Here is a 72,089-nt window from a genome sequence, read left to right on the forward strand (position 1 = left end):
TGCAGGATTCCTCACATTCTCTCAGCTCTATTTCAGCTGCAATTTCTTCTTAACAAACTGTGTTAATAGCCACACACACACACACACACACACACACACACACACACACACACACACACACACACACACACACACACACACACACACACACACACACACACACACACACACACACACACACACACACACACACACACACACACACACACACCACACACACACACCACACACACACACACACCAGTTTGGGTTTAGTCTTCCCTGCTCTCTGCCCCAGTTGGTGCTGGGACAGGATTCAAATTCACAAACTACTTTGCCCAACAAGGGAAATTAAAATGAATTCATAAAAGGACAACCATTGATCAACCATATAAATATTTAATGGGTTACGTGGTGCAATAAAAACAACAATAAGATTATAAAAGCATCAGTCACAGGAAAAAAACAAAAGTTACAGTAGTTTTTGTGCAAATGCAATTCAGTTCCGCTCACTTTCTGTGAACACCCTCAAAACAAAATGTGGAAGTCAGTTTGGCACTTTTTTATTTCTCGTTACACTAGAGAGCGTTATGTTTTCCTTTGCTTTGGACGGCTTGAAGAAAGGGGAGAAGAAATGAGCCCTTGACTTTTTTCCCCAGATCTAATTCTGCCATCACGACATCAAACCCCTCCCAACTCGCTGGGTTTTTCACACGAATAACAACAACCTTTTTTTGAACACGACTGTGCGGCCAGCCGGTGTGTTGCTACGGACAGAAGATATTAACCACAATTTCCCCCCGTCTTCTTCTAAAACACGCACGTTTTAAGGGCGACTCTTTAATCTCAGGAATGGAAGTAATAAATAAACCTGAGCAAATTCCTCTCGCCGTCTTAGAGGGGCCTGTGATTCCCTTTTAACCCAAACAATTAGTATCAACAGTCCCCGTGGCCTGAGAAATATGAAATGTTAAAAATCCATTTTCAAGCCAATTGTCCATCAAGAACAAAGATACCTAATATCATCCTGAAGTGCATAAATTCCACAATCCTTTTGAACACTGGAGCCAATCTTCAAAAGTAAAAAAGAACAAAGAACTCAGTGCAAGAAAAATACATTTCCCCTCCTTTATATAAAATCAATTAACACCAAACTTTGTTTTTGTCCCATAACTTCAGCTACAAAATGGCTAGCCTCCAGGATGAAGACACCGGGGTGCTCAGTCTGCCAGAGAGTCAGTCACACCGAGGGGCTTGTGGAGGGCTCTTTGGGCCCCCATTGTGCAATAAGTAGGGGTCACCCAACAATCTCAATCCTCGTTTTGTTTATCCACTGTGAGCGTCAATACCTCTTTAGTATATAACTGTACGCAGCCCATATTTCAACATCTTTTGTCAGTTTGCGAGAACACCTGAATCTCCCGAGCCCTCCGGCGGCCCCCCCCTCTGTGACCTCGCCGACTTTACCCTCTGACTTAGGAAAACACATTGCTTTTAAAGAACGACTCTATGGATTCCTTTCACCAATACTGTTGAAGGACGGATCCTTGCCTGACAACACCCCCCCCCCCCCTCCCCCCCGTGACAGGGAGGGGGGGGGGGGCTCTGAACGCAGCTTTAATATCTGCTTTTCTTAGCCGGAGCCAAGGCACTGCTGGATCAGAGAAACCTGACATCCATCAGATTCTCTTTTTTTACTACAAAATAATTGCGTCTGCTTTTTTGTAACAAGACCTTTTTCTTGCATCTAGAATGTTCAATTCACAGTCTTACAAAAATACTATTTGTCGATTCGAGGTAATTCAATTTCTCAGCAGATACGTAAAATAAATGTGATTCTTTTCTCTTTGTTGTACCAGTTTGGTGAAAGGCAATTGTTTTTTTAAGAATACATGTGGTATTATATTCACACGACATCTCAACACATGCAAAAAAGTGTAAAAGTACTTGCAGCAGTACTTGTGTATACGTGTTAGTGGTAATTTGATTTCAATATCACAAACATCTTACATAACCCTCAACTCTTTAAGGACTTTTTGATCTCTTAGCCAATTATATTTGTCGTTTCTCTTCTCTTTGCCATGTGTGGCAGGTTTCTAAATTTTGTGAAGCCTTCAGTCTCCCAAACATCAGCCTCAAAACTATTTCACTGTCAATCAAGTGAACTCTCTGCAGTATTACATAACGGCAGAGCGACAGCAACTGTTGTTCAAAACAAACTGCTCTGAGAGTGCATCCCTGAAATGCTAAAATGATCCAGCTTAAACAAACTGTCAAAGGATTTATGGTACATCATTTCATGTCCACTTTGAAAAAAGGCATTGTAATCCGCTGGCATTACGTTCCATCTATCATTTGTGAGCAGATGTAAAGCTTTTTTTTTTTTTTTCATTTTGCAAAAACCTTTCAAATGTTGTCAATAACTTTAATAGAGCTACAAGCACTCAAAGGCAGCATCCAGCAGACCTCATAACACAAGCTGTAAGAGACGGAGAATTTAGCAGCCCATTTGTCCTTAAAGAGCTATTTGAGGGTACAGTGAGTACAATGCATACAAACAAAGGGAGGGTACAATTGCACTTATTTCATAGAGTGAAAGAGTGTAAGAGGGGAGCTAATGGAATGAGTAACTTGGGGTGAACTCCTCTTTAGCTGGCTGGAAGGGTTACATTGCTGTTATTTGCTATTCTATGCACTGTAATATTGTTATAGACGGTGGCACTTGGAGCACAGGATGGCATGGCTTCAGATCAAAGTGGATCTGCTGGGGGGACGGATGGGGCCAGCAGTGTCAGGTTGGGTTCGGAAATGTTTGAATTTACGCAGATCCCTTCGGGTCAAAATAACTTGCTAACAATGTTATCACTCTTTGTATGTCTGCCAGCCGTAAACAAATGATCGATTAATTTTACTGGCTGCTGACAGCACTGACACACAGACATGTAAAACATGACATCGCCAGCATCGTGAATGACAACCCAAAATAAACTAAGGTCACCACAGATCTAAAAATATCTCAGATAAGAGGCTAACGGCGTGGAATAAGTGTTCAACTCACCAGCAAGCACCCCCCCCCCCTCTGCTAAGGAATAAATATGCTCTTAGAAAAACACCCTTCCTCTCTTATCTCAAGAGTACGCATTAGTAATCACAGGCACAGCGTACAAAGGCCTATGCAATATAGTATGTGCACATTTCTAAGCGCACTTAAATGTTCCTTTGTCAGTATTATTTCACTCCATGTAGCGCCACTTGAACCACAGATTGTTAATTAGTCTCCATGTAACACTGCTGACCCCATAATGAATGAAAGCCATCACATCTCCACAGATTAGAGCAGGGTTCCTACACACTCTCAACTCAGACCAATTTATCTTGCTTTTACTTTGAAATGCTGGTTCAATATAAATGGGTCTTATGCGACCACAATATGCAGCTGCACCAAGTACGACGACACGGGTTCTCCACAAAATGACTGACAGCTTACCGAACACATTTCAAACCCTGTGTAGGAACCCTGGAGAAGACATGCATCGAACATCAGTGTGACACACGAACAAACGGTAGCAGAACTACTCATTAACATGAAGCGTAATTCTCTTCGACATCACGCCCCAGATACGAAGCCTTACTCATGTGTACCCAGACCCAACCAACCCAATCTAGGTTTACCCAGATATATTTTATTTCCCCCTGGTCCAACCCATAAGTAGTGACCCGAAATATTAAAACAAAACAAAGGAATGGTCACACTTAAAAGAAACGCAACAATAAATAAACGTTTGATGGGAATGATGAACCGAGTGATCCACGCCTGGCTTGGCTGAACGTTCTGCGTCGACCTGGTTTCTCACGGTGAAGTAGCAGCATTATAGATACTGAATGCAGTGCTTAAAGAGAACGTGTGTGTGACCATGTGACCTCAAAGTGTTTCTTGACAGCCTCAGCTGTTTTATATCCACAACACTTTGGACTGCATTTGGTTTTATTGCACTTTCATCAGATTCACTTTCGAAGTCTTAAAATAAAGCACTGGGATGGTGCTTAGCTATGTGATTAATGGCATCATTCATCAGTTGTGTGCAGCCAACAGGCTGTTCAATGTTTACAGCTCTACGGCCAAGCGCTCCCTCTGCTGCAGTGTGGCACGCAGACAAGATAACAGGTGGGCCGTGGATTGGGTGACAACAGAGGAGGAGCGATTCTTGAGAAACCCCACCAGAATCACACGGCTCTCCATGCCTGTCCAGAAATAGAGGCATTATTTTGCCAACTGTGATAAACAGAAACGCGCGAGCTGTACGAGGGTGTTCTCGGAAAATCCCTTCAATTGTGAAAGTCTCATAGCCTTGGCTAGCGACGTAATCACATCGGTTTAAAGATGGAGTCTTGTGTTGCGTAATGTTTCACATTTGTCGTGAGCAACTCCCATCTCGTCTTAATTTTATTTGCCGCAAGTGACCCATATCATTTAGTCCCTTTAATATGAAAGCTATAATGCATAACTCGCCAAAGTGCTAACTGGGCAGCAGGAAGTACGGCAAACTGCTTCTGATTGGTCATGTAATTGTTTAAAAGCTAAACCCTTTGATGACACCACATTAGGAAACAAAGTGACATAGATAATAGATGGACTTCTGTGTGACCACACATTGAGCGTTCAGTACATAAACCCGGTGCCCTCCCTGCCCCCCCCCCCCACCCACAGTGTTTCCCTCAGAGTTAAATGACACAGATGGAGGCAATGGACATACAGACAGATTCAATCAGGGATCAAACAGGTCGGGCTGACCCTGCAGCTCCAGCTGACGGTTGAATTGCTCCACCTCTTTGTTGGCCTCGGTGATGTACTCCTGGATAAACGCTTCCATGTCTGCGGTCAAAGCAATGTAAGGAAAACAGCAGAACATCTCCAAAGCGGGCTGCGAAATAAAAGAAATAATCGAGTTCTACCAACCACTCAATTACATGCACAGTTTTTCATGATCACGTGCTTCTCAGGGTCAAAATGTAAGTAATGCACAACAGGCAGGTTTCTCTCCTTTTAAATCAGAAACATCATCAATATGTCAAGTAAGGCTGCCACAATATCAGACTTTTGCTGCACTGTTATCACGGCTAGAACCATCCAGGTCATGATATGACTGCGATATGTGTAGAAATTGAAAAATAAAAATAATTTTTTTTATTAGATTTAAAACAATATTTATAATGCTGTCAGTAACATTTTAATTCAACCTGTTTCTTGTGCATTCCACCCTGACACCATCATTGTTATTTTTTTAGACATCATGTTTATCGTCAAAAACGCAACACCCTGATCTCCAAGCTTGAGAGACAAACGAGATGTAGTCAAGGTTCTACAATACACCGTGGCGATTAGAAAAAGGATACAGGGATGGAAGTTCATTTTTTCTCCAAAGATGTCGACATATTGATAACCGTTGTAGAAGAAGCCTGGTGGCAGGGGGTCCAGGTGCCTGGTCATCTGAAACACATAATATCAAGCCATTTCCTGAAACAGCCCACATTTCAACAAACTCCAAGAAAAGTGATCTAATAAATATCTCAAAACAGTTCAAATCAAACCACAACTGATAAATGTCAATTGAGGAGTTCTCGTAAACAAACAGTTGTATTTACATGTATTGCCAGTCAAAGACCATATGCATGTATTGCTGGGGTCTATCCCATGTGTTGGAGCTCCTGTCGCCCCCCCACCTGCCACATTTCTAACAGCCATCAAGCCTTAACCGGCAGCTGGAGAGTGCAATGAGTGCACGAGAGTTATTTCATATTGGTGCGAGCTCATAAAAACACGAGTAGCGTTATTGCTGTACCACCACACCATTGGTAAATATCAAATGATATCATAATGATAAGTATAAACACACTCACATGTATGCTCTTGATTTCTTGTGGTGAGAGAGTACTTTTTGTCTTCTTAGGTTTATTTGTCTGCCTCTGAAAACAACAAACAGAAAAAACAACCACATGAAGACAACAATGTATTTTCTTATACAGTACTTTACTGATGGCACCCATTATAGAATATATATACATGAGTCTTAGCCCTGTGTGCTGCCATCAAAAACAGAAAGGTTATTTAATATCGGCTTTGAGTAAAATGCTTGTGTTTGCGCAAACGAGAGAGGAATAGCACACCAGTGTGTTTTGGTGAGATTATGACCATCCTGGCGCAAATTACAAGGGGGTGGCAGGTCCCGCAGCCATTGATTAAAGCATTGCAATATTTATATAATTGCAGTAATAAGAAGTCTTTAGTGACAATATCATTATTTAACATTTTATTAAAAACTAGGCACAGGAAATGCAAAGCGTTTGTCAGTGAATTTGATACACGTCGCATATGCATATCAAAAACAAGACAATGGGCCTTTGGAGCATTCTTACAGCATCTGTTTGATATCTTGCCAGGAGTCATTGAGCAGGAGCAGCCACAGTGAGAACTTTCACTGTTCACTAACTCATGCAATGTAAATGATGGACAAAAAGCCAATTATTGCCTAATATATATTAATACGAAACCTACAGTATTAAACCCACTTCCTGTTACCACCAGTAGATATGGTGTTGTCAAATTAAGCGGGACTTCATTCTTAATGCGTGGCACTTTAAAAGTGTACCTGTTTGGCACACAGTCTGAGCCAGTCCTTCAGTCCATCCGCAGTGAGGCCCACACCATCAGAGACCAGGAAGCAGGGGGTGTCGGTGTCTTTGGGGCCCGGGGTCAGAGGGACAATGCTCAGGCTCCCGCTCACCGTGTTGTAGCTCACCTCCATCAGCTGCTCTGAGTCTGGAGGTTCCAGAGATGAAGGAGCTCACATCAAGTAGCACATGCATTCACACCTTGTGGAACACCTTCCACAGCAGCGACATATGGAAACAGCATGCCGTCGGTGGGGTGTTAATGTTTCAACATCTACACAACCTCTCTGTTCCAAAAAGGACTCGCAGAACTCACGTGTGGTAAGAATTATAAAATTAAAACATGTGCTTATTCAACTTGAAATATGTATTACAGTAACAGATAAAAATAACTACTATATGAAGTAAAACTAAATATAAAGTGATGTAAATCATACGGTACCCTTAAGACATTGACTGACACTAAGGGGATGTGAGTATTAGGATAAGGATGGTACAGTACAGTCTCCACATTCGCTCCATACTGCTGTATCCTCTCGCCGCTCTACAAACATCTGCACATCTCCTCACAGACACCTGCACTCTCTCCTCATGCAACAACGCTACACAGGTCGGCAAAAGAAAAAAGAGTGAGAAAACTATGAGGAGGAAACTAAACCGGTGGACTATGAGCTGAATTCTAAGCACCAGACACCAGAGCAACAAGCGAGCAGGTTTCCTACCGTCAGGAGCGTCTTGCCCGCCTTGAGGGCAACCTTTTCTCTAATAATTCCCAAAACTGGGAAATGCAAATGCAGGTCAAACAAGTCACATTTCAACACATCTGATTTTACATTTTTCAAAAATTATCAAAATAAGACAATATTTTACAATAATTTACAGACAACATTTTTTTAAATGTGTTCCTTCCTACCAGAAAATCGGACTTTCCCCCAAACATTGTACACATTTCCTCGGAAGGGGGTCAGCCTCAGTGATGACTTGAGTCCTACAGAAGAATGAAAAGCAGTTAGAACTGTAAAACTAACTGTTGAATTAAACCATTTATTTTAAAAGGTCCCATGTCATGCTTTTCCGGTTATCACCCGTCCCCTTGTGTGTTATGAAGCTTTTTCTGCATGTAAACGGTCTGCAGAGTCACAAACCCTCAAAGTACACCCTGTAGCGAGTACAACTCTAACACAGAAAACACCCGTCTGTGCTGCCCCAAAACGTCTCGTTGGAGATTTCGTTACGTCCGCGGAGCCGTTACTTCCTCACACACACACACACACACACACACTCAATCTTTTCTCAGCTGCAGCTCCGTCGATTCAGCCTCCCTGAGACGGCGGGATGCGGCGAGGCTGTGAGTCGGTGTGTGAGCACACACACAAACTCCCAGCCAGGCTGCGGGTGTGTGTGTTCGGGCTGGTTTCGGGCTGGGTTTCGCTGTGTCTCGCAGACGGCCACTGGGCTCACAGGGAGGGGGGGGGGGGGCAGGAGCTCCAACAAGCCGTTTAGGACAGAGAGTGAATACACATACTACTGTATACAGAGATGCTGTATGAGAAACCAATGTGAGTTTGGAACATTGCACGATGTAAATCTATTTCAGTAGACCTCAACAATGGAATTATGATCAGTAGAAATGGCCATGACATGGGACCTTTAACTGATTAATTCCTGAGGGGGGAAACTGGCAGCAGGTTGTCATAAATGCATCCTATGGGAGGACAGATTGTTTCACAGCAACAGCAGACAATTACTTTGGGACCCCAGTTGTCTCCATATTTGGAGGGAAAGGCGGCTTATGTAATCCTCATCAAACACTGCCAGCTCGTATCTGGAACTTGTCACGTGTAACGGTCAAAAAAGGGGGGAGAATTACTTTCCGTCTCACCTTTACAGCGGGTGACAAATAGAGGCCTCTCGAGGGGCCTCTTGAAAGCCACGCGCTGCTGGGTGAGAACCAGAGAACCAGACCCGGAGAAGAAGCGCCCTTTGCACCTGAAACACAGAACACATGCACATTACACACATGGTGAGAAAGTGAAGTTGAGAGCAAGCCAAATGTGTGTGCTACATTTTAGCTTTGGCTGGAAAGTTGTTTACTCGTTCAGCTCCCCACAGGAAACGGGACACTGTTGGTAAATGTGCTGCTAACACTGTAAAACTGTGGAAATGGTAAATCTGCACTTGTGTCTCATCAACAGGTGTACAATATTATGTTCTTGGTTAAAGGGTAAGGAGGTGTAAGAAGCAACTCAAAACACACATTTGAACATGAGTTTATAAAAAGGTCCAAACACTATCCAGTGGATGATATGAGAGGGGGGGCTTAGCAGAGGTTCATATTAGGCTGCCCACCGGGGCATGATGTCTAAATGGACCCGGTCCAAAGGGAAGGAGACCCCTCTGTGTACATGGCAACTGCATGGCCAACAGCCTGTTACTGTGCTGCCAGGAGGCAGCTGGTGATAGAACACAAGATGCCCTGAGGGGCTTTACAGCAATCAGCAGCCCAACAGCAATTAAACTGCAGGGAGGGAGACGAGGCCGGGGAGGGAGACGAGGCCGGGGAGGGAGACGAGGCCGGGGAGGGAGACGAGGCCGGGGAGGGAACGGCGGCCAAAAGGTTGAGTGTGGACACAAGAGGACACCTGGGGGGCTCAACTAGGAGAGGGACCATAGGGAGAGGGTCTCACCATCCAGGGTAGAGGACGTAACGGGCCCTTAGCATCTGAGGCTCATTGAAGCTGCTCTCAGAAAGTATCAGATGCACATCTTCATTCCTAAGTGATACAACAAAAAAAGCACAATGAATACGTAGCACGTACATAAACATTAAAAAAAACGATTACTATATAGCAGTTGTGAGAAAATAGAGAGAAACATATGTTATCTTTGACTCAACACTGTGGGTGTCATTTATTAATACAGCTAACAAATTCAAAGGAAAACCATTGACAAATATTACTCTTAACACTGTTTCCATGGTAACACAATGACACTGTCCAACTGTTACTGTTTTAGTGTGAAGGTACATCATCACAGAAAAGGAACATACGTTAATGGTGGTGTTTACACACAGACAACGGTTAATAAGATCCTTGGAGTTCGTAATAACCAAATTAAACTTAAATGAATATTGACATTTTGTTTTAGGTACAGAATGCAGTATATGTTGACACGTTGTTTTCAGTGGTCTGATCCAACAGATTCAGACAAAGACTCAACAAGTAGATAATAATACAGCCTGGAGTGATTCCTTTCTAGTCGAAGATAAAAGAAGTGAAATGGCTGTTTGCGGCATTGATCATGATTCTGTGGGCTCCTACCGGGTGACAGCTCCTCTCTCTGCCAGTATGAAGGCAGCGGTGGGGTTGGCAGAGCGTACCAGCTGCTGAACATGCTTCATGAGAGGGTGCTTCTGCTCTGCTGTCAGCCCGGTGAACACCACTGTACTCGCAATACCTGACATACAACCAGGCACAAGAAGAGAATATGAATTCCAGGAGAAACTGGAATACTTTACTGATAATACACAATTACGTCTTTGTATCCACCGCAGGGAATGAATGCCACAGTGAAATACGTTAAGAGTGATTTATTGGCATTGCTGCTGCTGTGTTGTACAAACAAGCAGAACTTGACATTGGTTATACTTCAAAAACGATTATTAAGATACAGAAAGTAAAGATAAATAATTATTTGACCGTCAGATTTCCTCCCTGCGGCCATAGGAGGAAGCGGTTGGTGCAATGGGCAATTTGACCTTCGTTTGCCATTTAAGTCGGGTCAAGTCATTTTCATTTTATTTTATATAAGTGCTAACAAATACCAGTCTTTTTTTGTATTCTTCCAATCTTTTTCTTATATTTTTTAATGCTAAATGGACCACATAGAAGAACATAGACCTTTTAATGTTATTTGTTGACATTAAGTTACAATTATGCTTTCAACTTGACTTAGTTACCAACAATCATTACTTTCTTGACCTTCAATGGTTTTATATGTGGCAACATGGCATATGTTTGGAATGGCTATGTTGAACTGGTTCAATAAGAGCTTTTCACTTCTGAAAACAAATCAATAACAATGAATATCAATCTGGTGTTTCCACAGTATCATGTGAAAGCAGTTTTGACAGGACTTACCTTGGCTGCACTGCTCCAACAGCTTAGGGAATGTAAATCTGCAGTAACAGACAAGGGACAGAATACAAATAATATAAATATACAGTACATTGTCAAATGCACATTTAGTGACCTAAGATTGTCAGTTCTGCATTCAGGATAGATTATGTTGAAACTAAGTTTTTTTCTTTACATGTAAGTGATGTGTTTTTATGTATTTATTTAAATAACAGGCCTCTTTATTTAAACCCATGCCAATCACTCTACAGTATGTACCCCCTAATGGGTGGTTGCTAAAGTAGGGCAGCAATAAATGTCTAATTCCATGTTATGGCCCTTGGCTAGCAGTCGGGTTATCAATCGAGAGGCATTTTTCACAGGATGACATCATGACAATGTCTGGCAACTGGCCAATGTGAAAGCTTTCTGTAATCTCATTTGATCTAAACATAATTTATCCTGAGTTTTCAAATCGATCAGTGTTATACACCACTTTCTGAATAGCTCTCCTGAGCCAAGTCCGCCTCCAGCCCACACGGACCCTCCCCTGCAGCTCTTAGAGCCTGCAGGCAGAGAGGGGGGGGGGGGGGGGTCAGCAATTTGAAAGGTATTCATCTTCCCTGTCCTGATGTAATGAACTGTCTACATTCATCATGTAGACAGTTCAAAGAATGCATCACGACTGACTGATGAGCTTCAGTGAGGAGGGTGAGTTGGTCGCACACGTGGACCTGGGGGGATTAAAAGGCTCTTCTGGAGGGGTTGACGGGTGGGTCAGGTCTAAGCTGGGCTAACCACACCCAATTAGCACCACAGTGGGGGCCCGCAGGTCTCCACTCAATCTATGGCAACATACAGTGATGGGGGGGCTTGTTGAAGATGCCTCGCATGTATCGGTCAGTGCTAACCACATTACCAACTAAACCTCTTATTACACATTTTCCACTGCGCAGCCAAGTGGGGCTTTCAGAGTTAAACTATAGGGTTAACACGACTTGTTATAGCAAAGGATGCTAAACATGTTTGAGATTTGTTATTAAAGCTTTGCTCGCTAGAAAATCCAGTTCGATTTTTATCATGCGTATATTCTATTGGATTTATCATTGTTGTTATATATATACAGTATATAAGGGCCACTTACGTGCATGTTTATATTTGAGAAAAGATGTTTATATTGGCATGACAGATTGCATTTGCTTTGAATACTATTTAAATTAATACCACTGTGTCTTTGTAGTTTTGTTTATATTGATATTATTGGGCTATGCTAAATGTATGTTTTTATTTCTGTTATTATTACGACACGTGATAGTGACATAACGCAGCCTTTAGTGTGTTATGCCCATAAGAGTGTATCTGTGTTATACCAGTAAGATGATGGGAGTCTGCAAGCTTGGATTGAAACAAGTTTTGTACCGTATTAGCTTGTAGTGAAGTTTTGTATTTACTTATTGCAGTGTTATAGTATGAATTTATCAAGTCTGTATTTGAGCGCTAAAGATGCAATTTGGATTGTAATACCCTGTTATGATATCCTTGCAGAATAAGTGGCCAAGGAATTTGGAACATTGGATCAACAGCACTATCTTTTGTATTAAATTGCTAATGAATCGAGATAACAGCAGTAGTTTTCCAAGCATGTTGGAAAAAGTAGACCCTCTGACTTCATCTGTATGCAAGTTTCAGCGGGCAGCGCAGCTTGGCTGTGCAGTGGAAAACAGCCTATTACCCGGAGTGGTATGTCATATTGTGCGGAGCAGCTCAGTCAATCTTCCACAGTGAGAAGCTCTGTAAGCTACATCTAAAGCCTGTAACAAAAGGAGAGTGAGATTAAATGTAGGACTGATCCTCTCCGTAAAAAGGGACCCAGCCTTGAGTTTTAATAGCTAAAAGTGTCATGTAACCTCGTCGTGAAAACCAGCAGCGCTTACACAATTTACCAACATCCGGCCCTGTCTGTCATCATCTGGTCCGTCCATATGTCCCAGAAAAACAAAGTAAACCATCCACTTGAACTCAGGTTCTGTTGTTGCTGTGTTTTTTTGGCCATTTAACTTTGCAGTATAGGACAAGACAGGATAACATAACATTAGCTGAAAACAGGGGTCACAAGAACCCTTCTAGTCATGGGCAAACTGTTAAAAATGTTGTCATAAAACAGGAAGCATAAAGCGTATAGTGTGCTTCTTGCAGAATGTTATCATTATCCTGTGCTGAATTTCAAAATATGCAAGTTGAAAGTCATTTGATTTTTACTTACACAGCAAACAAAACAATTTCAGAAGCTTTACTTCTGCATGAATGATGAGATGCACCTTAAATTGTACACTGACGTCTTTTCGTCATCCATCACACTTCACTTAGTTTTATAGTTTATGAAAAGGCAATTTTCCAGTCCGTTTGGCAATCTAGTCAGATAGGAATATTATCTACTTCAGTTAGACATTGAAGTTTGCTCACTCTGGGTAAATGGTAACTCAGAAACAAAACAGTAGCTAGAAGTCAGTGGACAAGAAATGATCTCATACAATTATTTGTGGCAGTCAAAGCCCTTTTGTTTCCTTCTTTCTTTTAAAAAACATAGATGAGACAATAATGAACTGGAGGAAGAAATGTTCACCTATGCTCCACACAGGAGGCGAGGGGGTCCACACAAGCAGTGACAGCACCGATGGTGAAACACGCCTGCACCACAGGGTCAGGATGGAAGAGAACAGCCTGGACCACATCCAGAACGTCTGTGTATCTGCACAAGTAGAACATATTGACAAATTACCATGAACAGAAATGAATTCAAGGTCAAAAAGAATGGACTGAATTGTGTGCCATCTCAAGATCCAGTTACCAGAAAATATTACACTTATGATTACAGCACAAACTTGGCCAGTGGTGTGTGTGTGTGTGTGTGTGTGTGTGTGTGTGTGTGTGTGTGACATCCCTTCAAAATGGCTAACAGCATGTCTCTAAAGATGCGTATCATTTCACTGTAACGGCATGTGGCTGTTTGCACTAATCATTGTGAATTAGACTGTTATGAGGCTCATTTGCATGGAATGGGCTTAATGTTGTGCCAATGTCAGCATATTACCCAGTTCAAATACCCTAACCATTTGTGTATCCTTACAATGCAATGCAATAGGCTTTTGGTGTTATGGACTGGGATGAAATTGTTGGTATTCAAGACATGGGATGATGAACGTGAGATAAGATATCTTACCCAGGTGAGAGCACCAGCAGACGGGGTTTGCCTCCCGGGCCTCTCTGGCTCTCCAGGAAGCCGGACAGATACTGCTGCAGGTGAGAGGCTGAGAAGCTGTCAAAGCTGTCAGGGTCAGGCTTGTACACCACCCACCTACAGACGAAAGAGAAATATAATATTTACCGTTTAGTGGTTGTCTCAATATTCTCATATCCTGTAGGGCTGTCCCGAATACCATTTTTCGGGCTCCGGATATTCGGTAGTAATCAGCAGCGAATATTCGGCGCGCACTTCAACACGTGTATTTCGGTTTATTCAAGGCATTCATTTTGTTATTCTACAGTATTGTTGTTTTATAGTTATTTGTTAATGTAAATAACCCAATTTGTGTTCTTTGAAATTGCAGTTGTGTATATGTCTGAAGTGTAATTTGGCTTGGCTTCCTATTTTGTATGGACATGCTTTTATTTTGAAGGAGAGTTAGCGCTGTTGACAGGAAGTTGTTGTTACTATGGAAACAACGTGACAGACAAAAGGAGCGGAGATTAATGGAGAAAAGTAATATCTACATATAAAGACGGAGAAAGTCAACGATAAAGTTTATGGTTAAGCGTTAGCACCCCCCGAAGAGGCACAAGCTCTTACGTTGATATTGGAGATGTCAATAAATTCAATTTGGAAGCCGCAGCGCGAAAAACGAAATTGAAAACCGAATAGTGGGCCAACAACCGGATATTGGGGTACAGCCCTAATATCCTGAAATAGCTACAACATAATGTAAGATAAGACACACAAACAAAATGTAAAATGCTGGATGAATTGTCTCTCACCTTCCACGCTCCTTGTTCAACTGGACCAAGTAGTTGCAGAGCCTCTCCTTATGGCTTCCTGGTAATCCAGTGATGATGGTAACCACAACCTTTTTACACATGAAAATAAACACATTAGATTTGAATCAATTAAATTGGAGTATGAAGAATCCTTTTAAGCAACCAGAAATGTTTTTTTATTCCACTTCGCCTTAATCAGTATGCTTACCTTGTCTCCCAGACTGCTGACTGGGTTCCTCAGCTCTGCAGAGGGGAACAGCACCCCCAGGTGGTCGTACAGAATGGGCTCCTGACCGATGCTACTCAAGGCGAAGTGTTGTAAAAACCTGACATAGACAAGAAAACAACATCAGTAAGCAGAAATCAGGTCACAACTGAATGGCAAGACTAGATCATTGTTTTTGTAATAAACATTTATATAAAAAGCACAAAATCAGTTCTGTACAGTATGTTTATTTGGGACAGTTGGATGTCTCATTAAACCAGAAGACAGATCTGTGAATACCAAGAAGCTGAGTTAACCTCGCATGTGGTCTTCTTTGTTTCAGCTTTAATGGTATGAAAGACAATGTGGGTGCCAGATAATGAAGCTTCATTGACTTGCATACTTTCGAAATGCTATTTTGGGAAGGCGTTATTAAGGATACCCAGCATCAGGTTTTATATTTTTTTGGTCCAACTGTGAAGCTGTGTGACTTGTGAGTGTGTACTGACATGTCCTGCTCTGGCAGCTGGGAGTAGGAAGTCTTCAGGCTGCCTCTGCGTTTGGCCACAGGAGGCTCCTGACTGTCGTGCAGCTTCTGCAGTCTGCTGTGCCTGAGAGGGAAAAGTATTACAACATTACTATATTGTGATTTTCATGCAGATAGTTAACCTTAAATACCTACTTTATAGCGCATCTCAAAGACTGATTTAATATTTGAATTTATCTACAAAATATGTAATAAAAAATGGATAATGATGTGTATCGCAAAGCATATAGGATATTAAAATATTGAAGCTTGATTAAACATAAAACACCAATGGTATCGGAAATCCATTAAAAAAGTCTGTATAGCGCATCAATGTTTTCTGAAAGTGTGATATTTCAAGGCAAGAAACACTTTCTGTTCTCAAAGGAATGTGCAATCTAGCATAGAAACAACTTATCTTAAAATGTAAAGGGGATCAAGTCATCTTACATATTTTTCTGGTTCCAGGTCAGCTGCTTTTGGTCCACCATTTGCAGAGGGAGTTCAGATTTAGAGTTTTGCCACACCGACAGAACCTGAAACGGAGAGAGATAAGGTTCATACAACTGGAGCTCTGTAATGAGCTTATATTAAAGAAGTAGATATTAATGGATCATCCATAAATCAACACAAAACCACAACATCCACAGCTCACAATCCTTTACAGAAAAGTCCTAACAATAGGTAATGCTTGCTAATCAATAGTGTTTTAAAAAGGATACTGCTCTATTAACTGTTTTTACCAGTGGTGTGCTTAGAATACTAATAGACAGACATGGTGAGAGACTGAATCTGATGACCCAGGGCTATATCCTATCTCCTACCTTGTCAGAGGTCACTGGTTAAAGTCTCACCTTGGAATAGAAGGCCCTGTGGCTCTTAGACCTGGGCTGAAGAGCAAACACCAGACAACGGTCAGCGCTGTGCAGGGGGAAGGGGAGGTGGGGGAGCAGGCTGCTCTTATACTCCACCAGGAGAGACGCCACAGCACTGGAGTCCTGGGAATAAAAACACACAGAAATCATTCACAAGTTGGAACCAGAAATTCGACCGCTTATGGATTCATAGTATATTTGTATCCTTGTTTTGAAGGGCAGCATGTCAATATCTGTGCATTTCTTTAACATTATTATACTACAGTATGTAGCAACAAAATAGATCTTGAGTAGGAAAATGATATGTGATCATGTGTGAGACATGACTGTAAATATTACCGGATCATAGAACTTGATGGTGCTGATGTGATCCTTGGACAGGGTAATGCTTCCATATTGAGAATGGACGAACAAGAGTCCCTCAGAGAAGAAAATGATTTTTCCTAAGATACACATTTTAAGAAATGTTCAGCATCATGCAGAATCATAACTATTTGTCAGAAAAGGTATGCCATTACCACAATACTTGAAAGTCAAAGAACATCTTGTACATTTACTGTCACATTTAAACACAATTAATCCATGAAATAGTCTTATTCACAGGGCAGCGTAACAACTTAACTTTAGCAATTGATGTCAGGCTAAGTGAAACAATCTAAGACTGTAAGATGTCTATGAATATAAAAGGGGAGGGTCACCTTCTTCAGGTGAGGAGAGCAGGCTGCTGGAGAACACGTAGGCAGCGTCTGCTACAGTCAGAGCCGTTCCCAAACAAGTGGCTTGCTCCTTCTGTTAAAGACACGTATTGGAAGTGATGAGGTCACATGCTCATACATAACTAAACATGTATTCATACTAAACATGGAGCTTCTGAACTGACCTTAGCAAGACGTTGGGCTTCCTCCGATTGCTTGACGTCAGATTCCATCTAAGAACAACAAGAAACAAACAGTGTTGGAAAGAATGTTTTCCTAAAACTAAGGATAAAACATTGTGTTTTTTGGATAGAAGACAACGAAACATTTGTGTTTTTGCAAAATGACAGTTCAGTTTATATCACGCATGTTTATCACATTAAAAAGGACATTAAAGAACTAACTGTTAACATGTATACCCAAACTATGTTTGCTTTTATGTTGACACTAAAAAAGGTTAACATTCTGCATAGGGACCATGTGGAGTAATGGTTCAGACCCACACATACCAGCCAGCAGGCATAGCGGGGCACGGTGGTCGTCAGGACGGTGTAGCAGCTGTCCGAGGACACAGTGCCATCTGCAGGAGAGCAAACAAACTTGTAACATAATTGAAAACAAACAACAAAGCCAAAGAAGGAAAAACAAGGAGGAAGAATTTTGAATTGGAACCTCTGAGCAGCTGGTTTTTAAAAATGACTTTTGCATTTTTCTGTTAACAGCAGCCTGTGGGTTTGTCCTGCTTATTTTATAAATCAATTTGACATTGTGGAATCAAATCAGCGATTCCTTCCTTCCAAACACACTGAATCTGATCAATGCCGTACCTTTCTGCTGAATGTTGATACTGGACTCCAAGAAGGATTCAGAGAAAACCACCGAGCCCAGGTCCCCCCCGCCCCACTGCAGGTCAGCGATGTCCTGGACAGTCATGGACGCCTTAGAACAACAGTAGATTATTTAGATACATTATATACACAATCATTTTCTCGACAATATCTTTTACTTCTATATAACTTACTGTTTTTACTAAATAACGGCTTTTTTCATCTGTCAGAGGAACAATCCTGAAAAAAGAAAACGGGCTGTTAAGAAATGAAATCATTCACTGTGTTAACAAAAAGGGTTTTTAGAAAAAGCATTCTTCTGATACTATATGAAACGTTCTAGGAGATGCATCAACAAATACAAATGCTTGCAAAAACCGACAAGGACTAGTGAACACTCACCTTCCTTGGTTATTTACTGCTTGAATGCTGAATTCACATTTAGATCTAATAAAAGAAAACAGAATGATATACAGATTCAAACAATACGTCACTTTTCATCATGGCTCAGGCTCACCCTGAATGTATTATGTACCTGAGATAACTGCGGTACTGATTTAAATTCATGGTGTCCAAAGTCAAAAGAAAAGTGTTCTCTGCAACATCCTTAGCCTGCAACGATAATAAAAGCGTAACAAAAAACTTCACAGTTACAGTATATGCTGAAAGATTAATGTTATAATAGGTGTTCTTTTTATCTCACCTTGCTAGTGCTGGAGGTACAGGAGAAGCATTTGATGCCTGACAGGACTGCTTGAACAGCAGCTGAATACACCTGTGACAAAAGTCTGTAAACATACATTATTAAAATGATTAACAATGGCCAACCGATAGCTTACAGGATAAACTAATTGCAAGATCCAAAGTGAATAACTTACAAGACTTCTGTTTTCTTTTGCTTTGTGTTTTGATTTCCTGAGGATGATATACAAGCAAGGGGACAACATGATATACAAATAATACAAATAAGGGCTTCTCAAATTACATTTAAGTCCAAGCCCTCACTCCAAACATGTATCTTAACGCATAGTAACATTCCCCACTAACTACACCTAGACAGAAGTTCTACGACTTGGGCTAACAAACCTGCTTTCAAATGTGATGCAATGGACAATAATGTTATAAAAAACATAGTTATTTCACAAATGTGCAGTAAAGCCTCACCAAGGTATGGAGTGTGGGTGGTCCCAAAGAAATAGGTCCGGGAGCAGGCTAGAGGCCCTTTGGGAGCCACACACTGCAGAACCTAATGGAGAAAAAACGTGTTTATTTCAAAAACATATAGTGATGGCAAGAGAGGATTTGTAAACACTGCTCGTAAACACCACCGATTGTACCAAACGTCTTCACCAGGTGGAGCTGCAGGCTAATTTCTATTTTTCGTTAAGAGCTTTTGCGATATATAAAATATGTTTCAATTTGAAATGCTGGACAGTTTTCACAGGGCAGGTCTTATACTCTACTTAGCTCTTTGCAGTTGCCTGGCCATTAGCAGGGATAAGCTACATCACACTGTTTTCCACTTCAGGCTGCTCACCATGTGTCTGGCTGTAGAACCCGGCGGTCCTGTGTTGCGGACTTGATGACTCTCTGAGGGAAAGTTAAATGAATAACTCTCCAAATCCTCTAAAGACGAGTGCTTCCCAAACAACACGAAGGGCTGCTGACTTTTACTGAAATATAGAAACATTTGATTAGGCAATGGAGTTTTTCCACAAACTACAGATGAGTAAAATTACAATATTTAGATATTGTTGAGTAGGAAACAAAACCTTTTATCTGTGATGTTGCTTGAGATCAGTCCATGAGAGTAATAAGTACGGAATGACTGGGGATCAAGACAAAAAACGTTATGCAGACATGTACAAAAAGCTGACTGCCAAGACATTGAACGATGCCATTTAAAAGTATACAGCTAATGAATGAGAAGTAGTTTAAGCGGAGATGTAATGGATCTATTTCCTTTGCTGGGTCCAGCTGTTTTTCTGTAGGAAAATGACAACAAACATACCTCTCCTGCCTGCGCTTCCGAAAGCTCCAAGATAGACAGGTGGCTCTCCAGGTCCATGCTGGAGAAAAAGCCACTCCACTGCTTCTCAAAGTTAACCAGGTCCTAAAATACAACAACCAACACCAAGGTTAGAGCGCATATTGAACTGATGGTCATGTTCAAACCTTTACATTCAAAACATAACATAAAATATTGGTGTGCCTTTAAAACTAACTGAAGAGTTCATTCAATGCATCATTCATCAACTGACTGACAAACAAAACCATGTTCACTTTAAACAACATTATTAAAGAACTTCTGGACAAGAAAACGTTTTCAAAATTCAACCGGCAGAAGAAAAAGTAGCTCAAAATGACCTCTATGAGGAGATGATCAATGGACACTGGGTCGAGTCGGTTGTAAACCTGCCACAGCTTCTCACTCATGTCCATTATCTGCAAAAGCAAGAATATACCAAACAAGCTGTAACAAGTATAATGTAGTGCAACAAATACTTTCTGTATGAAATGCATTTTCCTTTGCAACACTTTAGAGCTGACAATACATTTATGTTTTAGCTTGTTTGAAGATACCTTGTATTTCATGGTAAAGAAGCTTCCTCCACCAATGCCTTCCAGGGCAAATGCTTGAATCAGCGGCCACTTCTCCAACATGAACATATCAAAATTCTGGATGTGTCCTAAAAATAAAATAAGAGCAAATATAATTACATTACATTACATTATGTTCATTTCATTTAAAAAAAATAAGAAAACGCTGTCAAGTAGGACCAATCACATTTCAGCTTAGTGAGATGTCATGGAGTTGGTGTGGGAAGTGACATTAATGCACATCATGCATCATAAAACACTGAGAACCTGGCACATTGTCTGTATATTTAGGACATGTCTGCTCAATGCTACCTCTGTTAAAAATGCACAGCTCTTTCAGTTTAAGTCATGTTATACTGTATACATTTTTTTTTGTATTCCCTCCTTAATTCTTCTACAGTGTTTATGTATGCGTGCGTCATTGTACACCAAAGCAAATGTCCGACATGGGTAAAACTATGCGGAAATAAACATGTTTCTGCTTCTGATCAATGTGGAGTTTAAAACAGATGATATTTACCCTGGGAGCTGAAAGGTACACCGATACGATAGCAGTCCTGCACCATTGTGACAAAACTGGAGATTTTGAATTCCTCTGCTGCTTCCTCATCTTCATACTGTGTGGAGGTCGCAAAGTACAGAGGTAGACAAATTAAAAAAGCATCTCAGGAATACCAGTCACAAACACTGCTACAAGGAGTCATAAATACAATTCAACAAAGGCAGTCATTATCTGAAGAAGCTAGCCACCTGTGCACAAATTGCGTGTATATTGGAATAAACTACAACAGTTTTGTTAAAGAAAGTCAATCTGCTCCTTTCACTGTGCAGTCCCTGTTGACAAAGTGTAATATTCAAAAGGACTTTTCTAATGGACATGCGCACAAAGTGACCCAAACGGGATCAAATAAAGCCAGATGGATACATTAACATGCCTAATTACTCTTGATGAATGTAATACTCTCAACCAAACAGGAACTATAATTATCAGAAAATATAGGCCTGTAGGGTATGAACATGGCTTTTTACCTCCGCCTTTGTCATGCAGTAGAGCTGCAGGTTCCTCCAGTGGGACACGTAGGGCAACAGGTAACTGTAGTTCATTGGGTTGCAGTACAGATGAACACAATCTGCCTTTATTAGCAAGATAACATCTGGAAGCAGACAAGTAATGTGTCAGAGTGGATTACAAAAATTAAAGCTGCCTCAAAACTGTGAAAAATCACTTGAAAACTCACCATCTAGCATTTCTTCAGGAAAATCCTCAAGAGCATTTTCCAGATTCAAATGATTTCTTCCATATAGTCCATAGAACAGGAACTTAGCCAGCTCAGTGCACCCCTCATTATATCTGCTGTCTATTCCTAAAATACACAAGAATGTACACATATATGTTGTTTATTTTAAATCAACCATGCAAATTGTTTTATTCAACACATGTTCACATTACACATGATATCCTCTAGCCTGAACAGTTGGTAGTGCCATTAACCAGATAAAGACATAAAGGTAACAAATAAACTTCACATACCAAGAGAGCACAGGATGCCATCAGGAACAGTGCCAGCCTCGCAGAGCAGAGACTGGACCTGACTCAGGCGACTGCAACTGGGAAATGTCACAATAAAAAAAAGGTACACAGTCATTTATAAAAGGTATTTACTTTAAATTCAGGGGAACATTGAGCTAAAATGTTCACTCCAAAAAGAGCAGTTTACTAAAAGTCAAGGTTAAGAAAGGAGTTCGGCCACATAACAGAGTTTGATATCAATGATCCTAAAAAAAATGTTGGACTTTGTTTGAAGTTTAATAAAAAATAGAAAATTAAAGAAATACAATATATTGCATTCATAAGACAGTATGAAAGCTAAGGTCACTTTTCCTAAGATTTTACACAATTTTTTCGACACCACAACATTAAACATGTTTCGATCACCGCATATTTCGACAACAGTTTCTTATTGAAAACACACAAGATTTCAACATGTTGACATTGTTTCAGCACACTAAAAACAATATTAAGTTATGACATGAGCCTTAACGTTAAGTTAACAATGAATTGAGTAAACGTTGACGGACACATGTAACATTAAGATGTTTTGTTGGTTTGTTTTGCGGGTTGCTAACGCTGATTACCACAGATCCCAAAATAAAGCGTTACAAATCAACGTTAGCTTGACGTTTTGGCAATAAAAAGACAACTGACATATGTGCAGGGAATACCTAGGAATGGGTGTCATGGCTCCACTACTGTAGCTAGCTAACGTTGAATTATTCATACGAAGCATAGCTTAACCAGCAATGATGATATAATGAAGTATCAGTGTGATAGACACTTTTCTAACGTTAGGTCCTTTACGTTTCTGTAAACAGTGCCCTTAACGACAACTAACAATGCTGTTTTCGTATTACATCTATGCAAACAACGGATAATGCTAACGTTAGCCATGTTAGCTCAACGGCTTCACTGAGGCGTTTTCTGCCCTCGCAATTCGATATTAACATTACCTGACAGTCGGGTTAATTCCCGAGATTTTCCCGTTCACTCGCCTTAAACTGGCCATGGTTATTGCTGCCACAGTTCACACAATTAACGTTTTCAACCGAACAACGTTATTTATTTCTCAGGACGAATAACTAGGCTACATATTTTTCATCACCCTGGAGAATGTCTACAAAGGATAGCATAGCAACGGTTCAGACCATGTAATGCGTAGGGGCTTTCAGAATATATTTTAAATCTTTGGGGGTAATAGTTAGAATATGTAACCCTTATTGTTATTATTTAACAAATGTCTCTTTAATAAAGCACCTTATTTAGGTTTTGGCCCAATAAAGCAGTTAACAAAAATAAATGTTACGAATTTGACAAACATATCCCCCCCGTTTTACACTGTAGTACTGCCTTGTTCGGGCCGTTTCGTTTTGACAGCTGGAGGGAGCAGTGCACAGCAGCACAGGGAGATGGTGCAATCCCTCAGTAATCCCAGCTGTTGAGTATGTAGGGGGAACTCCTTCATATAATAACTACAGCTTTGTCTCTGCGAATATTAATATATACATGCATGTGCAATCAATGATCATTTCATATTTGTTTCTTGTTTATTATTGTTTTACACACTGTCATTTTGTGACTTTATCTTCAGTAAAACTAATCATTGCACGTTTTAACAGATTTTCCTTTGTGTGTCTTGTATGTTAAACAGCATGTTCACAGGGAGGTTGTCTCACATTTGACCTGCATGTCTTGGTTCTAATGACTTTAGTTTACATATCTACAGCAAGGCTGATTCAGCACTAATAAAGACAATAGACAATCACAGGATGCCTGCTTTTTGTGCCCAGAGCAGCAAACCAATGGAGTCAGGTGGGTTAAGGAAACCGAACCAGGCCAAATGATTAGGAGTTTTACTGAACCCCATAATGGTTCAGTTCATAATGTTCACTTTAAATAGGCCATTAACTTTGGAAATGCTGTTGTAATGTACTACATTTTGGGAAGATACATCTCTACAATATTATAGGGACTCACATACTGCATTTTTAGATTCAAGGTAAATTATTCCTGTAGTGGTTATGGTTTGTGTTCATCTCCAGGACATGATCAAGTAAAGGTCTAAATATAAATATAAGCGTCTGTTGGTTTTTTGGTGCATGACAAAGAGATTTGTGCTTGTAGAGAGTAATGGTTTTTGAGTGAAGAAATGCTTGTGAGGGAGGTAACTGAGTTTATCATCAAATGTACAAATTCAGGAATGTATCATGTGCTATCTTATTGAGTATAAAGAGGAGTAAAAGAAGAAGTACAGCTGCCGGATTTATTCACTTTTGGATTTTCCCTTGACTTATCTGACACATTTAGAAGATTTGCTTGTTGATATATTGATTGCCTAACAGTTACATCCTTAACATCATCCTTCAGATGGACTCATGTGCCAACAATCTGATTAAAAATGGATAAACAAGATTGCCCTTAAGAATATGTTCCATTTTCTTTATTGTGCAGCTTTCATTTATACTCAATTTAAGGACTTAATAAAGTATACAATAAAGCCTGTTAATCCAGAACACTTATTCTACACGGTAAGTGAAAAATCAAGGCAGACATCTGAATGTGATAAACTGTACTTTATTGTTTCCTTTATAACGTGATCTATTTTTAAATGTGTTTGTAGTATGTTTGCAGTATTGCAGATCAATAGAGCGTCAGTGAAAGCAGAATTTGTTTAACTTCCAACTGCTTCAGTGGGCTGCATGGTGCTGGTGATCCACTCAGTGTAGAGGGAGATGATGGTGTAAATTCCAGGCTTTTTAATCTGGCCACACTTCTTTCCTCCGTTGGAAGTGATGCCCACTGCGACGCCGTTGTAGAGCAGAGGACCTCCAGAGTCACCCTGAGAGACAACAGAAACACACTTTCACTGCAAGTTTTCAATTTAAAAGCTGGATAACAATATTAGCATCGGTAAAGAACATGTCCTTTTCGGCCACACAACCTAAAGATGTCATCATACTGTAGAAAAGGGGGGAAATCCCATCTGTGAACTTTTAATAAAGACATAACACTATACAATACAATACAGTATCACATACAATACATGTGATACTTTTACTTTACTTTTATTAAAATGTCTTTCTATTATAATTCAATACTAAAAAAAAATGTAGTAGCTTTAGTTAGATTCTGATGAATAATACAAAATATAATCAAAATATATTCATCATATATTCTATACAGATCATGAGATAAAATATTATGAATCGATTGTTTTGATTCACAAGCTTTCCCGCAGTGTATAGTAAAATAAAAAGTTAGAAACATATTCATGCATCAATACTTCCAATTCAATATAACATATATTATTGTGGAATGGACCATCATGCATTTTGAGTACTTTTCTTTTCACTTTTACTGAAGTGCATTTCGAATGCAGGAATTTTGCATGTAACAGAGTTATTCTTCATTCTAGTATATATAGCATCTTTTACAAGTAAAGTAAAAGATCTGAGTACTCCATTCCCCAATGCATAACTTTACTCATAGCCTTCCAAACGTGATGCTGTCTCTCCCGTATGTGAAGAATCATTAACATTCAGTGAAGAGAATGACTAAACCTTACATCACACGTGTCTTCCTTCTTGTCAGGTTTGTCACAGGGGACCGGGCAAATTTTATGAGCACACATCATGTTGTTGGTGAACTTCCTGCCAAAGTAGTCGCTGCGTCTGCACCGGACTGAGCTGACCATCTCTATGACCACCTCCTTCAGCTTGTCTGGCCTGGACCCCAGATCATCCTGGGACCCCCATCCAGCCGAGTCCACCTCTTCATCTATGCCGGGGTTTGTGCCACCTGTTTGCAGGAATGGCACTGCTTTAACAGCCTCAGAGATGTTGAATGGACGATCCAACTGAAAAAGATCAAGAAAATTGTTAAAAAATAGAATAAGCTTAATATACATAGTTCTGTTGTTGGCTTGTTCTACAAACAGAACATCGTAGCAGTTTACATTTCAGTACCGCTGATACCTTGATTAAAGCAATGTCATTATCATAATTTGACGCCTTGAAGTCTGGGTGATTGTAAAGTTCCATGATATCAAATGTCTGCTTCGTCTCTTCAGCTTCACTCAGAGAATGGACACCCAGCACTACCTGCCTTCCATTTGGCCTGTGAAAAAAGAACAATAATTATTAATAATTCAATTATCTCCAAAACATTTCAACTGGAACAGCGTAACAAATGAGAAAAAACAGAATCTCCCCCAAATAGATTGATAAGGTCTTGTTGTTGTTGTTGTTGTTGTTGTTGTTGTTGTTGTTGTTGTTGTTGTTCTCCCTCTCCTTCTCATTCTGATTATTAATAGCATTATGAAGACATATTAGAATTACAACAGAGCTAAACTGCGTCCCTAAAATACTCCAAATTAGGTAACAAACTAAATTATTTAATTAAACATAATAATATTTCCGCAGAAGACTCACAAACTAAATCCGAGATACGTTCCCTTACAAACTGGGTAATTTAGAGGAATTTAAAGAAGTAAATATTTAAATAAATACTTAATATCTTAAATGTATTCTGTCCACTGGGACCAAATGGACTGTATACTTGTTTATCTGAACGTAATGCTTTCCTCATTGCAAACGACATTGATCAGAAGAGGATCTCCTCACCCTGTTGGCAGGCAGTGCACTGCAGTCATCACCCACTGATCTGCCACCACAAAGCCTCCACACTCGTGTTTCATGTTCTCTCCTTCAGGAACCTGGATGGAGGCCATGTAGGGCCGAGAGTGTGCCACCGCCTCTCTGCCACCGATTATGCCCTCACCTGAAATAATCAGAACACACCGAATAAAGTTTTTTACATTTATGGTTGTAGAGTAACAGTGTAGCAAGGGAGCTTCAAAGCCCTATGGCTGGGGAAAAGCCTTTCAGCATTTATGCAAGGCAAGGGAAGTTTATTATATAACACTTTAGACACAATGGGCTTTACAAAAAACATCAAAAGCATTCAGATATAGTGCAAAAGAATGTAAAAACAGTCATTAAAAAGCCAATTAAAAAGTCATCTAATTCTGATTGACTTTTTATGCATTTATTAAATGAAATACCTATTCATAACTAACACTGCACTGTCACCTTTTTATTTTTAAATTCCTGTCTTATTCTATTTTTATTTGCTTGGCTTTTAAATGACTGTTTGTTAGAGAATTACTGTTGTCTCCACTTTATGGTTTGTTTTAATGCACTGAACTGTGCATGACCTTGCCTCTTGCTGTGGGGGGCAGGGCATTTCGGGTTGTTGATATTTATGAGGAGACAGACACATACTTGTTGTCTCTTAAATATCTAATTTCTATGAGGCGTGAAGGAAGAACGTGACTCTTTCCAGAAGACGTCGCAGATGACCCATCGCAGATGACCCGACACCATCTTTCCGACACCCGCGGATGATATTAGTGCCACCTCGATTTACGACTTTGTTGCTATCTATCTCCGTGTTTTGGACTATATAAGCCTGATGTTTGTTGCTGCTCCGGTGAGCAACATACCCCATGTGTGTGAGTCAGTGTTGTAGTCAAGTCACCAATTCACGAGTCCAAGTCACCCTCGAGTCACCACTCTTCGAGTCCGAGTCCAAGTCCGAGTCACCAAGGGAGAGTCGTTGTCGAGTCCGAGTCCAAGTCCGAGTCACCCAAGGAGTGTCCAAGTCGAGTCCGAGTCCGAGTCATCATTACCTGTGTTCGAGTCCGAGTCCAATTCCGAGTCACTTAAGAAGAGTCCAAGTCAAGTCCGAGTCACAAGTCTTCATGTATTAATCTTCGTGGATATATGTTTTGAAATGTAGCTGCTCCTCTACATTGTTGTTATCCTGTCTATTGAACTGCTGTGAAGCGACTTTGGCTACAATTCTTGTAATAGGTGCTATACAAATATAAAGCTTATTTCTAATATTAATATTATTATTATATATAAATAAACTATAGTTAAAATGAGTTACCTTTTAGAGAAGTGATTATATTTGTATGCCAATATTTTCCTATGGTAAAGTTTTCGTTTTGCACTTTTATTTTGATAGTAATAAGATCGGGACTCTTATTTTGAAGGAACTTTTACGGGTTAAATCAGTTTACAATAAAGATTTAGCCCCAGAAAGCACATGGCTACTTAGCATGCAAAATGATGTCATTATGCATGTTCAGTAGCCATGTGCTTTCGTGTTATCGGCTGAATCTTTATTTATTGATTAGATCACGTTACTCTGATGATAGTGTTCAAGACAGCCTATATGACTGAACTCGATCCTTAGAGTAATGTGTTACGGAGCCTTCTCTTCTATATTGTTTCCACATAACGAGCATTTTGCGCTGCTCTTTTCCAATGTGGAAGCAGAATGTGTGAAAGCATACAGCATGATACGGGGTGTGTCTGTAGACATCTCTAGACTGGAATAGCGGGGCCCAGTACGTGAACTCGCCATACAGGATAGAGGACATCAGACTCCAGAGAAAATGTGCTCGAGTCCGAGTCCAAGTCGGAGCGTCAATGTACGAGTCGAGTCCGAGTCATCGTGGGGGGGAATTCACAAGTCCGAGTCCAAGTCATCCTGCGCGAGAATTCACGAGTCCAAGTCCGAGTCGCGTCAATCAGTGCGCGAGTCAGAGTCGAGTCACGAGTCCCGAAAATCGGCACTCAAGTCCGACTCGAGTCCGAGTCCAGGACTCAAGTACTCCATCTCATATCCTTATGTGATTTCTCTGCTCCTTCTTGCAAGAATAAATTAGTACCTGATTATTGATTCTCAACCTGGTGTCAAGTGATATTTTCCTAACACTGTTCTAAACATATCTACATTTTAATGGCCATGTTTTTTAAATGTTGCGTTGCCTAATATCGAATCGTATCTGTTAGATATCAGCAAAGTGCTTGGAAAAAAAGTAAACATTTGCAAATAATAAACAAGACATTTCTAAAACAGTTTTTCAGAAACAATACAGACATTAATACAGGATAAATGTAAACCATTGAGCATGAATTATTCAGAAACAAAATCTAAACACATTCATCTTTTGCTATGAAAGAAAATGCACTCACTGTGTGAAATGAGGGCACAAACAAAAGCTGCAGCAGCCACAAGGACGTCTTTCTTTGACACCATGATGTCGGTTTAACTACAACTGAAGAGCAGCTGTGGTGTTTTAAAGACTTTCACCAGAAACACAGGAAAACATCCATCAAGTAGATACAGAGTGGTGCAAGACACCAGTGGGAGTCTGGCATCCTCTGTTTCCTGGAATAAAAACAGGAAAGAAAACAACACGTTGACGGATATCTCTAACATTTCTTCAGTTACATTTCTGAAATGTCCTTTTATTTTTGAATTTCTTTGTAATAATTGTAGATAACAGAATTGTAGGTTTTCTCGCATTGTTGCACTCAAAATAATATACACATTTCTACAGATTCAAACGGTTTCAAACTATTGCAGCCCATTAGTTTTCCATTAATGCAACAGTTGGTGCATCTTCTTCTTTATTCACAGTTGTTTTGCTTCTAAAGTGTGGACATTTTTGGACACCAGCAGGAATAGTGCATCATTGTTTTCTTTCTTGCACTGTATGATTTAAGAACATTTCAAGTTACATAATGCTGATATTTGGATGAAGTCCACTGTTCCTCATGCACTCCAACACAACACCCACAGGGAGAGGACATACTTGCCTATGTTGTTATTTTATAATGTTTGTTTTTTTGAAAGACATGGGATCTATTGCATTTTTTTGGGGGGGGGAGATCTTCTTGAACATCAGCTACAAGGGTCTAAGGACAGAGAAGTCATATGATGTCAAATAATGCAGATTTGTGATATTAGTGGAATACACTGCTGTGTCAACTATAATACAGTATTATTGGATTTAGAGTTTTTAAATGTAACACAGTCTAAATGTTCTATTGAATATTGCCAACACAACCATGAGGTATGTTTTAAAGCTTCTGCTCTGATACTTTCTTTTTCCAGACCTGCACTGCCCTCTGCAGGTGTAAAAAGAGCACAACAAGGAGAACAAAAACACAATCTCACCCATTTAAGAAAAAAGTAACGTTAATATTTGAATTAGATAGAGAATGGGTTTAGCTGGAAGCTCTTATTAACTTTGTATATCAATAAAGTAAACTGGGTGAATTAAAAACATTAAAATACAAAACAAATTGTCCTGTCAAAAAGAGTTATAAGTATTTTCTCAGAAATGCTTACTGAGAGCATCCTTTCTTGTGTCTCAGGGGTTTGACCGTACAATAATCCTGTGGTCTCATCACAGTAAAGTGGGGAAATTATATATCTGTATAAAGTGTTCCCACTCCTCACTAATTAAGTCATGACTCAGGTATATATATATATATATATATGTATATATGCTCACAAGTTAGGAGCAACATAACTGTTAAAATAATTATAGGTTTCAACAGACAAATACATCTGTTTCAGCTAGATGATGATTACTTAATTTAGCGGCAGAAAAAAATGTGCTATAACATTTGATAAAACCAGCAAATATCAAGACTTTTTTTCCCAAAAGTATATTTGCATTTTTATTACACCACATGACATGCACATATGCACACCCATCCCCATAAAAAACAAGAATTGAATCAATAACCACAAGGATGCAGTTACAGTAACAGGCACTATTACAGTTAAGCTACTTTAACCAAGTAAACCCATAAATATCCCAAACATAGTGGTAAATATAAATAAAAAATAAACGAATTATTATTATTATTAATTAAAAATATATATGTAAATGTAGCCTACTAAAACAACATTATAGCATTTTGCTATGTTGCTTTGAATAAATGAAATCATGCACGTTATATGTACAGCATTGTCTTCACATGCACGACAAATATATGCTACAGTGTATATTATATAATGTAAAATACTGTAGCAGTTAAAACTTTATGTGTTGACAATTCGTTTTTATAATTGATTTCCATCAGTGAAAAGCAATTTTGGTTGTCAACTTTCCTGTTGTTGCCATGGAAACTGGTAACAGCCAAAACTGTAGCCTCAGGCAACCAAGCCCACCCAGCCAGGTATGTGTGTGTGTGTGTGTGTGTGTGTGTGTGTGTGTGTGTGTGTGAGTGTGTGTGTGTGTGTGTGTGTGTGTGTGTGTGTGTGTGTGTGAGTGAGTGTGAGTATGTGTGTGTGTGAGTGAGTGTGTGTGTGTGTGTGTGTGGTCTAGCATAACTATACTTGTGGGGACCTAAATCTGTTTACATAGTCACGTGTGGGGACTGGCTTCCCTTATGGGGACAAATTGGAGGTCCCCATGAGGGGAATCATTAATTTAAATTTTAGGGTGAAGACTTGGTTAGGGTTAGGGTTAGGGTAAGCTTTAGGTTAAGGGTAAGGGTTAGGGTTAGGCATGTGTTGGTTATGGTTAAGGTTAGGATAAGTCTCCAGGAAATGCATGTAAGTCAATGTAATGTCCCCTGAAGTGATGTATACATGGTATATGTGTGTGTGTGTGTGTGTGTGTGTGTGTGTGTGTGTGTGTGTGTGTGTGTGTGTGTGTGTGTGTGTGTGTGTGTGTGTGCGTGCGTGCGTGCGTGCGTGCGTGCGTGTGATATCCTATCTGTTTCTCCCTGTGTGTGGTCTGGCTCTGAACCAATTATCAGAGGTGAGTTAACGGAGTCATTTTCCACTTTATGTTTCATAAATGTCTCATTATTCTCTTTCCCTATCTTCTTTTCTTCCTCACATCTCTCCCCCTTCTCCTCGTTCATTCCAATCTCTGATTTTCATTCTCAGACGCTGACTCAGTGTGTCTGGCAGGATTTATATCCTTTAAATAAATCAGGTAGTTTGTCTGTTTCTGTCTTTGAGCTCTTTCTTTTCTCACCCTGTCAGAGTTTTGTTTTGTTTGTAAAAGTACTTAGTGTATAAATCCATAGATAGCAGATACACATATGCACTATAATAATGTCAAATATACTGGTCCACAATCAAAATCAAACTACAATCAACAATTATTTGTCAGCTGCAATACAGTACGATATGGATTCACACTGTATCCAAGTCCAAAGTTGGGATAATATCTGCAGAAATACCCACGATACATTAGTTCTAAACTATGCAGTTTGGGTTCATCCATTTAACTGTTCATCTAACTTGTCTCACTTGTGTGGCTTCAAGTGACATTGTCATTCACAGAAGTCACTGATAAACTGGTGACACCCACCGATTAAGTGATGTGTTGAGTGCAAATGTCTTTAAAAACAACATTTTGACAGATGCTGACACACAAAAATTAGGGGCAGTAAATCACAGAAATGTATTAAATGACTCCAAAAATGATCAGAATTGTCAATGTTCATAACACAGCACAGGGATATTTCAGAATTTAAACATATTTCAATACAATTATTTGTTGTTGTTACCATCACCAATTGCATGAGGGAACTTGCTGAGAGTTTAGACTCATATTGGCCCAACGGATATTCTGAGTTTGAGTGCTCATGTTTATTTATTCTGCCAGGATCAAATATTCTCAAAGTGGGCTTTTTGACAAGGGTGGATAATGAGAGAACAGGCCTCTGGGTAAAGACTGCATATGTTAAAGACATGCTGAAGGAGCAAGACACCCACATAGAAAGTGACACAAAACATCTACAGGCTATGTGATGGCCGTTTGTGTGTCTTTCTGTAGAGGAACCACAACTCTCAGGTGCTGCTTTTTACCTGGACATCAGCTGCAGATAAAGAGACTTAATATATTCATTATTAAAACAAACCAAAGAGACACTTTCAGGAAATCTCTAGTTTGAACTGAGCTTTAACTGAAGGTGACCTGACCCCTGCATGTGCACTCTTCAGAAGTCCATTCATGAATATAAACACCATACATTATCCTCTCTCTTTAGACCCTTTATTTAAATTAGTCGATAGCACAAACCTTTAGGAGAAAGGTGGAAAACTAATGCAATTAAAATCTCCTCAAAAACTTGGTGTATTTGTGGTGTTTTTAATTATATAAAAAAGAACAAAAACAAGTACTGGATTATGGGTAAGCAATCCAGGCACACCACAATGTGTGACAAGAAGACAACTAACAACATGGTTCATCCACTGTAGGTCTTAGTCAGGGCTAATAACAAAACAAACTGTACTGTATGGGTTCAAGTTTAGCTTTACATAATTTTTCTCTGCCACTAAAGTCGCCTGCTTAATTAATTGTAAAAGTTATAATGCTGAAAAATTGAAATTCTAACTGTTGTAAATCTGTGTTTTGTAAAACCTCTGTCTCTCTCTGTCTCTGCAGTGGAGCGGTGGTCTTCTCCTCGGAGCTGGCGTGGCTCCAGAGGAGGGGGATTACTGCTAAACTGGTATAATCTGGGCTGTTTCCTCCATCAGAGCAGGCCCTTCTGATGGGAGCTGGTGTTTAGAAGGGGCTCCACAGGACGAGATACTCTTTAACTGTAATCTCTCTAAGCTCTCTTCTTACTTCAGGCCGGGGTCCCACAGACCTGCAGTCCTCACGCCCAGGTTTCTCCCAAAAATCCATTTGATAAACATGACAGCCTATATTCTCAGTTTGGAAAACACTTTTAAAAAGGTGTGTATGTTTTTTCCCAATACATTTTCAGGCTAGATGTACTGTATGAACTGTAAATGGCTTTAAGGATAATTCGGTATTCTGTGTTTTCTGGAAATTGCAATATTCAAAATGTATGAATAATATAATCGTTCGAACTGAATAAAAACACACAATAAAAACATTATATCTCAAAAAGTTAAAAAGAAACCTACAAAGAAGAAACAAATCAGGCGTTTTAGTTTACACAATCAGATATGGATTTGGAAATTAATCCTTAATTTCCTTTGGGGATTATTAAAGGTTTATTTTATGTTGTGGGTAAAATCTAGTGAATGAGAAGCCAGATAATAAGAAGATTTCTATCTGCAATTTCAAATGCAATTCTGAGTTCACATTTTGAGGAAGTTTTTGTAAATGTATGTAACAGTGTTTGTTTTCAGTTTCATTTCATTACATATGTGTTTTGTGCATTTGCATACACATATGTCTCTGTCATGTCAGCTACTCCAGGCAGAGTTTCAGTGATATGTGTCTGTGCAAGTTCAGATATGCCTATGTGAGAAGTCCATCAGCTTGTGTTCTCATCAATCTTAAAAAGTGTACTATTATTTATCACACTTTCACAGTTTTTTCTAATTGCATGTGAAAGCCTTCACTGTATGTGAGTGTGTCAAAGCCTCCTTGTTTCCCAGGAAAACGCTGAATCCTGTAAATCTGACGTTCCTCTTCCTGGTTGGGGGTCCCAGGAGGATCACCGGGAGATTCCACCTTTCCCACATCGCTCCTTGATCCACCCGATTCCTCCTGGCCTCGCCCATAAGCCTGCCTTTTGTCCCCGTCTGCTCACAGTTTGTTTGTACATCCAGAGAGCAGGGTGAGAACGTGCCACTGTCCCACAGACCTTAAAAACTACCTGCTCACATTCCCATGTCCAGAAGACATTCATGGAGAAAATGAGAAGAGACGTGTCTGTAATTACCATGAGGAAACAAATATTAATCTCTAACTAAACAGCTTCAAAATCCTCTGGAAAGAAGTTACAGCTAAAGTTCTCAAGGTCCAGAAGTGGTGATGTGGGAAATATTGAGAAAAATGTACTTGATGAGTATTTATGATCTTTTATAGTGAATTTAACAACTCATAAAATGGTGCATTTAAAGGTTGTTGCCATATAAATTAAAATGTACAAAAATGAATGCATAAATCGTCATTCATTGAATTTGTTTCTCTTTAGTTCTGCTCTGTTGAACTATATCTGCTGCATTGCCAGATATCCTTGCTGTATGCACAGAGTCACTTTTGTCATATAGATATTTGTTGTTGCAATTTTTAATAATGAATTGATCTTTTTCATATCAGTCACATTTCCTAAATTATATTCAGCCACTCTGACATCTCATGATTAACACCAACGAAGAATGAAATGTGACACAAGTTAAAGAAAAATGTATTTATATTTGTGGAAAGAAAGTTTTAGTAAACTCAAACTTTGTGTCAGATTGGAAATACTGCAATAAATAACTAATACTTGCAATAATAAGTAGAAATGTACCTTACATTTTGCAATAGGTCAATGGTTTGCTTTTTCATTCAAGAGTGTGAGACACAGCAAAATAAGAGAGGAAAGGAGGGAAAGAAATAAAACATGCAGACAAAGAAAGAGAGAGAGAGATCTGCGACCGCGAGCCTCGCCTGAACATGTCGTGAAAGTGAGGTTTTGAGACGCTGTAATTTACGCAGATTCAGATTCGGATCACTTTGGCAGAATATCGGACCACCTGCACTCCAGCTCATGTGAGCAACTTCCAAACTCCTGAGAGCGAAGACAGAAACCCGGTGTTTTACTAAAGCGTGAGATCTTAGGCCAAAAACTGCTCCCTGTGCTCTCTGACAGCCTGACACCCAAATGTGTTTGTGTGTGTGTGTGTGTGTGTGTGTGTGTGTGTGTGTGTGTGTGTGTGTGTGTGTGTGTGTGTGTGTGTGTGTGTGTGTCAGCCTGCAGGGATTCACAGGGCTTACAGCAGCTGTCAGTGCTAAGGAAGATGAATCTATTGGAAGCTGTCAATGCTTTAATTGAGGTGGCTGTACATAGAGCCACTGTTTCTTCTCCCCGTGTCTCCCTCTTCCTTCCTTCTAGTGTCTTTACCTCCCTATTTTTTGTCTTACTCTAATGAAATTTGGGCAGATTACAGAACAGATATGGGCTTTTAAAAGAAAGCTGAAGATCACCAGGTAGATGTTCAAGTATAATGACGTATTGCATGAAAACTGCCAAGGTCTAGAGATTAGACGTGCACATTATCTTATATTGGTATTGCCTTACAACAAAACCAAGCAATGGATGAATTACGATGGCCCTGAGGTGCAATTATTTCTGCCAATACCTTTATTTGTACTGACTTTGCATTGCTAACCATTGAGAAACTAAGGCCACGTTTACACAGAGACGAAACGGGTTATATCCGCTGCAGTTCTCTATCGTATGGACGGTTCGTCCACACAAGGCCGTAACGGAACTGCGGAAACGGAGCCCTCAAACAATAATGGCTCCCAAGGTGGGTAGATCTGCGGACGAAATGCTCTGGGGGCCAAACGGCTCCGTGTGTATGTCCTATACGATCATTTCTTGATAACAATGACGCCATAGACCCGCCTCTCCCCACCTCTGCTGCTCACCCTCGTTTTCGTCTCCGTGTAAACGTGGCCTAAATCTGCTTGTTTGTAATTTATGTAATTATCTTTAACCTTTAAAGGTGGGGTAGGTAATTTCGGAGAAACCAGCTCGAGTGCGCTAGAATTCGAAAATACACAACCGGAGAAAACCTGCCACTTCCTTACAGAGCCCCTCCTCCAACACACACAAACGTGCACATGACCAATGAGGGCACGAGGTAAGTTTGTGCACAGATGGAAGGCTGACAGGCAGGTAGGCCATCCAGTTATTTAGCCGGGCCGGCTCAAATGATTGGTCGTGCTTTTTACAGTACTACTTTTTATGGATTTTTTGTCAAATCACTTCAGATATTCATTGCTATCGGGATGTTAAGAGCATTCCATGGAATATAACAAACAGTGTATCTCGAGCCGGTTTCTCAAACTTACCTACCCCACCTTTAAGATAAGATTTCTACCTTTGATTACATATTCAGATTTTAAAATGCTATCTTATTTTGATTTGCTCTCTTGCAGAAGTCAATTTTTTGAGTATGTAACAAAATCACAATGTGTTCCATTGTGTTTATGGGCTGCCATGATGTCTTTATGGCCTTTTTTTCGCAATGTTAATAGAAGTTTTATGAACACGCAGACAGTTGTTTTTCAAAAATACTGCCGACTTACAGTAAGACAAACTAACAACTGAAGCAAAAAAAATACCTTCTTTTGGCAGAGCAAAAAAGAGAACAAAGCTGTTTCTTGGTTCAATTCCCAGATAGACAAATCTCAAAGGAACGATGCAACATTGCTGATACGTGGACACATGTCCATTTGGGACACTGTGATGTGACATCTGGGGTCCTCTTACAAGGTGCATATGATTTCCCTCGCTTGTACAGTTTGACAGCCAATGATGCTGACAGTGAGCCTTTGATGTGCAGGGTGTGATGGCGGATGTCTTTGAAGCTGCTGTGACTAAGTGTTGGATGCAGGAGAGGGACTATCAGAGGAGCGAGTAAAAAGATGAGGGTCACTCACAGGCGCTGACCCTTCCTACCCTTTTCACACAAGATTGAGAGTCACTCAACGGAGAAAGACACCAACTAACCTTTGCGTGTAAAGAGACCTGTGCTTAAAAAAAAAAGACAAGGGATATGTGAGGTGAGTGACAGACAATTAAAAATGTTCTAAAAATAAGCTTAATGCAATTGTATGCAATTTAAATTGTTCTGATTTGTTCTGAGGTAAATCTGGAACATGATACAGGCTAAAACAAATGTGAACAATTCTGAATCAGCATAACCCTCCGGCAATCACACACATCAGATCCAGTGAATCAGACATCTTGGAGTGGTTGTCATCTGCCATGAAAAGAAAACACCAAATCTGCAGAATCCCTACTGTCAGTCAGAGGAAAGGCAATCTCTTTCATTTCAAGGAGTGTAAACACCTGGGAATCCTTGGACTAATTGTTGAACATAGTTACAGTTGTCAGGGTAAAACCTGCCCCATTTGAAGCTCCTCTCTCTGCAATGTTTACGTTGGAAGTGGTTGATTGACTGCCTTTAGCGTATTATGGCTAGACTGGGCCAATTGTCAATAACTGTCACCCGCAGAGCGGAGGAAACGAGGCCCATCTGCCTTTGCCTGCCATGTAATTAATTCTAAAACAAATGCTCTGTGTTGAAATGCAGAGACTGGCACCCCTGCCAAGCACACATAGCATCGCATGGCCAAAGAAAACATCGATGGGTGGCACATGATGGAACATAATCGCCCTTTTCCGACTCATGAGGTATGGAAATGATGCAGACTTGGGACACAAAGGTACTATTACTAGCTAATTAAAAACATTTGAAGTGTGCCATCCATTCTGTGATGTTGTCTCCCGGTGTGTGTGGGTTTGTGCAGAGCGAACATCCACCTGTTCCCCCCAGAGCTAAACAAGCCCTCCTGGAAAGAAGGGGGGGGGCTGCAATCCAAACTGGTAGCAGATATATATGAATATTAAAAAGCACTTAATTTCATCCTACCCCAGAAAAACAATTGCGCCATTGTGCTCGGTATCCGCCTGTGTTTTGCTCCCTGGTTTTAACTAATGAGGGGGATAGATACTCTAAGTGGCTTCCCTCTGGATTTCTCACAAACAGAACACCGGAGCAGGGCCAGGGAGGGCCAGGCCCTCCCATTTGACATTATTGCCCTCCCCCAATAAACACGATATTTTATAACAATTTAAAAAAAACATTTTTTTTTTTTTTTATTATAAATAAACTGTGAACTTTTATGCTACGATGTATGTGATGTCAGATAGTAACTAAAAAAAAAAAATCGCAGGCTACGTCAAATAAATTCATGTGTCTATGATTTGTGGTTCGTCCACATTTAGACCAATCACAGCGTCACACTCTGCCGCCTATTCTGGATTTGTTTATTGTGCATTCTGTAGACTCCCGTTTGAATTACACAAGTGATATCTGCACTACTCATCGACTAAAAAACACCAGATTATCCTTGTTAATTACACAACATTGATTGGTTTAAATTGTGTGCAATGCTTTTGTATTTTTCCCCTTCGATTCGGAGAAACAAATCTTTTTTCGGAGTAAAGGATGGCAGAAGACACTACACTACCCAGAATCCCCAGCTATCGTTTGGACTACACCATGTGCTCTGTTTGACGTCACGTGATCTTCAAATTTCTCCCTGCAGAAAAAAACATGGCCGAACTTCGTTTTATTCTCGGTGGAAAATGTCTATTTTAAAGTTAGTTTGGCCATTAAAATGCGTTTTGATGTCATTTGATGCGAGAAATATGAGTTGTTATTTCAGATGATGTGTGCAGTGGATGTACATGATCTTTAGTTTGCTAGTTATTACGAAGTTACGACTCGATATTATTTCTGTTATGTTGTGTAACTGTTTAATGGTGTTATCTTTATTGCTACCCCCTTCCTCGTCAATGTATAGTGTTGGTCCACAGCGCAAACATATTAGTTTAACACAATCCGCATCTAAAGATACGTTATTTTCCCCTGTGCAATTCCAGTCTCACATCTCAGAGCACATTGTCATTAACAAATACCGGAAACAGACCGAAAACATTTTTTAAAAATAAAATAATACCTTATTCCGAGTGTACTTGCTTTTCTCTTTGAAAGTCATCACATAACGGCATTGTAATACACGGTTCGGCTGCATTAAATATTACATATCTGCCGTAGTTCTGTATTTATAGAGCCCTGATGAGAATACCTCTAGAAAAACATGAGGAACTGAAAACGTGACATGGATCATAAATATATCAGCCATTAAACAACATCTTACATTTCTTTTCACACAATACGTCTCCTTGCAGTATCAACACTAATTCGGCTGACTTTTATATTTGATCCAATTGGTAGATAGGCTGTATTTACACCATAAAGGTGCACAGCTGATATAAAGGGACACCTGGTGGTTAAAGCATGTTATTGAATTTCATTATTTTTCTTATTAGATATTAATAGGATCCTTATAAAGTATATTCATTACTCGTTATTCTCTACTAATAGTTAATTAAAGACTGTATATAATGACTATTTTGCACATCCCGTTCAAGATTTCAATATTTTCTAAGGTTTATTGACATATCATATAGGCCTACACAACTATGGTGTAGTTCTGCACTGAATGAAAAACTTGGGTAGCAGGTTCCTCAACAGTGCATTACAAGACATCTATCAATATGTGTGCATACCTCCAGCAATGTTAACTATGTTGAAGCACTTATTTTAACTGATATTATACATAATGTATTATGCTCTTATAAGATCTATGCAGATATTTCATCTCCGGCCTTGTCAGGTATTGAACAATCAATAAATAAAGAACACAGAATTGTTAAATATAAAACACAGAATTTGTGTGATTATACTAAATGATTTACAAATAAACACCACTGCATTACAACTGTTACACATGCTGATGTAACGCAAATGTTCCAACTTGGGATCAATAAAGTATATCTTATCTTAAGCTGATCGATGGCTATGCCATATTTGCAAAATTTGCCTCTGAACCTTGACAAGTGCATGTTTCAGGCTTATCAATTAATGTAATGTAATGTAATGTTATCAATGAACAAGAGGAGGGGTCACAAACATAAGACCAGCTGTTAAATAAAGCTCTTCTGACCTTAGCTGGAATGTGTGTATATATATTAATACTGCCCATTATGGGCACAAGCAATTTTCACCCATTTATTAATTATATGTTTTAAATGTGAGTGTTTCCTATCCCCTAAACCTCCAGGGATGTACACAGTTTAATACTGGCAACTTCTTATTATGGGAAATACGAAAACGTCTTTTAAAACTACAACTCCCAGTAGAGACGTGCCATATAGAGAACATGTTGCGAAATAGAATAGCCAGCATGTGTAGTTCTGGGGACGGGGTGGGGGAGGGGGGGACGCGGTGGACCCGTTCAAATCCAGTTTTGGACAGTCTGCCGTGGTTCCATCCCATTTCAAGTGCTGTTCGAGGCTCGGTAACCCTCGGAGCACACTCTCCAATCACAGAGCTTGAGGACAATCACGGGGTTTGTCAAACAGAGCACATGGTGTAGTCCAAACGATAGCTGGGGATTCTGGGTAGTGTAGTGTCTTCTGCCGTCCTTTACTCCGAAAAAAGATTTGTTTCTCCGAATCGAAGGGGAAAAATACAAAAGCATTGCACACAATTTAAACCAATCAATGTTGTGTAATTAACAAGGATAATCTGGTGTTTTTTAGTCGATGAGTAGTGCAGATATCACTGTAAAATCAATCGTCAGTAAGGGGAATATTTACTTCCGGGTATACAATTCTCTGTTATCCAATGAGAATGGACGCTCTCATTGCCTTTAAGGGCAGTCGACACAAACGAATGCCGTGCTTCCATGAGCGTCCATAGAAGCATATGGACATCCCGGAAAGCTGAAAATGGACGCTAAGGGCCCCCCCCCCCCCTGCGTTGGAAAAAGCCGGCAGGGGACTTGACATAACGTCAACATAGGCCGACCTGGGAGTGAGGATGTGTTGGCCGTTGCAGCAGCACGCCTTAATGTCACAAGCTTGACCTCGGCAAACCCCGGGGCTGAGTTAGCGAGCCCAAGCCTTGACTCATCAAGGCGGCCGCCACCGACGCTGTCCTCCGAGGCACAGCTCCTTGTGCCCCTACCATCACCACCTGCGTTGTCACCCTGTACCACACCCGCCAGCATCCTCCTCCTACTCCGTGCCGGTGCCTCCGCTACATACGCTACCTTGCAGCACATCAACAGGTAGCCTACTATTGGGCCAGCAACCGCTCAAAGACTAAAGGCCCTGACACACCAAGCAGTCACCAGAGGACTAGCCGACGCTGAAGTCGGCTGTTGCCTGGCCGTGTTCTCCTGCGTTTTGGCCGTGTGTCGCACGGGAACACACCGCACCGACTTCAGTGCGTGAGTGGCAATAACTCTCCTTACCAGCAGGCGGCGGTAGTGTGTATTCGTCATTCAAAAGAGGCAACAACCGGAAGACAGAGAAGAAGAAGAGTATCTTTTCTCCGTAATATCATACAGAGCTGGCCTCTCCTGGATCAAGGTGATGAGCAGGTCTTCGTTTGCATCATTCCAGATCGCCATGATGAGATGAAAATGAATAGCAGTCTGTGTGTGCCTTCTTAAATCGTTTGTTTACGTCCCTCACTTCCGCTTCGCTTCTCATGCACTGATTTGCTAGCTGAACAGCCAATCAGAGTGATTATTTGGTCCGACTGCCAGACCCGATGCATGGCCGATTCAACATGTTGAATCGGCCATGCATCGGGTCTGGCAGTCCAAATAAGGCGTGTCACGGTCGACGGTGCGGGACACACCAACCTGACTACGGCGCCGCGAATGCCCGACAGCCTCTGACGGCCTCTGACTCCCAAAATCGGGTTGGTGTGTCAGGGCCTTAACAGCCCCAGATGATCTTGGGGTTAATAAACCCAACCAGGTGAAACTGGATCGTTTTCCAGGGAGATTGTTTTCAGGAAAGAAGCGCACTTTTGCCGCTGCATGGTACAACAACAGACCATGGCTTGAAGATTCGTTAAAAGCAGACGCAGCCTTTTGTTTCCCCTGTAGACAGTTTATACGTCTTCATCTGATGCGGCTTTTACTGTCAAAGGTTTTTGTCACTGGAAACACGCATTACAGACTGATAAAGGACTGCTAAGACATGCCGCATCAAAAGAACACATTTCATGTGAGAGTGTGTAGAAAGAGAGACAGATACGCGAGGAAACAAATAAGGAAATTAGTACTTTGTTGCAGATCAGCTGGCACGGAACTGTTATTACGTGTCAGCTGTCGTTGATATTATAGCTTTTTTAGCTGTCAACCAACTCCCTCTCAGAGGTGATTCACTCCACAGCATGTCCGAGTCAGGCAGTGGGCTCTTCCTATCGCTGTTTGAGTATACGCTGCAGTGCAAAGATGTTGGCCAAAATAATGGAAAGCATTCCCCACACAGCAACATACACCTCTCACGACATGCAACATGCCATAATAGAGCTAACAGCAGTTCATCGTCTTCGTCTCTATTTCTCTCCGAGTGCAACGATGAGAAAGCTGCCATCCTTAACCAGCAGTGTGCCTTGCTCGTGATTTACCAGTGTTTGTGCTGCCACGCACACAATGTGGTTTCTATGTTGCCCTTTATTTGTGTATGCATTTGCGATAAGTGTGCGTCTTTGCGCAATGCTGTTGGCCTTGCAGTTTGTATATATTGTGCCGCAGGCCCACAGCATGACTGTGTTGTGTGCCCGCATAAAAATCACATGCCCTCCCTTTAGATTTGTTCTGGCACCGGGTCTGCCTCTGCAAGACCATCTTCACGTTTGGATGAGATTCATCCATGAAGCATTGAAACACAATGCCAAATCTTACAATTATTGTTACAGTATGTAGGGCTTTGAAATAAGTTACTGTAGGTAACATTTTTGAAGTTGATATCTTCAAGTAATGGTGTTCGATTTAAACACAACTTCTCAACTTAATCTTGGTGTAACCATCGTGAAAAGCTCTTCATTTACAAAAGTTAATTGTACATTCTGTGTATAATGAACTGTTATTGAATACTTTAACTTGTTGTTTGTTGTGCGGTCCAGCAGCAAATGTCTGCGAGTATAAAGCCTGGTCACCAAGAAATCCCATCGGCATTCAAACAAAGTCAATAAAGCTAAAGGAAATGTTTTTCTCTCGCATTAACTTTGTTTTTGACTGCCACAAATGCAGAAGTCAGCACATGGAGAAAGTTGTAGTCGTTCAAACCCAGGACTTTCACTTAGGAGGCCGCTGATCATGACCTGTGTGGAACCAAAAGTCAACTTGTAAAAATGTACTTCTGTAATAACGTAAAATTAAGTATAAATACAATCTTTTTAAATTCCAAACCAAGATTGTTTACTTAGCTAACATAGTGGTTTTGTTGCATTATTGATTTGTTTTGTCACTGAAACTTTAATCCATCAGAAAATAAGTTTCCTTTGGAACATAACTGAAAATGCAGTTGTTTGGAAACATTATTTTGTATGTTGAGGTATAATTGGGGTCGAGTTTGAGATTGCGATTTAGGTAACATTTTCGACTATACCTACACTTAACGTTATTTATTTTGTAACCATGACCCTGATCCTTCCCTGGTTTTGAATGTGTCGTTTTAGTTGCCTAACCACACCTAAGATAAGAAAATAAGACACTTCTTTAGAACAATCATGTTCATTACTTTGGAAAACGATAAATGATGATACAAAACATTGTTGGTTCAGGTATGAGGAATTGTTCTTCCTTCTTGCCTCGTTGCCGCAATGGGAAAGAACACACAGGTGGTGGGCAGCTGCCAAGACAAAATCAACTTCATTTATTTTTGAGAGTGTAGGATGTGAGATGTGTGTTGATTCTGGCAATCATAAATAAATCATAAATCATACTACATGTTTTGTCACTTGATTGAACAGAACACATTTCCTTCTTTGCAGGTTTCACAACATTGGACTGTACTTCTCTTGCTCCATTACACAGCAATGACACATCATAAACCATCGAGATCACAGGGATCATTCTACCCTTTTTTAGTTTGCAAGATCAAATTAGACACCCAATCAGCCACAACTCAGAAGGAGAAACAGTGGCAGGATTGTTTAGCATCAACACCACAAGGAATTTAACCCCTTTCAAGCGACAAATCACCAAAATCCAGTAAAACAAATCCGAGACTGGCTTTTGATTATTATGATGCCACAAGGCTCTCTTTGACAAATTGTTTCAAAGCAAACCACTGAGGAGGACATGTGCATGCTAATTATGAACAACCAAACAATTTGCATCAGTAGTGGAAAAGCTCTGAGGCTAGGGAGCTGGATTGGTGAACAGTAGGTCGATTTATTTGTTGCTATATTTAAGACATATGACTTTAAACACCCGATATATGCAACATATGTTTAGAGGTGAAAGTATGTCTCTCCACCACTTTGGTGCAGATTGAAATAGATCAACAGCTTTTGACACCATTAGCATGCTAACAAGGTTAATGTTAAAACTACTATCTTATTAGCATTTTTTTTTAATTATGCATTTTAGCATTTAGCTTAAGGTATAGCACTGTCAGTACAGCCTTAAAGAGCTGTACACTCTTTGTTGTGTTTCATGGATAATTGCAAAGATGCAATATCGAAACTGCAAAGGCCTACACTTTGTACTCATTGTTCATTTCTTTGCTTCCTGTAATTGACACATTTATCAATGGGCATCTATGAAATGAGTGTTTTAGAATCATATAATGTGCATACGAGTTAAGTGAAGTAACAAAACAAGTAGTACAATGACTCTGTTTTGTGTCATGTATATAAACTTGTTTTTTTCACAGTTAAATGTCCAACTTCCCCTGAACCATACTGACGAAGTGAACTCCACCCACTGAAAGGAAGAAAGAGATGTAACCTGTCTGGATCATTACTATTTGCTGCTGTTGCTGGGGTGACTTTTTATTTTCATAAGAAAGAAATGGACTACTTTAAAGTTTCCCAGCCAGTGTCCCTGATTCTCACCCGTCTACCTACTTACTGTACCTACTTGTCTGAGCTCCTTACACCTTGCCGAGCCTGTTTTCTCAAGCCTCGTTTGAGCCTGTCAACAAGAACAGGAAACTCCTCCCTCCCTATCTTTACCCTAGTTTTTTCATCTATCAACTCTCCCCGTGATGCCCTCCCTCCCTCCCTCGCCTCCCCAAACACCGGTTTGATTTATAGGCCTGTCAAGCTACCTGGCTCACGACGACAGGTTATTTCCATTACTCTTGGGATTCTCTGTAATAAGGGGATCCGATGTAAGGACATAGCACGGAGGGAGGGGGGGCAGCTGTGTAGTCCCAGCTGGGCAACAACAACAACAACCAGAGCATTAAAATATTCATATATCTGTGTGTTCTAACAATTGATTTTGGTGGGCTTATCTGTGGTTACACGTGTTTTCAGCCGCGCTTTACTTATCAAACCTTGGTTGTTGTGATGTTTTGTAATCTCTATCTATAATTTATGTTTGCGTCGTAAAAAGGAAATCCATCACACACAGTTACGTAGGCAAGCAGCTGGGAGCGTGTTCATATTCGCCCAGAACAACTGTCTTCTGCGCACAAAGACATAACATTTAAAGCCATTACGAAAGTATCTAAATGAGTGAGTGACACCAGAGAAGTGACACCAAACTGAGAGACCTAAGACTTTTTCACCTCCACTGAAGTACCTTGTCTGTCAGCGAGGAAGGATGGCCTCTTTGATTTCCCCTCTGTGTTGTTTTTGGAACCCCTGGCCCGACGTTGCATCACTTCCCCTGTGAGGTAGACTCGGACAAAAGGTGTCACTCACTCGTCGTTATCCCTACGGCTCTGACAAAGGCCATTTCCCACGTTGTTTCAAAGAGTGCTAATAAACGGCTATGTAACACGACTTTTGCTAAAACTCTAAAGTCATGACATTTCTTACACAGATATCACTCACATGAAAAATATATCTGACATTCTGAGACAGAAAGATTGAAATGTTAAAGAGAAACCGAGAGTAACTGTCATGGGCCGAATTGGCTGTCTGATAGGAAAGACCCTCAAACAGTTGATCCATTCTAAATGGATCAATCCAATACTTTCATTTGTATATTTAGGGGGGGATACAAGAGACCCCTTCCAACTTGAAATGATCCTACCCTATTAGCTCAATCATGTTCACCGTGGCTGCATTGCACTTTTCTGATTGAAAAAACATTAAGTATCTGAGTGTGCATGTTTATGTTAGCATTTAAAACTATCTCTGCACTTTATTGACTGACTGTACAAGTTTAGGAACAGCAGTCGTTAGTATTAAAGCTGGTAAAAAACAAAAGAAGGACGAGGTTCACGAGGAGGAATGACTGGTTTTGCCACTCATCTATGTACAATAATATGCTTTGATTAGCTTGATTTGAATATTCTATCCATGTATGAATTCTAAATATAGGGGTTTTAAAACACTTAAACTTCCATTTAAAGCGAGGTTGGCTGTCTGATTTATTTAAACACGTTTTAACATGTTCCTTGTGTGGGTTAAAAGCATTAACGAAAAGAAGGCTAACCCACACATCTCGGGATAGACCACTTAACAGAATGCTAATATGAAGCAAAGTTTGGTCTTAATTACAGATCCATGCCCAGTATTTAGCCAGCGGTGTCCAAGGTGAGGCAAGACCGCCTGATGATGAAAGAGACAAAGCATAAAAGTTCATTAGGAAGTGTAAGATGAATTGGCACAGGCTGCTGGAAACAAGGCCACACACAACATACTCCTCATGCATAAAAGTCTTTGCTGCAATGAGCTGCAGCCCGCAGTCCACAATGAATCACAGCAGCTTTTAATAATGAGAAGTTGTTTATGAACTTGAAGAGGTAGATTACTTATTATTGTCATCAGGGTGTTGACAGACAAGCTGTCTGCTCTGTCTGCCTCTCCCTCTCTAACAGTTTGATTACATGCATATTAAGACTGCAACATCTATTGGGCTTAAGTAGACAATTTAACAACTTACACATTTGAAAACTCCCTATTTGTTTATGATGACTGATAGTAATTATAGGTAAACTGAGCGGAGGGCTTTCAGGTTTCCACTACAGGTATATCATTGTATTTGTGTGCTTTATAAGTGTTTAACAAGACAGAAGGTATGATTTACGAAATAACACCACTTGTTAAAAACCTTTTTTATACAAGGTTTTCAACAAGTGGTGTAATTTTGTAAATCATCAGACTTCCGCTTCCTATGTACATGTAAGGTTTATTGTGGGACAAGTCTTAGTTCAAGCTGATTATATACTAATGAAAATATAGTTGGCTGTATTATATTACAATGTTGCCAATAAATCCCTTTACATCTAACAAAATGGTCATTTAACACCATGGTAACTGTCAATATGTATCTTCATTTATGACTAAATGGAAAACATAGTGATTGGGATTTTGGATGAGATACTGTTGCTCTCTGTCAGGATCGCGTATACGTGCCAAGAACAAGTGGTACACCAGAAAGTTGACTTAATTAATTGGTGCTGACACATTACACAATAACACAATGCATGAACAAATAAAAGGACCTCACAGGGTGCAGATAAGATCTACTGTTAATTAATCAGTAGCCAAAACAAAAACACAAGCTTGAAAAAAGGAAATCGTGTTATTGCACCACCCATTTAGTTGTTATAATCTGTAGTGTTGCTTGTTACAATATGCAATATGGATATATGTGTAGTTGGATAGGATAATTGAAAAACTATTTCAAAAGGTCACTATAGCAGAATACCTAGCTTTCAGTTGAATATAAACTTCAGGTTGGAGTTGTTTTATCTGTACGATTGTTCAGTTAAGATGTATGGAGGTTGCTGTGCTTCATAGCTGGTTGTTTTTTTAGCTTCCACAGATATGTGCCTTGACACAATCCTGTCTCTGAGCTCTGAGGGAGATAACACAACCTCATGGCTTTGTTTTAGCTCTGGTGTTCCTCGTCAGCTTTCAGACCTTAGACCACAGGTGGACTTCACTCAAGGTGTAGAAACTCTCAAAGATAATCAGGAGAAATGGGAGGCAACTGAGCTAAATCAAACATAACTAAATATAAAGGTATTGAGTGTAGTTTGGGGGGGCGTTGTGGGTGTTGCGCTGTCTGTGGCTCAGCAGGCGGCTGAGTGTTGTGTAAACCAAAGCTGGGGTTGCATTTTTCTCCCACATGAAATGTCAACTGGGAGAGAGAGCGAGAGAGAGAGAGAGAGAGAGAGAGAGAGAGAGAGAGAGAGAGAGAGAGAGAGAGAGAGAGAGAGAGAGAAACATGCATGTTAATGTTGTTAATTATTTTGTATTTTGATGCTTTGGCAACATTGTTTCATTTAACTTTCATGCCAATAAAGCCCCTTTGAATTGAATTGAGAGAGAGAGGACGAGAGAGAGAGAGATATATATATATAGAGAGAGAGGGAGAGAGAGAGATATATATATAGAGAGAGGGAGAGATATATACAGTATAGTAGAGAAAGAGAGAGAGAAAGAGAGAGACAGAGAGAGAGAGGGATATATATATATATAGAGAGGAATATAATAGGAAAGAGAGAGAGAGAGAAAGAGAGAACGAGAGAGAGAGAGACAGAGAGACATATATATATATAGAGAGAAAGAGAGAGAGACAGAGAGAGAGGGAGATATATAGAGAGAGAACTATAATTAATTGAATTAATTCCCACAATGAAATGTTTCTGTATGAGAAACATATAAATGACTTGTATTGCAAATGAGTTTGTTTGTTGTTCATATATTGCTCTATAGATAACTATAAACAACAGAACATCTAAATGTTCTGTCATAAAAGCATTGTTTGTATGCCATAAAAGACTGGATGACTAACATCAATGTGATGCTACTTAGCGTAATAAACCCTATAAAGATTTTACGTTTCTCATAAAAAAGTGTGGTTCTTTGAATTAAAGGTGTTCAAGTAGATTAACCCTCCATTACATGCTGACATTTGCCTTGGATGTTAAAGAGAAAAGTGGCTGGGCTAACCAAGGATGTAATTGAGTGTATTGCTTTTACAGCAGAAAACTGTCGGCATGAGTAAACACTGATTGCAGATTTTACGTCCTTTCTCCACCTATTTCCCAGACAAGACACAGTCACACACCCAAACAGGCTGGGGTTGTATGTGTGAGTAGAGGAGTGCAGGGTGGTAATTTAAAGCTGAATTAGGACCTTTTATACTTATGCCATATTGTCAACACGGCCTGTAAAACCTCCTCCTGCACTACTCTTCCCCCTCTTCTCTGCCATTCTCCCTGAAGTTCCTCTTTATTTGTTCTAATTCCAGGGACCGGCTGGGTCTTGCCTGGATTTGGAGAGTGCTTGGTTTCAAAGGGTAATTGACACCTTACCTGTAATTTCATGGTTTCACTCCACCTGCCTTTGATGTCTGGGTCTCGTTTGGGGCCAGGATGCGAAGGGGAGAGACGGTGTGCTGCAGCATGCTCTGCCGCGAGTCTCTTCCAGCCCGCCTGAGCGCTTTACCTCGACATGAATGACGTCTCATGCTAACCCGGGTTATTAAAGGAGAAGAAGGGGGTTCCATGGGCGGCTGAGAAGCTTTTCTTGTGGTGACAAATCTGCCTTTAGAGTTGTCAAGACTGACTAAAAGACAGAGGGATCAGAGACGAGTCAGGGGCACAGATGATGACCTCTCCATTTTGAAGTCATCACATGAAAACCACAAGAAAAACTCAAATATGAACTTTTTCTGGAATTTAGAAAATAATTAGACTCACTGTAGTTCTTTGATCAGCGATCCATGACTGGAATATCCCAAGTGAGTCAAGTTGATTCAGTATTATCTTTCACGTTGCCTTAACAAAATATTCAACATCTAACATTTAACCATATCATAGCATTAGTCAGCAAATCTCGACCAAATTATTTGTGATCACATGCTTCTGTACGGTCAGGTAAACATGCCTGTTTTATTTGGCAAGGTATGTGGTTGAAATCCACTCAAGAAAAGCTAATGCTAGTGATTATAAGGTTGATTATAAGTTTAGCATATTTCAGCATTAACTCAAGAATGAGTCTCAGTGAGGATCTTGAACTCGTCAATCTTTTTAGCAGCTGCTAGGCCAGCTAGTAAGATGCGCATCTTAAGCTTGGAGATATCGGGCTTGGACAGATCATTTAACAGAAGGACGGGCACAATCACCGGTACTGTCACTGAAAGCATGCCAGAAGCCACTTTAGTCCAGAACAGTGCAACTGGAGGACAATCCCACATCATATAAATAAACTTGCCGGGCCTTCATAGTGCATAAACGACATGGAGGATCGTTTATCATTTTCATACAGTGAAGTTTACGCAGGGTTAGATATGTTCTGTGGACATAGTTAAAGTGGATCTGTTGGTGATCCGGATTGCGAGAGGCCTCTTTTATGCTTGAACAAACACCCTCAACTGAAATCAGGGTCTAAAACTGGACAGTTACGTCTCCATACTCTGTCAAGTGGTAGTTTATCGTAGGAAGCCTCCAGCTGTTCTTTCCTTGTACAGTAAACAATTTATAAAGAGGATGAATGGGTAAAGGTTGGTGCCATCGTACACCATGTGCCTTGAGAGTAGAACTGAGCTGCAAATAGAAGACAAATGAGCTACCTGGCAGATGCTGCTATTGCTCCAATGAGAGGATGAAACAGGCCTCCCGACAATTAGCAGATTGTCAAATATAGGAGAAAGCGTGCGCCACTTGCAGCAAAAATCTTACCAGGTGATTCAGCTGTGTGCCAGATCTGTATGAGATGTGAAACTATAGGGCCAAAGCGTAGTTGACATTGCTTATTTGTTAAATTGGCAAAAAGGATATCTTGCCGGTTCCTCGGTCGTATGATATGTTCTTCTAGATTAGGCCTACGCCAGGAAACGGAAGCATTAGGGTCACGCCAGTAACGGTCGAAGAATAAAAAAAAAAAATACAATTTAAAATTAGGCACTGCCAGACCACCCACCTCTGTGTAGTGGATCATTTCAGTGATGCTTTGAATTCCAGATAAAGCGAGAAATATAAGAGTGAATTTTACTGCAGTAGTCAACAGGGGAAAAAAATAACATATTCAAATATTTGTTGTTTTTCTTATCATTAATTTTCCCTATATTTCTTGGGAGTATTTTTGTGACTTTTTTTTATATTTGCACGTTTTTTGTTAGTTTTTATTTGGCTTCTTTAACTCCCCTCTCACTTTTTTTATTTTACATTATTACCTGAAATGTATGCAGTCTTATATGCAAAAAGACCAAAACATATACGTACTGTATTTTATTTTCCATTTTCTTGTAGTTGACAAGCTGTTTAAATGTTTCAAAAAACGAACAAACAAATAATCGTTAAACGCTTTAGGTTTTTCTACTACACTGTCGGGAGCATAACGTCATCGACACCCTGACACGAAGTAAAAATGTCAGATTGTACATTTTAATCATCCTGCTCAATGCTTTTAAAAATAATTTTTATAATGCTATTCACGGAAAAGCTGTTTTGGTTTGTTGGATGAAAGAAAAATATTGCGCTGGAAGCTAAAGTGCTCCCAGAAATGACGTAGAGAGGAGAGCCATTAGAATGAAATGAATGGAAAGTTGTATCTGCTCGGCACAGTGGAGATGCTCCTTGCAGGGGTGAGAGGAAGGTTACCTGCAGATCCAGGCGAGCAGCAGTGAGTGATGAGAGGGGAGTGACAATGAAAATTGCACTTGTGCAACCATGAATCATTACAAACAACCCTTTAAAAGACACCCCTCACTGTAATTACCTCCTCTGCGATGCTCTATTACGGGGTTCTTTATTACCTTCTATTACTCGCTGTGCCTGCCTTGGCACATGTAGACCTCACACTAACAAAGCTTGGCAGGTGAATCTACGACACAGCTTTTCTGTTTGAGTGCAAAAATAGAGGCAAAAAGAGCCGCATAATAGATGAGGATGACGTGTCTGTGACTTCTTGATCCCAACAACACTGACAGACCACTGTTCAAGTCAACCATTTTAAGCACAGATGTGGTAATTACATCGGGTTTTGTATGTTTTAACTCAATTTAACAAATGTTTTTCTTAAAGGGGACCTATCATGCAAAATGCACTTTTGTACGTCTTTTATACATGAATATGTGTCCCCGGTGTGTCAGAAAACACAACCCTCTCTCTTTTCCTCCATACCCAAATCTCTAAAAACAATATATATATTGTAGGGCCATACCTATATAAAGCATGTCTGCGAAGTTTTTTTATCAAAATACCAAACAGATCATGCATTTTAGCCATGCCTCATTTCGCTCTATTTGCTCCTTTTTAGCCCTGTTTTTGCAAGGGCTGAATCTGTGAGAAGTCTTCTTCGCTGCTTTTGTGGCAGACTACCGTGCCACCTACAGGCCTGGCATATGTACTACAGCGTCTCCAGCGCTTTCGAACGGCAATGGCCGTGGCTGCCTCCTCCTGATAGGTGGAGAGTTGCCCATATTGGCGGAGCTCCTCAGTTTCTGACGTCAGAGATATTTCAAATCTGGATCAGTCTGTATCAGATCCGTTGCAGCCCCGTTTTTAGAGATTTGGGTATGGAGGAAAAGAGAGAGGGTTGTGTTTTATGCACTTGGTGAGTTCCCTGACACACCGGGGACACATATTCATGTATAAAAGACGTACACAAGTGCATTTTGCATGATATGTCCACTTTAAGTAACCTTTTTTAAAATGTATTCTATAAATTAATTAAAACCCAAGCCAGAAATAAACTGTATTTCCACTGGTATGCAATGTTAACAATGGAGTCGATGGACCATCCAGAGGTGTCGAGGCAGACTAAGCTGATCATCACAGAAAAAGTGGATCAGTATTGAGAGAACAGGAGGGGGGAGGGAGGCAATCTGAGGAAAAGCCGAATGAATGAATGAGTGAAAACATATTGGTCATCCTGAGTTCAGCCCCTCTCCCCCGCTGTGAGGCTGCTTCATCGCCTCGCTGCCCAGGCTCTGATGGGCACAAATCCAGTTTCCTGTCCAAATTACCAGCTCCGCTTCGCAGAAGAAGGCCAGCGGGGTGACTAGATCTCACCCTCCACCCCCTGTCTGAACCCCTGTCTGAACCCCTTGCTGGCCCGGCGCAAAGCTGACGGAGCGTCGCGGATGGCCCTGGATTGCACCTGCACTGGGGGCTTTCCAGATCTTCCCCCCTTCCCCCCTTCACACACACACACACACACACACACACACACACACACACACACACACACACACACACACACACACACACACACACACACACACACACACACACACACACACACACACACACACACACACACACACACACACACACACACACACACACACACACACACACACACACACACACACACACACACACACACACACACACACACACACACACACACACACACACACACACACACACACACACACACACTGCTGCAGCTGCCACTCCCCTTCTACCTTCAGCTTGTCTTGAAACCTTGACTCAGGTGGTACCAACATACATACATGCTAATTTCCACAACTTTTGCTGATGGAAAACCAGAAGTGGAGTTGATTAAAGCATGACATGAGTGTCATGATGATTATCAAACCTTGGAATAGAAATGGAAGAGAATGGTTACACTTGAAAGAATATCCCAAAAAACTGTTATTTGTAATAAACTATTATGCAATTTATAGGATTAAACATGCAAAACCAAAGGCTTTACTTCTATCCTGGTATGGCAAGTACAGTAAGTACGTTGGGAGGGCTTTTTAGGTTTTAAAAGAGACTTGAAGACTCACTTCAATTCATATAAACTGCTGCGTGTAATATTTAAATATTGTATTTATCCCATTAGGTCAGGGGGTCGTGTCACTTAGACACATTAAAATAGTTTGTGTTACTTCAGACAGCTGCATACTTCCTCGTTGTCATCTTTCCCTCCAGAGTCTGTGCTGAGCAGCAGCTCGGAGCAGTGAACCCAGAAAAATATGGGTGAGGAACCTCAGAATCACTGAACCCCCGACACACACACCCTACATAACCCCGCCATCGTGCTCCAGGAATTATGCTCTCTCTCATTCTGAGCACCCCACCCCAACCCTTCTATGCACCCTAGCACATGCATATCCCCTCACCCTCCCCACCATACTGAATGCTCCCCCTTTACACTCCTACCTCCTCAGTTCTTGCTTTGCCATGGAGGCTGATTCCGCCCTCTGGATGAACCTTTACCCAGGACCCTGAGCTCAGAGGGGGCTGGATTAGAGGGTGGGAGGGTGTGTGTGTGTAAGGGGAAAGGGGGGTATAGATAGATAGATAGATAGATAGATAGATAGATAGATAGATAGATAGATAGATAGATGTTAAAGTAAGACAGTTAGTAAAATTATCTGAAAGTTTTGTTTTATATGTATGAACAACACTTGTTTGTTTGGAAAACTTCAATGTCTTGTTCAAGTTGTAGAAGTAAAGACCTCCTAACAATTTCAAAATTCAACCACACACACACACACACACACACGCACACGCACGCACGCACGCACGCGCGCGCGCGCGCACACACACACACACACACACACACACACACACACACACACACACACACACACACACACACACACACACACACACACACCGATCCACTCCCCATCATGCACCTGTTCACAGCTCTGTCCCAGCCTGCCCTCAGCATTCCTCTGAACACACATGAACACACTGACATCTTTGATATCCGAAACACAAAACCCTAAAAAAAGACTTCACTATTTGGTTTTCCAGCAGAGTAATTAACCATCGTTCCTTTCAACAGACTTCCTTACACTTGATTTATCCCCCTGCATATCAATCATTCAGGAGAAGAAGTTCAGAATCTACTCCTGGTGCAAAAAAGATTGACACTAAGAGATGTGCGTGAAGTCTGTACATCCCCAACATGAAATACGACTGTGTCCCCCTCCCTGCCAAGCCTGTGTGCAAGTATTAGCTCCTCAGACAGGCTGCAGCGCCAAGGCCTCGTCTAACCCCTTCATTTTCTGCCCGGAGGTGTCAGGACTTGTTCAAGAGATGTAACATGGTTTAGGAAGGTTCCCTCCCCTATCCCATCACGCTGAGCAAACAATTAAAAGGTCTGCAAGAGGAGGTACCATTGCAGGTGTTGGTCATGCACAAATAATTATGTGAAAATAATGCAGAAACTTCCCTGGTCATGCATGTCAACCTTCCCAGGTTGGCAAGATATTTGTCAACATTTTTGACGTTAAAAAGAGAAAAACAGGTAATTAAGTTAAAGCATCAGAGAAAGCCAAGTGAAAAAAACATAAGTTTATATTTCTGTCAACTATCAGTGAAGTAGGAGAGACTTGTTTGCTTCATGACTACAAATTATTGCAAGTTTCCTCAGTAATGTTAATAGTAAGATTGTTTAAAGGCCTTATAAATACATCAATAAACTTGGTTTATTGGCTTTGGTACCTGGTCAAATACACTTGCTAAAAGGCCCTTTTTGCATGTGTACACTTAAATGTTCCACTAAATTGAGCAACTGTTGTATAAAGAGTCTTCTTATTGAACCAAAATTTGGTATTTGTTAAAAAAGAAAGTAAATATACCTGAAAAATGCAGTTTCATGTGAGCAGAATGTATTGAAAATACTATACTCGCTACAACTTTTTGCTCTTTAAAGCTTTTGAGGAGTTCATTAACATTTCAACTCTTGACAAACATTTGTAAATGTTGTGGATCAAATATATTAAAGGTGACTTGCTTTGTTAGTTGTTACTGTAGTTCCTGCAGGTTGGGGGGCGGTGGGTTAATTTTCTAGCAGGTGCTCCATTGTTTTGGGACGCGGCAGAAAGTCATATTTTTGCCAAAGCAAGATGACTGAACCAAAGGTGTTACAGTTTGTTTTGTTGTGTCCTAGGGGGCACCGGGAGCGAGTTCACCTCGCCTTGATCTCCCCTTCTGTTTACCTCCCACCCTCCTCACCCCTCATGCTTCTGCTAGCCAGGGTGTGGGCGTCCAGGGCTCTGAGGTCCGGGCAAAAACAAAAGCCGGACTGTGCTGTCCTGAGTCCCAGTTCCACACAATGACCATGTCCATGTCGATTAGCGTGGGGTGGTGGTCTAACCCGGTCCAGCCGGGGCTAATAGCTTATTAAGCAGTGTAAAGTGACAGTGTGATCTGGAGAGGTGCCAGGAAACGGGCCCAATTAAAGGAGAAAAGAGAGAAGGAGGGAGTGTGTGTGGAGGGGACGGGGGTTGAGGACGAGGGCAGCGACATGCATTCCTCTGAGCTTCGGTCTAATTCGTCCACGACAAGTTCCCTGGGGACTGACACCCTCCTTCGTCAAAAAATATTTGAGTATCCTTCTGCTCTGTTGTTCCAAAACACATCTGAAACAAACCCCAAACACACTCACAAGCTGCGGTACCGCTGCACAGTTATGGGTAAACAATGCTGTTTATTTGTTGATACAGTTCGAGAAATTGGACACTGAGATTATTGAATGTTCCTATCTACACCAATAAAGCACTGTATACAGCACACAGAGTATTGATGTGTAGTTAATGACACGTAAATTGAAACTGACATGATCAGATGATGCTCTTACCCAAAGCAGATTACAGAAAGAATGAGATTAGCCGCTTTCACATCAAGTACTTTGCCGTACTTAGTGCACCGTTACTTAGTGCACCGTTACTTAGTGCACCGTTACTTAGTACCCCAGGGCACTAAGTACCAATCACGTTCACGTTCAGAAGCCTTCCGAGTAAATCGCCAGAACACCGACACCTCCTCATCACTCCATCCATTTTTGTGTTGCCATAAGTTAGTCTCTCTGCGTTGGTGTGCGGGGCAAATGCTAATAATGCTAATGCCAGCAAATACAATGGCGGCTTCAAAAACTTTTCAGAGTTTTACAGGGCGTGGTTTGCAATCCGCCCAGCCATTAGAAATTGGTACTTTTTTGGTACTTTTTTCGTACCACCTCTCTAGCAGGCACTATAAATGGGGGTAAAAGTTCCCGTCACTAAACTCTTTTTGGTGTGAACGCGACATACATTATGGGGTACTAACGGAACTAAACGGGAAAATACGGGGAAAGGTACTCCGGTGTGAACGCACCTATTGAAGGATCATGGTAAGCCAAAAACAGCAAGGAATATACACTGTATGACATATTCTGGATTTTAGACATATATTTCCATTGTATTATGATTCACAGAGCAGCTTGCCTATACTTTTCCCAATATAGAGACTTCTTGAGCAAATGGACAAAGCACCTATACCTCTCAGGCCTACTCACACCTAACAAACATTAATATACTGCACCTGCATTGTTCTTTCAAAGAAGGTTACTTAATATACTCATTTAATGAGTATTATGTTATGTCAATTATGTTGAAAATGTTCAAGTCAGGAGCTACAGATCTTAATATTGCAGCATGGCATCACCATGTCCAAACAAATGTTATGCCAGAAGATACTAATGATGCTGGGAAGGCACATGTGTAAGGAAACTAAAAAGTATTTAGCATAATGTTGTTTTTAGGAATAAAGTTTTGGAATGAGTTTCTTTGGATGTTTTGTGTATTTTTTTCACGACACAACTTGACCTTGCCTAGTGGTTACAGATAATGAACAGCTATGTCCTGAGTTTGGGATTTGTTGCATATCAATCCGAATTTAGTTTTCTGACATCTCTATATTTTGACTATCCATAGAAATGCATAACTTGCCCAAAGATGTACTTGAAAAAAACATGTCACAATTGTCACCCTCCGTTCCCCATGAATCCAAATGACCCAAACTACAAATCTTAAGGCCACTTATTATGTATATATGAATATGTATCACTTGAATATCCTATAGTGGTCGGTTACCTGACTTCTTTAAAGGTCACCTATTATGCAAAATCCACTTTTTCATGTATTTTATACATCAACATGTGTCCCCTCTGTGGAAAGAGACTCTGAAAATTTCAGGAAAAAAGATTCTCTCACTTTTTGTCCTGATCCATTTACACTGAACAAAAATATAAACGCAACACTTTTGTTTTTGCTCCCATTTTTCATGAGATGAACTCAAAGATCTAAAACATTTTCTATATACACAAAATAACCATTTCTCTCAAATATTGTTCACAAATCTGAAAAAAGCTGTGATAGTGAGCACTTCTCCTTTGCCGAGATAATCCATCCCACCTCACAGGTGTGGCATATCAAGATGCTGATTAGACAGCATGATTATTGCACAGGTGTGCCTTAGGCTGGCCACAATAAAAGGCCACTCTGAAACGTGCATTTTTGCTTTATTGGGGGGGTCTGGGGGGGTCCGAAAACCAGTCAGTATCTGGTGTGAGGGGTAGGGGTAGGGTTAGGGTTAGGGTAATGTTGTGAATCGAGTGGCCTGTGTTCGTCGTCCATAACATACACCTGCCCATACCATAACCCCACCACCACCATGGGCCACTCGATTCACAACATTACCCTAACCCTAACCCTACCCCTACCCCTCACACCAGATACTGACTGGTTTTCGGACCCCCCCAGACCCCCCCAATAAAGCAAAACTGCATGTTTCAGAGTGGCCTTTTATTGTGGCCAGCCTAAGGCACACCTGTGCAATAATCATGCTGTCTAATCAGCATCTTGATATGCCACACCTGTGAGGTGGGATGGATTATCTCGGCAAAGGAGAAGTGCTCACTATCACAGATTGTTTCAGATTTGTGAACAATATTTGAGAGAAATGGTTATTTTGTGTATATAGAAAATGTTTTAGATCTTTGAGTTCATCTCATGAAAAATGGGAGCAAAAACAAAAGTGTTGCGTTTATATTTTTGTTCAGTGTATATGGATCAGGACAAAAAGTGAGAGAATCTTTTTTGTCTGAAAATGAGCTGATCAGATTTTGGCCACTTTATGATGTCATAACGATTTTTTAGCGTGTGTAACCATTAGCCAATAACCAACCAAGGTAACACCTCCCCCCCCCCACCCTGAACTGAATCTCCTCCTAGAGCACCATTAGGCTCGTTCACATCGGAGTACTTTTCCCCGTACTTTTCCCATTTAGTTCCGTTAGTACCCTTTATGTAGTGTTCACACCAAAAAGAGTACTTAGTGCCGGGAACTTTCCCCCCCCCCCCATTTGTAGTGCCTGCTGACAGGTGGTACTCTCCTGGGGGGAAAAAAGTGCCCCAGTTCTGATTGGCTGGGCGAATTGCAAACCACGCCCCGTAAAACTCTGAAATGTTTTGTAGAGCCGCCATTTTATTATCCTTGCATTAGCATTATTAGCATTAGCATTTGCCCAGCGCAGAAACGCAGAGAGACTAATTTATGGCAACACAAAATAAAACATGGGTGCGGTGGAGATGAGGAGGTGTCGGCGTTCTGGCAATTTACTCGAAGTCCCCGGCTGGAAGTCCCCAGAGTTGGGGACTGGCTTCAGTAGAAGCTGCTGGGACTCCTGCAGCTTCTACTGAAGCCAGTCCATAGGGAAACTAAGTGCTGGGAACTAAGTGCTGGGAACTAAGTATGGCAAAGTACTTGGTGTGAACGCGGCTAATGTGTTCTTTTTAACCAAATATCTCCCAGAGGGGCGTGGGGAGTGAATCCTTATTTTCATCTAAAGTACCAGACAGAGAATCAGCACTTTTGAAACAGGGCTGAAACAGAGGGGTTTATGGGATGCTGCAATGATATGTTTGGTATTTCGAGGCAAACACAGAGACATGTTTTGTATACATGTACTGTATATCTGAGACCTATGATATATTGATGAAAAACAGTATAATAGGGGACCTTTAACAAATTACTCCATCCTCAAACTGAGTAGACCATGAAGGTCTTGTTTGCTTTCTCTTTGTGAATGTAACTTCAAAGCTGCATTACGATCCTGAAGGTCAAAAGGGTTTCCTATTCTTACATAGTCTTCTTGCTGACTTGCTTCAGTAGGCCACTGTACAATCAACAACAATAGCCTACTGTTAGTAAAACCCACTGGTTAAAGTTTCAGTACAACTTTACAACACTTCACCAAGTCATCACATGGTTTAACAGTGGAGACACAATGCTTCCCTATTGGATAAACCGGAATAAAGCTGATGTAACAAAGTGTTACCGGGATTTTTTTCTCAATTGGATGTGGAGTCTGTCAGTTCAATGTTTAAGCTCCGGGAGGAAGAACAACTGAAGGGGTTAATGTAATCCATTTCATTGGTGGGGGACTCTAATAACTGCTCTCTCCCTGCGTCTCCATTGGCCCGCAGAGTTTCCATTGTGCTGGCCGGTGCAGGTGTGGGACATGCTTTGTTGGTCATAATCCCCCAGGCAAGGGGAGAGGCTTTGAGTGTGTTTGACGTACCCCACCGGCTGGCCCTTTGCTCCTCGGCCGCCGAGCAGCCACCGTCTCCAGCGGCCGCTCATGGGATCCGACAGGCGGAAAAATAATGAACAACAACTCAACCCGGAGCTGACCTGGCTTCAATTCACCAGCTCCACACGAGGGGTAAACGAACCACTTAATTGAGCCTTCCAGGATCAAATCAAACTCAAGACCCCCCCCGAGCCACCCTGCGATCAACCCTCACAACCAGGCCCCCTATACTCCATCTCTGCCTTCCCGGACACAACCCATCAAGATGTTTTCCTCCACAGACACAAACAAACACACACACACACACACACACACACACACACACACACACACACACACACACACACACACACACACACACACACACACACACACACACGCACGCACACACGCACGCACGCACGCACGCACGCACGCACACCACACACACACACACACACACACACACACACACACACACACACACACACACACACACACACACACACACACACACACACACACACACACACACACACACATACTCTCTTAATCTTCTGCTTCTTGACTGTTTCTCTTGTTTTAACAGTTTATGACAGAGGCTGGTAAACTAAACAACACAGATACTTAAACTGTGTACACAAAGAGTTATTTTGTAACCATGATTTGTGGATAATACTTTGTACCCTTAAGTCACATTTTTAAACCCAAGACTTTACTTGGTCTAAAATATGGTATTGTGCTTAATACTTAAAAAGGGGGATCTGAATGCTACCTCCACAGCTGTTCAAACCCCATTGTTGGAGTACATTGGCTCTATTTTATTCACACATAAAGCAGTAATGTACAAAGTCACTTGAAAATGTATGAGTAGACAAATAAAAAAATATTTTATTTATTACAAATGTGACGTAAAAAAGGGTGACATACAACAACGGTTCTCAAATATAAATAAATACCATTTAGTTGTTGGCCTACTTGCATTGCGTTTCATGCAGGTGACTGCAGCTCAACAAATTGGAAAATGCTTTTTTAATATGACCGAAGGACTCTTCTCTAACCTGCTGACCTAACCCTCTAAGAGTTGAATAAAGTAGATTTGAGTGTAAAGCTATCCATCATTTTCTGAGACTAAATCACAAACTGCAGCAGACAAAGCATCTCATTCCTCCCAGTTGAGACACCTGGGAGTCAGTCAGGGTCACTAGTCCATCAACAGGATGTGACAAAAACATGAACAGAGATCCTCAAACAGTTTCTGAAACATCATTCAATTCTTGTTTCTCTTTTCCCCAATGTTGGATCTTATTGCTTAGGTAATAAAATAATAAAAATCAGTCCGTTGATTTTAACATGATTGTGCTGAATGTGCACATACAAGCAATGGAGCTAAATGGTTTTGGGATGTGAAGTTCAAACACAACCTCTTGCTCTGATTGAAACAAGCTTGATGTAAAGTTTGTCCCGGTTGCATTTTTTGAGAATTTTGCTAAAGCTTTTGTTTAGTCTTCTTCGACATTTAGTCAAAGAAATAATCTGAAAACAACAAATCATGATATAATTTGGCCCGTGTCCTGAAATGAACCAGTAGTCTGAAAGCACATCACTCTGCTGTCCTTATTTAATATCCCCGTCGGAGAGATTTGATGAAGTCAAAAAACATGCTGACAGGACCGAACCGTTGCTTTCTGTGCGCCATAAGATGCTTCTCATTAACGAGGCGTCACCTGTCCTCTGTCCATTATCACAGGAACAATTTGTGTTAGGGGGTCCTGTGGGGTCGTTTAAGGACATGAGCCTTCAGTATACAGTCACCCCTTGAACAGTCGTCCCATTCACAGGACAGCATTGGTGCAGTCTGCCAGAGTGGAAAAGTTTTGAAACGCCGGTGCAAATTATGCAACCGATTTCAACATCGACATCAGATTGAGTCATGATAGACCAGAACATACAACCTTTTTTAATGACCAATACAAATATTAAATTTAAATGGTAACTGTCTTTATTCTGACTCCCTACACATTACATCACAACAGTACTTAATGGCTACGAAGCATTATTTATGAAGAGACTCTAATGTGTAAGTCACAATGAGTAATTAAACATGATTCGAACAATAACTTGCATATAGACTCTTATTGCACTATTTCACTTTTTTAAGCTATTTTTCTTTTTGTATTTACTATTTACTCTTTACTTGCACTATATCTTACTGTTTATCTGTGTTATTGCACTGTTGGAGAAGCCTGTGACCTAAGATTTCATATATGAGATAAATCGGCATAACTACACTGTAGCTATATGTTCGTATGACAAAATAAAGAACCTTGAAACTTGAACCTTGATGGTGTATTTAAATTAGGGCCAAAACAGACTTTCATACTATCGTGCTATCATATCAATTTCATGGCATGACACTGTAAGAACCTTGAACAACTGAATGGTGTGAATCATAAATTGTGACATCTAAATAAATGATACAATCATTGTCCCTAATCTGCAAAATGGGTGGCAAATATTTTCTGAGGGATGTGTCGTTCCTTTGCAGGAACAAAGCAAAATGGCCTCCTATCAATTTGGGGCAAACACTGTCGGAGAATGGAGACAAAAGAGATGCTTAAACCTCGTCGGGGTAAGGGGGATATCTTTACCTCTGTTCAGAGAGTCCCTAATTGATACATGGGGATTGGCGTGAAGGAGCAGGGACAATGGCTCTATTGTTTCACTGTTTTCTGAATCAAGATGTCTGTCAACTGCGGTGTCTTTGCAGGGAGCTTGGCTCGGATCCAAACTTGAGATTTCTCCCTTGATTTTTCCCGAAGACTCTCCCCGGCATAACTCGTCTCCGCCTGTGGCAATAGAGGACATGTTGGAGGACACCATGCTATGATTTTGTTTTCCTAACAAATAAGATATATTCTCTGATAAAGGGATTACCTCAAAGTTACCCGAAGAACCAAACAATTGTTGAGGATGTCATTTGTTGAGTTACATATATTTATTTAAAAATAAGGAATCAGGATATTTGTAATACAATTGTAATAGAGCAAAAATAGAGTTCCCTTGAGAAAAATGCTCACGTTCTACCTACATAAATATGAATTTATTATTCAAATCTTTGCTCTCAATGTCTCATTGTGTGTTTTCTTTTAGAAAATAATTCCCATTCTTTCAGTCAAAGATGACCCACTGAAGGCGATTCATTCGAATTAATTAAACGGAAGTGTACAAAGGGAACCCTGTCCTCATTTCCCCACTCATTTGTTATGAATGACAGGAAATTATTTAAAAAAATATATTGACCTGTAAAATAAATCGTTGAGATAAAAAATGTATTTCTCAATTTTTACAGAGATGCTCTTTTGACCTGCCATCATTCACAGGTATTTTGTCCTAACAGATTTCCTTTTGGGGGACGACCAGTGTGCGTAGAATAGATCCCACTTCCCAGCAACAGTCAAACTAAGTAACACAAAATGTTAATTATTCTGTATATGTTTTATAGCAACAAGGTTGTCTTAATGGAGTAACCTGTAACATGTTCAAACAGTAATCACTGATCTGTCAGAGAAGTAGACTTACTGGAATAAAACACAGGCACATAAACATTGTTGTAGTTGGAGGTGACCTTGGTCTTAGATCATCATCATAATGGGAGGTGTGTGGTGCACTGGGTTGTGTGTTGTTGTTCGGATCAGGGGGTCACAGGTTCAAACCCCACTGCAGTCAGCATGTCGTTGTGTCCCTGAGACACTTCACCCCAAATTGCTCCTGTGGTCATTGCCCACAGTATTGAGTATAAGTCACTTTGGATAAAAGCGTCTAACAAGTGACATGTAATGAAATGTAATAATGAAAAGTGTGAGACAGTATAGAGCTTGAAAAATATGGGACTGGATTATAAATACTGAGAAATGTAGTTGTAAAACCTGCTCTGTGATTTAAATTATGCAGCAATAAAATATGTACTTGTTAACATGTTTCTGGAGAACAGGATCACCTAGTTGATCAAATAAAATAAAGTGAAGGCCTGCAGGAAAAAAACGAACTCATGCAGCTTTTCGTTGTTTTTACAGACTGTAAGAGGCTACATTGAGCTGAAATGGAGTAGAAGTCATTCAATACGAGATTAAAGTAAATGTATGGGTATGTATTCAAATGATAATGAAGCCCTTAATACGCCGATGCCCTATTTGAAAATGACTCATGACAATACAATAGAGATCACATGATATTTATTTATAGTCACAGTGAAAACTGCCTGTAAGCTGTATGTACTGTATAAAGATTTAAAAAAAGACAAAAATAGATACAAAAGCAATTCAATGATTGTCACACTGAATCCTGAGAGAAACCATGATATAGAATATCGTTTTTAATATATATAGATTTATGACATCTGAGTTTTAGTGATACTGTTTTCGGCGCATTTTTGTAAGTTAAAGTAATTCACTTATGATTTAATCAAGCTATGTTCAGACAGTAGGGAACAAAATGTCTATTAGCATAAATAGCATAAATAGTCACAAACTATTTTTCATAATTTACAAAAATACACATTTATAAAGTCCACATGTATTTACAAGAGCCTTAGTGCTGTGGTTTTCATTCAACATGGAGGATATAAAAATAAGGCAAGCCCCATCTCGGATCGTATTAAATCAATTGTTACTGCATTTGGAAACTGTGTAAATGTACAGGTGAACCCTTCAGGACTCTGTCATCTCATATGATTGTTGTTTTGAGGTAAAGGCGGTCTCGCAAAGGCAACTTTGGCAGACTTGAGTTGAATATGAATATAAATAGTGTCAACACATGTAATAATTTGGCCACCCTAAAGTAATATGGACTAGATTTGGCAAAAATATCTAAGGATATTTACATCTTAAACATGATGAAGTAGCAATATAAACCCTTCCCATTGTATCCGCCCAAAAAATATTACAAAAGAAACCAAGTGTTCTGTGGTTGTCGGCATGAGCTTTGATATAATAACAAAAAAAAAAGTGAAAAGATAAGTGCTTGTTTTTCCTTTTGACTTTCCGGCTCGTGTTTCCACAGTTTGAGTGCTTGTCAAGTTCAATCAAGTTTAGCTAAAATACTCTAATCTCTGTGAAGTGATCAGTGAAGGGAGGGTTGTGTTCATGGTGCAGAGAAGCGGCTTTACCCAGCATGCCCTCTGACCTCTCGGTTGTGTTTCAGAGGGATTCACCATGCAGCTACGCCCTTGAACAGTGTGGGGAAGTTGTGGTGAATCAGCCCCTATAGCTCAGTCCCTTCTCGGGGGTAGATCAGGCTGTTGACGCTGAAGCTGTTGTAGAAGTGGCTGTTGAACTGTCCGCCCTGCCCGCCGCCAAACGTGTTGTAGTACACTCCACGGTTGAAATGCAGGCCCTCGCCGTGCTCTGATGCCCCTGTATCCTGTCCTCCGTGGTTAAGGTGGTACGGGCTCAGGGCCGTAATGTTCCTGTTTGACAGCTCGTTCACCAAACCAAGGGACCCCTGCCGGCTGGGACCCCCCGAGCTGAGCGTCGACATGCTGCTGTAAAAGTTGTTAAAACACGGAGCGGCTGAGGACAGTCCGGGCGGCGAAGAGGACGATGAGCTCTTGTGGCTCTCGTTCATTGGCTCCATCTCCGGAGAGGGTGGCCCCAGGAGCTGAGGACTGTCTGAAGGCTTCATTGAGGGCCCCACCGGCGGCCTGCCGTCCTCCACTTTTGTGGCCCCCGCTGCCGCAGCTGCTCCTCCTGCACTGGTCGGATCTGAGCGTCTTTTCCGTTTCCTGCGAAAGTTTCCATTGTCAAACATCTTTTCACAGTTTGGGTCCAACGTCCAGTAATTTCCTTTTCCTGTAATTGAAGATGAAACACAATACATATTAGAACTTGATAATATCAGTATTCGATGGTGGAAGTTGTGGGACTTTATACGTCTAATGTATATATAAAATACAACAATATGTTTACTCTGGTTTTAACCTTTATAAGCTTTTTTCTGTCGAGATATAAATGAACAAACTGATTCGAGAATTTAAGCAATCTGTCAGAACAAACTTCTATTCTTTATTTCAAAACGTATTTGAATTGTTATCAAATGTTTCTTTGAAGGCAGATTACTCTCTGCAATCTATTTAAGGAAACAATAATGAATATATAGCACCTTGTCATTATAGTCCACATGTACAGGTTAGGATTTAAAACTAAAATGCAGACGTACTTTAGGACAATACATGCACAATTCATAGAAAAAGAATACTTTAAATTCTGGTAAAACTTTTAAGAAAACACAATATAAATACGTTTACAACATTTTAATGAATCTTTAGAAATATTGTACTTACTTTGTATTAGTTTATAATTGTACAGCGGCTGCAATATCTACTTCTGTAATATTTTAAAACGTGTTCCTTTTAAAATAAATTAGAAGATTACCAGACAGTATCAATTTATGTTAGGAAAATGTAATGTAATTTAGTATTGCTAAGACTTGTTGGACCACAAGGCTAAACGAAAAGTATGATAACGTTTTCGTCATTTACATTTACAAGATTTAAGTAATAACTTCATTGTCATTCTTCTTCCTAAATTACCCTCTAATTAAACCACTCTGAATCTCCCAGGTGATTAAACTGTACCCAAATGCAGCATATTTCACATAACAACATTTCCCATGGTGCGTTCACTGTACCTGGATCGTCCTCGTCCCTCGGCACTTTCTTGAAGCAGTCGTTCAGAGACAGGTTGTGCCGGATCGAGTTCTGCCAGCCGGCTTTGCTCTTCTTATAAAAGGGGAAATTTTCTGCGACATACTGATAGATCTGACTCAGGGTCAGCTTCTTCTCGTGCGCATTCTGGATGGCCATGGCTATGAGCGCAGAGTAGGAGTAAGGCGGCCGCACGAGCTTCAGCAGCTCCTCCTGACTGGCGATGGACAGCCAGCCCAGGTCGGGCCCTCCGAATCCAGGTGAGTTTGTTATGAACTGCCGCTGCGAGCCGTAGGAGGGCGGGATGAAGGACGCCGAGTTGTTGCCGTGCAGGTAAGACGCAGAGGAGTTCACACCCGGTCCGTTGAGCCACAGGTACGGGTTTGGAGACGATGCGTAATCTCCGAGGCCGTATCCGGAGGGTCTCTGTGTGCCCTGGAGGCTCTGCTGGTGGTACATACTGCTGAAGTTATCGCAGTACACAGCGGCCATGTCCGGGGCCTCCTGGGCGCCTTTGGGTGGGAGAGAGCCGACGGTAGGGGAGGTGTGGTGGTGCTGGTGGTGGGACTGGGGGTCGATGGAGTTCATCACTCCCCACGGGAAATCCCAAAGGAAACTGAAGCGGTTCAGGTGGTGCTCGCCGCAGCAACAAGTGTCAGGGAGGATGGAGGACTTGGGGGAGTTTTAATAGTATAAACCCTTGACAGCAGCCACATCCAGGCTCGAGATCATTCCCAGCAGCCAATAGACACACACTGAGTAACAGGGGGTGTGGTCATGTTCTACCTCAGCCACCAGACAGTGGGTCAGTGGTTCCCAAATGTTTCCCCTGTCAAAAAGTCCCGGAGAGACACAACACACTGCTGCTGCTGCTCTCATGTCCTCGGAGGGACTAATGCTGGGATCTTTAAACTTTTGTAAACAAAGACTGACTCAGACTGCAATAATAACTGTTATGATATCAGTTTTTTGTTCGTCTCACATGTGAAACTAAACAAATTCATCTTCAATACTTACATTCTATCCAAAGTAAAGATGAAGATAATAAAAAGATTTATACATTTAGGTAATACAAGATTGTCAACAGATAGTTTAGAGTCATTACTGTATCAGACATGTAAAACACAATACTTCTCACAGAAAGAAGACAGACACATCTTTTCATTATTATTCAGTTAAATGCCTCATGGAAATTGTAATGAGGAATATACAAATTGTCTAGATTTAAAAATAACGAAAAGCAAATGTATCCTTTAGCTGGTGGTTCAAAAAAAGGAATCAACCAAACTACAAAATACATTCATTATTGTATTAACATTGTGTCAATTATGTATTCAACGTATATGAAAAAGGCAAAATAGTCGCCTTGTTCTTTTCATATTCTTTTAAAAAAAAGGGAAGTGGTGAGTAGGTTAGTTCCACTGTATTCATAAAAAAGAAAGAACCCAATAACCCTGAAGCACAAATGTGTTTATCATCCAAATAAATTATAGCTGTTTAAGTAATACATCCCTATAGAATGATTGGTTTTAGTATTAACAAACACAACTCTACTCAACAGAGTTCATAATTTTACATTTGATTAGAGGAGAAAGTGTTGCTTTAAAGTTGTTCTTAATCCAGCTCTGACATGGCAGTCTTATACAGTGAAGAACCAAATAAAGGAGAAAGAAAACACTTCCGGATCACGAGACTCAACTAAACCAAACGGATGACACTTTTTTCAATGTTTTGGTCTTCGTTCATTAATGTTAAAATAAACAATTCAGATGTTAGAGAAACATCATAAATATACCTTTTTAAAGTCAGTGAGGTCAGAGTTAAATGTTCATACACTCATACCTTGTCTTCTGATGGATCAGCCAAACTCATTGAACATTTTCTTAACAACCATAAGTCAAATATGTGTGTGAATTATAAACATTTAACAGCTTTACAGTACATCTATGGGTCTTTAAGTGACACAGAAGAGTGAGGGTGGAAAAGGGGTGAAGGTTACAAACTGCAGGACTGATGAGGAGAGTGGCAACAGGTGTGAAGTTGGGAGAGGATGTCAGTGAGGACATCTAGTGGAAGGTTGGAGGATGACAGGTCTGGGGAAAGGGGAGGGTGGATGGGCTTGGGCAAGAGAGCAGGGAGACAGACAGCCTGGCTTTAACTAGAAAGTCCTCATGACGATGGGCCCCCCAGAGAACCTGTTTTGCACAGGAAATATACGTCTAATGATATGAAGCCCTGAACAAACAGTTAAAGGTCCCATGTCATGGCCATTTCTACTGATCATAATTCCATTGTTGAGGTCTACTAGAATAGATTCACATTGTGCAATTTTACAAACTCACATTGGTTTATCATACAGCATCTCTGCATAGTATGTGTATTCACTCTCTGTCCTAAACGGCTTGTGGGAGCTCCTGCCCCCCCCCCTCCCTGTGAGCCCAGTGTGCTCTGATTGGTCAGCTCGCCCACTCTGTTCTGATGAGTCCACCACCGTTACAGCGGAACATCAGTGTGTATGTGTTACAATGGCGTTAGTTAGCAACCAGGAAATGACACCAGTATTGACAAACAGATGAGAATGCTGCGTGGGGTCTGGGTGCCGTGTTGGCGGGACGTTGCCCGGCTCGCTGCTGTGAGGAGCCGACATTGTGAGGAGCCGACATTGTGAGCTGGGTTACTGGTGTCATTTCCTGCTTACTGCGAGCCAGCGAGACATCACGAATGGACGCGGGTGATGAGGGGGCTGCAGCACCCCCATCTGCGAGGCTCCACCATGGGCTCCACTAGCAACCGCACTGCATAACACACAAGGGGACGGGTAATAACCAGAGAAGCATGACATGGGACCTTTAATGAAATGGTAAACTAATCTAAATTCAACACACTCACACACAGAAGTCATCTATAGGGCAGAGCTGGGGCATCTTTTATGGAGCATGAGAAGCTGTGGGTCCAGGTGTTGCACTGAGGGGACAGCCCCACCCACCAGTCCACCTGCAAGGGCACCTGAACAAACCAGTGACAAATCAACTGAAACCTATTATTAATATAAAGACGATATCTGAGCAATTTAATCGCTACGGCATTGGTTTGCCAAAACCAAATGCCAAACGTTTCCAAGTGCCTCATACATAAATTATAAAATGTATAGACTTCTTTATTTAAAAAAACACATCTTTAACTTATTAAAAGGTTGCTTATCTTAATCACGTTTTTAATTAGTTTGGTCCTATTTATGCAGAGATAAAGGTCCACCTTGAATTAGATTTTAAACTAATTTGGATTTACCTTATCAAATTAAGTTTATGCTAATTATAATTTATAATTACCAGACTTCCAAACTACTTAATTAGTGTTTTACCTTCCACTGAGATTAAATGACTTGGAATCAGTCATAAGGACGCCCTTTGTAACTGCAAACCATGAACATCTTATTTACAGCTCCCTTGCTCAAGAACTGTGTGGTAAAGATGACTTGTGGAGGCACACTGCCCCCTTGAGCTTCTTTTAGTAGTATTGGCAGTCCTTGAAATATTCAGGGTTGTTTTGTAGGATACAACATTCACCACAAGATGGAGGCAGCTCACTGCTCAGTGTGGAGTCTGATAGAATCTATACTGTAGAGCAGGGGTGTCAAACTCTAACACACAGTGGGCCAACATTTAAAAATCGGTACTAGTCGAGGGCCGGACTGGTTCAATGTTTATTGCAAAACGTATTGAAGTGAACTTATTGCACATATTAAACCTGGAACTAACAAAGCTTAAATTATTGCCTATAAAAACAACATTACACATTAAATAATCAGTTGCATTCATTTCTTATGCAGAGTCATTTCTTATGCAGAGTCATTTCTTACGATTACATTTTTCCACAGGCCAACAACAGCTTAAAAAAATGTCCCTCAAAGAAAAAAACAAACATGCCCTGTTGTCGTGAGAAAGAAAGTGCAGAAGGAAACATCCATTGAAACTCAGTGTGCTGCTCTGTGATGCACACTAAGCCAGATGGCATCTCATCTTGGGTGCAAGTTCATCAATGTTTGGGCTCAGGCTCTGAGCTGAAGAAACCCTCAGGATGGAGTGAAGATGTGCGTGCAATATACCGGCGCGCCAGATCTAATAGTAATTAGTAATTATCATGCGGGCCGAAATTAAATCCACCAAGGGCCTGATTTGGCCCCCGGGCCTTGAGTTTGACACATGTGCTGTAGATCATGGAGCATCCACAAGAGAGAGCTACAGTACACACTGCTCACAAACGTCTTTAGATGAAGAAGCCAAAGAGCCATCGAACTTTTTTCCTCAGAAATCTAATATGAAAGTTTGGTTTTACTCTGATATTTCCTGGGGATTTAGAAAATCTTTGAAGACATTCTCTGATAACATTAACCCAGATCTCCCAAAGTAATCCCGCATATATATTTCCTTAAAGTGTTAAAACAAAAATGCGTCTTTGGCCTGAGCCTGTGCACATTGAGCAAAAACCCATAGGTGTTGGATTTCTTCTTGGAGAGGAACCGTCTAATAAAGCCCATCCAGACCCTCTCTGAGCCCTCCTGATTACTTTGGTTGGTATTGACACATTATCTGCCGACACTTTCCTGTTTTCCAGCATCTGATAGA

General features: G+C 40.7%; 3 protein-coding genes across 3 annotated transcripts; all 3 read right to left on the reverse strand.

Annotated features, from left to right (window-relative positions):
• Positions 1-4,726: 4,726 nt before the first annotated feature.
• dnaaf9 (dynein axonemal assembly factor 9) lies at positions 4,727-23,203 on the reverse strand. The gene is made up of 37 exons (XM_034110887.1): positions 23,033-23,203; positions 22,056-22,132; positions 21,763-21,888; positions 21,554-21,678; positions 21,045-21,141; positions 20,507-20,613; positions 20,291-20,368; positions 19,935-20,036; positions 19,696-19,751; positions 19,461-19,596; positions 19,088-19,169; positions 18,802-18,838; positions 18,627-18,711; positions 18,459-18,535; positions 18,326-18,370; positions 18,118-18,163; positions 17,924-18,035; positions 17,606-17,676; positions 17,282-17,329; positions 17,100-17,190; positions 16,741-16,844; positions 16,381-16,524; positions 15,977-16,062; positions 15,510-15,611; positions 15,004-15,121; positions 14,796-14,884; positions 13,984-14,118; positions 13,387-13,512; positions 10,788-10,825; positions 9,969-10,104; positions 9,336-9,422; positions 8,531-8,637; positions 7,562-7,636; positions 6,627-6,796; positions 5,878-5,943; positions 5,374-5,467; positions 4,727-4,852 (listed from the first exon to the last, which is right to left on the reverse strand). The coding sequence occupies exons 1-37, from the start codon at positions 23,086-23,088 to the stop codon at positions 4,746-4,748; spliced, it is 3,438 nt and encodes a 1,145-aa protein (XP_033966778.1). The 5' UTR covers positions 23,089-23,203; the 3' UTR covers positions 4,727-4,745.
• Positions 23,204-24,637: 1,434 nt separating this feature from the next.
• On the reverse strand, positions 24,638-29,232 carry cfd (complement factor D (adipsin)). The gene is made up of 5 exons (XM_034112128.2): positions 29,126-29,232; positions 26,702-26,858; positions 26,054-26,195; positions 25,645-25,935; positions 24,638-24,918 (listed from the first exon to the last, which is right to left on the reverse strand). The coding sequence occupies exons 1-5, from the start codon at positions 29,187-29,189 to the stop codon at positions 24,751-24,753; spliced, it is 822 nt and encodes a 273-aa protein (XP_033968019.1). The 5' UTR covers positions 29,190-29,232; the 3' UTR covers positions 24,638-24,750.
• A 35,932-nt stretch (positions 29,233-65,164) lies between these two features.
• On the reverse strand, positions 65,165-68,208 carry foxi2 (forkhead box I2). Its single transcript, XM_034112043.1, has 2 exons — positions 67,449-68,208; positions 65,165-66,610 (listed from the first exon to the last, which is right to left on the reverse strand). The coding sequence occupies exons 1-2, from the start codon at positions 68,050-68,052 to the stop codon at positions 66,024-66,026; spliced, it is 1,191 nt and encodes a 396-aa protein (XP_033967934.1). The 5' UTR covers positions 68,053-68,208; the 3' UTR covers positions 65,165-66,023.
• Positions 68,209-72,089: the final 3,881 nt, after the last annotated feature.

Source organism: Pseudochaenichthys georgianus, chromosome 22, assembly GCF_902827115.2.
Source record: "Pseudochaenichthys georgianus chromosome 22, fPseGeo1.2, whole genome shotgun sequence".
Classification (NCBI taxonomy): domain Eukaryota; kingdom Metazoa; phylum Chordata; class Actinopteri; order Perciformes; family Channichthyidae; genus Pseudochaenichthys; species Pseudochaenichthys georgianus.

What these genes read in the sequence shown, in the direction of transcription:
- dnaaf9 (XM_034110887.1), bottom strand. Translation starts at nt 23,088, where the DNA reads ATGGCCAGTTTAAGGCGAGTGAACGGGAAAATCTCGGGAATTAACCCG. An exon ending in CACCCACACTCCATACCTTG is followed by an intron (nt 18,839 to 19,087) that starts GTGAGGCTTTAC and finishes TATCATCCTCAG; the next exon opens with GAAATCAAAACACAAAGCAA. An exon ending in CAAAAGAAAACAGAAGTCTT is followed by an intron (nt 18,712 to 18,801) that starts GTAAGTTATTCA and finishes GTATGTTTACAG; the next exon opens with ACTTTTGTCACAGGTGTATT.
- cfd (XM_034112128.2), bottom strand. Translation starts at nt 29,189, where the DNA reads ATGGTGTCAAAGAAAGACGTCCTTGTGGCTGCTGCAGCTTTTGTTTGT. An exon ending in TTGTGCCCTCATTTCACACA is followed by an intron (nt 26,859 to 29,125) that starts GTGAGTGCATTT and finishes TGATTATTTCAG; the next exon opens with GTGAGGGCATAATCGGTGGC. An exon ending in AGAAGGAAGACACGTGTGAT is followed by an intron (nt 24,919 to 25,644) that starts GTAAGGTTTAGT and finishes GTTGTCTCTCAG; the next exon opens with GGTGACTCTGGAGGTCCTCT.
- foxi2 (XM_034112043.1), bottom strand. Translation starts at nt 68,052, where the DNA reads ATGAACTCCATCGACCCCCAGTCCCACCACCAGCACCACCACACCTCC. An exon ending in GAGGGACGAGGACGATCCAG is followed by an intron (nt 66,611 to 67,448) that starts GTACAGTGAACG and finishes CTTCAATTACAG; the next exon opens with GAAAAGGAAATTACTGGACG.